Below are 70,940 nucleotides of genomic sequence, written 5' to 3'. Positions count from 1 at the left end.
AGGTATATTGCAGTCTGCTGCTCAATGAAATGTGATTGACGCGAGGCAGCTAGTGCTTGGGAGCAATGGGCCATGCACCCCTAGCCTTGGAAACACTGGGCCATGCACCCCTAGCCTTGCAAACACTGGGCTATGCACCCCTAGCCTTGCAAACACTGGGCTATACACCCCTAGCCTTGCAAACACTGGGCTATGCACCCCTAGCCTTGGAAACACTGGGCTATGCACCCCTACAGTGCATTTCAAAACTATAGACGCGTAGGGTTTTTGAAATATTTCAAATTTGGTTGGAACTTTTTGAGAATAGTTTTCGGAATATTGCTCAGGATCGCTCCACAATTACTCTCATATAGTTTCTAAAGGATTGGATAACAGACGCCCAATTTGGAAAAATTTATGCACAAAGTGATCACAGATTTTATGTGGTATAGATGCTGGCATAACGGTTTTTGCCTAGGTACGCGTCTATAGTTTTGAAATGGACTGTAGCCTTGCAAACACTGGGCCATGCACCCCTAGCCTTGCAAACACTGGGCCATGCACAGGTGCAGGGGACGCTAACTCATTCACGAGATTCGATTTCAGTGAGCAGCACTGGATAACATATAACAGATTGCATTTAGCTCTGAAACTGTGTACACAGATTTTGTACTGTTGGACAAGGGTGTACAGACTTGACACACACACACAACATCTACTTCAAAAGTACTAGTAATCAGTACTAATCACCATTGGTCAGCTGCTTGTTTTACTACAGTACTGTCGGTCACCGAAGAACTGGGGGTCAGCATCCTAGCCTAGACCGTTCTTATTTTCATGTACCGTAAAGTACCGCCAGAGCGCCCCGTCTCGCGAGAGCGCCCCACCTTGATTTTACAGCCAGAGAAAGGAAAATCGTATGGCAGAGTGCAACGAAGTGTGTACGATGTGAGAATCTTAGTGTACTAAGGTCACACTTGGCAGGTTTTTGTGTGGAGCCTGTGTCCACTCGAAGGTACGGATTGACTGCAAACCGTGCAATATGTGTACAAGGTTCATGTCGTATGACATACAGACAGCATACCACCTCCACGCTACGACCACGAAAGGATGAGATGGCGGGGCGCTCTGGCGGTACTTTACGGTACAGTAAATAGTGGATATAACGTGCCCCTTTGATTTTCGATAATTTATCACTATATCCGGTGCATCACTATAGCCGATTTGCATGTATGACTGGCACATGGCACATGACTGTGCATGAAATGATGCGTACATGCTGGAAAAAGCATGAAAAGCAGCCATGTGTACATGTGGCTGCTTACAGCATACAGGGAAGAATTTTCTCTCAATCACGTCTGCTGCCAGATGCATCCAGGCAACACTGATCAGTTTAGGAAGAAATGAACTAAATTTGAAGAACAATTGTTTTGTGATCATCACTCTTGATCAGTATAATATACTATATTTTCCTGTGCATTTGATATGGTTTGCTTCCTGAAGCCCATCACAATAAGCGATATATCGGTATAGCCGATAATAGTGTGTATAGTGATATTTTAGCTGTATTTTTTGTGATTTGATTTTGATTTTGGCGAGTTCGATCATTATAGCCGGTATATCGTTACACCCGGTCACTTTATAAACGATACTCACTGTACTAGTATTACAGTACAGTCTATGCACTGTTGAGTCACCGTGTATACATTAGTATGCAGTGCTTGGTAAAATTCTAGCCCGGTCGTTCTTCGGCGCTCCGTTCTTCGGTGCCCAACAGCACTGTATGCTTCTGCTTCAAACAACACTGCTACACTGCTTACCCATAGACTTGATGGCTTCTGAGAGCTTATCGAGCTGATCGGGACAAACGTCCGGGCAGTTTGTGAAACCAAAGTAGACCAAGATAAAGTCTCCCTCAAAGTTCTTTTCCGTTACTGTCTTGCCCTGCATGTCCAGGAGCTCGAACGGCCCACCGATCAATGCCTTGCCCACAGACATCCGCTGCTGCTTATCATCATCTGACAAATACAGCACATTGTGAAATAGGAATGAAGGAATGCATGCTACGTTTAGATTGCATAGACTAAACATGTAACCCATGCCAATACAGGCCCCACACTTGACTTCGAAAGAAATGGAAAAAAGAAATACACACACACACACACACAAACACACACACACACACACACACACACACACACACACACAGAACCAGACACTCAGGAAAATGTGCAGATAAGAGTTTGGGGGATTTGGTAAATCTGGACTACAACACACCGAGGCAGAATTGATACATGTACACCGTAACAGGGCAGGCAGATACTGACAAGCGGTGCATCAAAACAAAGGACACACTCATCATCCATGGGTATAGGAAGCTATTTTCCATTTGTCTGGCCTTGTCCAAAGGACGTAGTAGAGAGGGTACGGGGACCTCCCCCCCCCCCCCCCCCAGGAACGTTTTGGAAAATAAATCAAGCCAGATCGTGCCATTTCCCTTCCTTGCATGATAAAATTAATATGTTAGGAACCCCAGTAAATTTCAATGTGAGGGTGACTGAGGAGCAAAAACACTGGCCAGAATTGTTCAGCTCAAAAGACGGCTCCAAAGTCCATGTCATCGCTCACCTTTCCTTATTTCCTCTTTCTTTGAACGAATGAAGAATATGGCACTACCACCGAAGAGGAGAAACACCGGAATAGACCACATCGGGAACATCTAACAATGCAGCAGACACAGGAATACATCAACATGACTGGTGTACATTGTAGGACATAACAACACATGTACAGACACGATCTTTGATGTGTACAGGTAAGAGAACAGAAGCGATGCATGTACGCACCTGTGTGTGTGTGTGTGTGTGTCCGCGTGCGTTTGTGTCCGAGCACCTTCAGAACACTAAAACGGTAGAGTACTGCAAGAGCGCCCTACAACCACTCAATCAAGGTGGGGCCATCTCGCAATGGAGCGCTCTTGTGTTATTATGGTACTTGATGTACATGTAATTGCTGATACTGAGCAACTGAGTTGGATACAAAAATGTAAACTTTTATGGTATGAACAAAGAGAAACAAATGCCAGCAGCGCTTACACCGCCAGTCGATGTCCTTTTGGTACTTGCTGATCTCACGATCTGCAGTGCCTGAGAACATCCCACTTGAGTACGGGCGCTTGGTGACGCGGTGTATCGGAGGCTGCTGAAGCTGCGTGCAGCCATCCGTGAGCATGGAGCCTAGAAACACAGCACAGTGTCACTATTAATGCGCATGCAACTAGTCACTGAGCCGCAATAATCAGCACACGGACATGTGCATATACAATGATTGAGTCAAGTGATGTGCTTTATGCTTGTGCTTCCTTTACCGACCAGAACACACACACGTGCACGCACACACACACGCACACACACAACAGACAAACAAGTTATCCGTAGACTCAGGGGCGTCAGACACGATACGGTCACTACGGTATTGACCGTACCACTTTTTGCCCCAGGTCCCCGCGGATATAATTATAAAATACACTGATTTGGGCTCTTAATTTCCAAAATTTTCGGCTCACCCACCCCTCTCCCACGAGTAAATTGTACTTCAAGTGGCTGACCGTACCACACTAAAATACTTTCCGACGCCCCTGCTGACTGTTGCGACTCTCGAGCTTCACGCCAAAGGAGGTAATCAGACACCAGGTGCCCCAAGTGTGTGAACAGCTTTGCACATTGTGCATGGAGCACTTTCGTAACAACATTGCCGACCTGTGTGCGTGTGTGTGTGTGTGTGCGTGTGTGTGTGTGTGTGTGTGTGTGTGCATGTGTGCAAGTGTGTGTGTGCGCGCGCACGTGTGTGTGTAGCTACCAATATACATGCGTCATACAGCTTCTTCTCGGAACTGATATCGATTTCCATTCTTTCTGGTGATTGAACTCGGGTGTTTGTAAGGTCAAAATATATCACATGGCAGTTGGAGCTAATCATCAGTGTCAATACAAAGTTCCTGAGAAAATACAATACAAAGCAGATGCTACATACCATAGAAAAGCCAGATATCACTGGCTGCAACCCAGCGAAATCTGCATGGAACAAAGTGGTTGCAACATTGCGTCAAAATCAATCAGAAGAGAAGATCACAACCATCATCTTCCGCCATTCATACTTTTCACGACACGGTGGAGAGAGCTGGCCATGGCTGCGTGAAGACTAGCAGTGAGCTACAACGACTACTGCAATGAGCTGCGAGATCTACAGCTTCCTTTTAGCCTTTTCGTATTTCACAACCACAATTCAAAAAATGTGTGTAAGCACTTCTAATAATTATTCTGTTGAGTTGTGACACCGAAAATGACGCAACGTGTATCGAGGGACCAATCGAAAAATTAGATTGCAATTTTTGCTCATAAATTTGTCGTAGTGACTAGTGTTTTGACCACTTTTGTGAACATAGAGTCATTGGGTCGTGTGAGATCGATGAGAGCAGAATCAGCAAGCTAGTACCTGTGACGGTGGAGGCAAGTATTTGCAGTGCAGTCTCTCAGTCCAACTAAGGAAGAAAGTCCACTTGCCCCGGCTGTGGCCCCGGAGTATCCAGCAGCTTGGTCATTTAATCGATAAGTCACATACCACAACCAATAGTCAATACCCCAGCAAGCAGTGTAGTGCGGGTCTACTCTGCACCGTAGATTCTTGGAGATGAATTGTATGTAGCTGCAGTACGCTATTCATACAACTGGATACTAGTAATTCACCCCGGCACATAAACTGACAACAGATGAGATTACTCAGTATAACAATACTGAAATTGAACGGCAAAAACAGGTGCACCGTGTACGCATATGACTTCTGGAACCGTCCGCCATATTGATAATTATTATTGTCAATATTATTGATATTGATAGCACAGTAATTCAGTGTTGGAACTAATTGTGCGTGTATTGACATGGAGGCGGTTGACTCTGAGAAGGCTACGGCAGCTGAGAAGTTCTTGGCTCATGTGACGAGGAGAACCAATTTCAGTTGGCCAATGAGGAAGATGAAAGTGCTGGAGGTGCGTTCCAAGCCGTATGGGTATGTGAAGGCCGAACTAGTGATCGAGAAAGAACACTGCAACGCGCGCAACGTACTGCACGGTGGAATGGTATCACTGCTTGTTGATGTGGTTGGGGTCATGGCATGGATCGCTAAGGACGGCAGGGCTGCTATTGGTCCGTCCATCGAGTTCAGCACGTCATTCGAACGATCAGCCGAGCTGGGCGAGACGATCGTTATTGAGGCGAAGTGCACTAAGAGTGGCCGCTCTCTGGGCTTCACAGGTACAGATATCTACCGCAAGGGCGATGGACTGCTGGTCGCATCAGGGAGACATACACTAGTGAGGTCCAAGGTGTAGTTCCCAACTTCCCGGGCCACGCCGTTACATGGGCTGTGTGGCTTACACATGCATACAACTGGAAATGTGGAAACTAATTACTTTGACTGAATTGCGAGCCACGACTACCGAAGGTGGGTCAAGGCAATACTTTGGACCGGCAACACTTCATGAGATGATGTTGCTCTGGCCAGTGGAGATCATGTACATGTATGCTCGTTTTTAAATCGACTCTGCTGGGATGATGAGACACAGTCAGTATGGGGACGCATGTAGAATCAGTGTGCTGACCAGGGAGGAGCAAAATGGTATTATTTGTACTACCGGCCCTGGTGCTAACAACCGGCTGCACCAGCCGCTACTCCGTGGACTGTGGTCTACTGTGGCAGGCTACTAAGCTCAATTGGATCATGTGTTTGTACCAGTCCGCTGCTACTGGCGGGTTATTCTGACACTTTGGTCCGAGCGTGTGCATATCACCGGCACATGTGCGGCACCCATGACATGTTCCAGCTCCCATGGTGGATGCCAGCCACCTAGTACCTCGAGCCGTGAAGTCTGGTGAGCTGAGCGCAAGCAGTCCTTTATGGCTGTGTTATTTATTGCGGCTTGTCTGATAATAATTATTATTTTACTACGATGATCAACAAGATTGTAGGTGTAGCAATATTTGAATTCCGAATTTCACAGGGGCTGGCTTTCTCCCTTTCTACATATTTTTTTCAGCATAGGATGCCACTCGGTGTCATGTTTGCACTGGTAGCAGGCAGCTAACAAATGACTAGGGGTGACTGCGACACAGCAATCTTTACGACCTATTTTGTCGGATACAATTTTCTTTGAATATAGCTCTAAGGTATTGTGCTCCATTGCAATGGTGTAGGCTCTTGCCATTGTCTGGCAACCCGGTCATTCTGCCTACCGATACTTCAAGAAATAAGAAAAAAACAGTGCTGTATTGCTACGGACTGAACCAGGCATGCAGAGCCCCAAATAGCTGGAAACCAGTTCCAATGGCACTCTAGCCTACGCTCCTGGATCAGCACATAATCATTGCTTAGCACCAGCCACAGTAGATACTATACCAGAGTCTCTGGAACGACAGCTGTGGCAGTATAGCAGAAACTAGCCGTGTTCTCTCAGTACTACACGTAAATGCGCCAAACCTGGAGTGCTGGCCAAGAACTGGCTTTGTAGGCAATGTTATACATAATGGAGCCAATGGTGTAGACGATTGCTTTACCAGTTTACGAGACGGGAGATCTGTTCCACTCTGCCATGAAACCCCACAAGGAGCATGTAGCCGACAAATGAAGCAACATGCATGGACTCCTGAAATAGATGTACATGTACATCCAGTGTAGTATGTACTTTAGTACTTTGTACCCGGGAGTAGCATTACTCCCTGCTTTGTACTGGCAATGTTGGACAATCTTGTCTTTCTTCTTCAGTGAGTGTAGTTTGAACTTCGAAGTACACCTAGAAAAAAAGAACTCTATGCTGTCACTATTGGAAGCTTGACGGAAGTTAAGGAACGCTTGGCCAAACCATTGGTCTGTCGGGTTTCCCAAGTAAAGTATGAATAAATAGTACATTGTAATAATATGATGCACTCTGGGCTAGAAGAAGAAGAAGTGTATCTTACTGGCTCAGATCTGCAACCTCTAGCACTTGGGCAATGCTAGTTGGTGCTTTCAACATACTTGCAAGTACAATACTTAGTACAAACATCCGTGATACATTCTGAGTGAGTCGAAGATCACTGAGGTCCTCACAGTGCCGACCAGCGGTAGGTATAGTCATGGTAGTCAACATACACACACGCACCATGTACATGCACACAGGCTACGTAGTAAGTGCATGCACATCCACACAGCCTGCAGGCATGTGCAAACAAGATGGAGAAGAGCAACGGCGTCATATCTGCCACCAATCAAAAGAGGGAGTGCCCATAATTAAATATACATGGATTGATGACAACGCGATAGTACTGTTGCTAAATTGCTAACAACTTTGGGCACACTTTCAAGTAGCAATGCGCAAATGTTCTGCTTTGGACTGCACTCTTGTTGTAAGTGTGTATTTAAAGCAGCTAGCGCCGCCGTACATGTTGCGCCCGCAAGCACTTGCCAGGGGCAGCGGCGGCCAACTGCAAGGCACTCACACCAGCAGCATGTCGGATATACCACGGAATTGCTCGGTGGACATCAGCTTCTTGATCTCAACTTTGGGCAACCACCTGTACTCCAGGTACTCAGGGTCGTTGAGTGCTTCGATTTTCGTATCACCAGTTACCAAGCCGTTGTATACAAACACCTGGACAATGATAACGCAGAGTAAAAATGGAATAAAGAATTATGACTAGAACGAGTGGCGGTAGGTCTTAAGAATGCTCTCTGCACCTAGTTGCAGATCCTTATACAGGTACAGAGAAGGAGAACCAAAGTTTTATTGCTGTTAGTCAGAGTTGTGCTGGCTGAGGATGGCTAACGCATGAAACAGCAATACCGCATTAGTTTCCCTTCTCTGCACCTGAAAATAGAATTACAATACGTAACATGTATATGCAAGATGCGCATCTCTACAATGCAGCCGCTTGGAGCTTCAAACCGTACAGAGGCAATCCTGAAGTTTATCTTCCACTCTAGAGAGAGAGAGATGCATGCACACACATGTGTAGATGGAACATCACATTAGCAGACCTATACGGTGAGTGGTGTGTCATACCTTGGAGCCAAGTCTGCCGTTCTCTGTTGCATGCTTGACGGACATCAGGCCAGACGGTGCATTGGAATGGATTTTATAATCAAATGTTGGTGTGGTAAATGTGTCAGCCATACGTACTGCCTCCTGCAAGAGAGAGAGAGAAAGAGAGAGAGAGAGAGAGAGAGAGAGAGAGAGAGAGAGAGAGAGAGAAAAGAAGAAGAAACTTAGTCGAACGCGAAATCCTGACCGGGTGAGCTTCTACATAATGCCATCGACACAATCCTCATAACCACACACACCCGCGAGCGAGCGCGTTCACGTTGCACGATTCCAGACTGCACTGATACTGACTGCGTGTACATGTACTGTGAAGTACAGACAGTGTGCGTGGTGAAGAGCTGGGCACAGACCCTGTACAACCCTGCACTACAAATTAGGCGCTGCACTGGCTGGGGCGCCCGTTTCATAAGTCATTCTAACTCTCAAAGTCTCAAACCCCCCCCCCCCCTGGCCAACTTTCCATTGAGAAGTGTTTTATCATGGAGCAAAGTGAGCAATGTTCTGAGTGGCACTGCTTGAGAGCTTGATCGACTTATGGAGTGGCTGCGGTGCACTGGTGGTACCTGCATACCTGGAAGATAGCACCAATTCTGCCCAGGAAAATGTGTACAGATGACACCACATAACACTACGCGAGTAAGTGGTCTACAGGTTACAACGCTCTATGCACACCAGTGCCACAACACTCTATGCATACAGTCCTGCAATACTCCATTCATACCAGTGCGACAGACAAGATATCACAACCTCCCTAGCAGAAATGTTGCGAATTCGTATTACGACTATGATTTACGCATGTTGTTGTATTTGGTTCTTGTCTGGTGGAGTCCAGTGTCTGATGTCATATATGGTCTAGGTGTACGCGCGAGTATGGTGTGATGTGTGACGTTTATGGTATGTGGTGCATGCAAGAGTACGCGTTGTCAGAGTGTGAGGATGTGAGGATGTGCTTCCGTCTGTGTGAGAGTGACTGTCAAGTGAATGCTGTACATGCGCAGTGCTAGTTTGGTCTGGGAATGAGAGTCATGTGTGATTCGTCAGTTGGTCTTGGTCATGTGTTCTGTACGTATTAGTCCCTGATTGGTCGTCTGTCGTCGCAATATTACTGCTTGTTCTTGTTGTTTTCTTTGAGTCTTTTCCCGGGAGTCTTCCCGTTGTCCTTTTTGTCGTCTCCAAGTTTGTCTCTTTCCTCCTGCGCCCTCGTCATTTCTTGGTATAATATAAGTATTGAAGATACAATCAAGAGTTTGCGTTGTTGTGTGGCGGGGGCCAGGGGGAGAAGCCTACTTCAGAAAGGCAAAACCCAGCAAATTAAAGTATAAGTCAGTGATGATCATGGTGAGGGCGTGCCATATACATATACTTGAAGTAGATAACCAATGTTAGATTGTTGGCCAAAGAAGGATCGCTTACCTCGTGCAACGCCATGGTTCCACACGCGTCCATTTGTGGAAACGTCCACTGAAAGTGGTCACGTTTATGTCTCACAACTAGGTACAGGTAATTATCCAGACAGCGGTTCATGGACGTCAGCACCTTGTCAATATCATCTTGTGTTTCGCGGTCTGCAGGCTTATATTTGGCTTTCTCATCCTCCTCAATGGCTTGAATCTCCTCGTACAGCTGCATTTCATCACCAGTCAACTCTTGTTGTGTGAACTCCGTTACAGTCTCGCCACTTGCACGTTTCTCCAGGGCCTTCGTCAGCCTGGAAAAGCGCTTCATGAGCTCGTCATGAGCTGATGGGATTGCTCTCTCATCTTCCTTGTCATCTACAACATCAAGATAGTCTTGTAGCCACTTGGTCATTTTCTGAGTGATTCGCGGCGGTCGGGTAAGACAGAGCCCTACTTTGATGTCCCATTCAATGTCATCATAGGGTGGAGGCATGTTCATGTAATCCATCTTGTTCCGCCGTCGTTCCCGGAATGCCGTCGTAGATAAGAAGCAACATGGCTGGTGTCTTGCTGGTAGTGCTGAGCAACAGAACAGAAACAGTGCACACTATTGGTGGTTTCTACTCTTGCCATAAACTGATACACATCCAATGCATAAGCAGCATGCAAGCCATTTTAAAAGTATCATTCGACTCATGAATGTATGCATAAACTAGTAGTGCACACCACGGTCGATCGGTCCACTCCAGTATTGATATATTGGTGAACATAGTCACAGTTAATATACTCCACTCCACTGTCCGGTAACACAGCTGGCATGGGTTTTCTATCAAAATTGATGAGTGGAATAGTAAACTTGACAGTAGAAAAGCAGGGGGTGTCATCACTATTGCTACAAGTGACCATTTTAGTGGACGCTCGTAGTAATAGTGATGACAAAATGCATGTGAAGGTGTGGTTTTGCTGTGAATGGCCTGTCACTACAGTCGATATGCGATTATTAGGAAAAAGACAACCCGTCCCAGACAGAAGCGCACTTTGCGAGAATAAGTTTAATAACTTGTATCACTACAGGCGCTATACTCACAGGATAACTTCTTTGTGTAGGCGCTATATTCTTACAGCTCAGTTGCCTGATGATCGTAGTAATACGTGAAACTCAGAGTTGCGACACAGCTTCCAATATCTCTCTTGTGTATTCTTACAGCTATCAACCCGTAGAACAGAAAGGTTCCAGGCTGTCCAAAAAGAGTGATATCAAGTTATCAACCCTATATAGACATACACAATTGCAGTTGCAGTGTACAGCCATACAGCTAAATGGCTACAGCTGGCTACAAGTACAAGTGGGATTTTCCACACTGGCAATCAATTCTGGCTTCACAGCAGACACTGAACTGAAAACTCTAGGCAATTTGCTCCAAACGTGCACAATCTAAATGAAGGTCGAGCGATTTTTAGGGGAGGGGTGCACAAGAAATATCTGTCTTGTATAGAAGCCTGTCTCATATAGAACTAAGAAGCCTGCAAAATTTCCCCCAAAAAGTCATGTAAGCCGCGGCTTTTATACACGACTTTACGGTATATAAAAGCAGAAGTCACTTCAAATGTAGAAATCAACGGTACTTCACGGTACAAACAGTACATGTACAGGTAGTTTCTTTTCTTTTTCTTTTTGGAGGGGGGGGGGGGGGGGTAGGGTAAACTGTGCTGTGCTCATGTTGCCGGAAGGGGCAGGTTTATTCATAGTATATATAGTGCTGTTGACTCACCTCCACACGATGTCCTTCTGTTACATGCTGATGTCAGGATCTGGCCGCATGGGGAAGCGGAGTTTCGGACGCCACTGAAGCTGCGTGCAGCCATTCGTGAACACGGGGCCTAGAAACACCGCAGTGCACGACGTACACGCAAGACTTATCAGTCACACTGAGCAATGTGACATCATCATAAACATACACACATTTTAAGACATTGTTCTGCAGTCACCACACAACCTTCTTCAGTACATCTCTTCCCAATTTCCACCCATGAGAGCATCATTACGGCATTATCAGGGTGAAAATTAGGAAAGAGATCTATTCGGCCGGTGAGAATTTTTTGAAGGGGTGTACCCAAAAAATAAAAAAAGGTTGCGTGGTGACTCCAGAACAATGACAGGACTACAATACTCAATAGAGTGTACTGAACGCCCCAGGCCATACCAATGGTGTCAAGTGAAGCGTGATTTATGCTCCTGCTTCTTTAGTCACCAGTATAAACACACACACACATACACACACACACACACACACACACACACACACACACACACACACACACACATACACACACACACACACATACACACACACACACATACACACACACACACACAGACTCAGACATGCCCGTCGCTGAAGCGATGATAGCAAACAGCTATGTTAGACATAGCAACTTGTGATGGGATTACACCATTCAACAGCTTGCAAGGCTGATGAATTGACCGCCACTAATTTTAGCCTGGTGTCCACCACACAGCTGATTAAAGTGGCTTTTCCTGGCCAGTGAATCCCTATTTTTCATTTTTCAGTTTTCAGTTTTTCAATTTTTCATTTTTTTGACACACACACACAACACACCAGGGAGCCCTACACATAGGGCTCCCTGCAACACACCATAATATATTATACTCCGGCATACACTGGCTGGAGGAGAATGAAAGAATGAGAAAGAGAAGAAAGACGTGTGCGACCATAATCGTCGGGAATTGAACCCGCAACCTCTCGATCGGAAATCGACTGCACATACCACTGCACCATATGGAACACACACGTGTGCATGCACACACACACACACACACACACACACACACACACACACACACACACACACACACACACATGTGTGCACGCACACACACGCACGCACACACACACACACACACACGCTAGACAAATTGGAAATGGAACAAATTATCTCTTGAGGTTCACATCAAAAGGCAGCTATCAGACACCAGGTGCCCCAAGTGTGTGAATAGCTTTGCACATTGTGCATGGAGCACTTGTGTAGCAACATTGCCGACCTGTGTGCGTGTGTGTGGTGTGTGTGTGTGTGTGTGTGTGTGTGCGTGCATGCGTGTGCGTGTGTGTGTGTGGTGTGTGTGTGCGTGTATGTGTGTGTGTGTGTGTGTGTGTGTGTGTGTGTGTGTGTGTGTGTGTGTGTGTGTGTGTGTGTGTGTGTGTCTGTGTGTGTATGTGTAATTACCAGCATACATATATTGTACAGCTCCTTCTCAGAACTAATATTGATTTCTATTCTTTCTAGTGAGTGGACTCTGTCAAAAATGATCACAAGCGAGTTTCCAGCTAATCATCAGTGTCAAAACAAAGTTTTTGAGCACATAAAATACAACATAAATGCTACATACCGTAGACAAACTAGATGCCATTGGCTGCAATCCAGCGAAATCTGCATTGAACAAAATTGTTGCAAAATTACTTCAAAAACCATTCGGAAGAGAAGTTCGCAACCATCATCTACGGCCATTCATACTTTTCACGACGCGGCGGAGAGAATTGGCCATGGCTGCATGCAGACCAGCAGTGTGCTACACCGACTACTGCGTTCCGCTACGAGATCTACAGCTTCTGTTTAGCTTTTTCGTATTTCATCATTCACAACAATTCAAAGTTTGTGTGATCACAAAAATAGCTTTCTTCTTCTGTGTGTCCTGGAGCTGAGTGTGCATGTGATTGGCTACGAGAATGACGTGACGTTTTTGAAAATCCGGTAATACATTTTTTCAATTATTTTGTCATGTTAATAGATGTGTTTGTTGTGGAGTGCTCGTACTCTGTGTAGTGAGTCTAGTAGTAATAGCCATGGTGGTTGCAGTAGCATACCCGAGTCAGTAATCCACCTATGGCGGTGGAGACAAGTGCATTTTGTCATTAATTTTGTTAACAACTTGTCAAATGTCTCTTGCAGTGTACTTTGAAGTACTCCGGAGCTAGCTACAAAGCACAAGAACAAAATCTGTACCAGAGTGATACCAAATGTGCAGTTGAAGTCGGTCAGCTTCTGTCTTGGTTGCTATTCGTGATTATGGTGACTTGCTGTTGGAATGATCAGTCAGTGATCTGAGTGTAATTTGTAAGACAGCAGTCTCGCTTATTTTCGTAGGAATTGTATTATGATCATATAGTGCACTATACTGTAGGATTGTAGGCATACTTTTTAACCACTTCTTACTGTGGGAATAGGGTGGAAGTAAGGAAGTAATATCAGGGATAACCCTGTTACGCTGTGTAGCCTCCGTCTAGCGTCTGCGAGCGGCTGTCAGTTACCCCAGTATGCCTGGCATGGCATGCACTGTGTCTATACATGTACATAACCGGTTATGTACTCTTGGTATCGGTTATAGCGTGGGTGTTTGAAAACGACTTTCTATTCTTATTTCCGATATTTCTTACACACGATACATCAAGTGTGACATAATAATTATTATCATATCGATGATATGTTGGTCGTGATGAGAAAAGGGACCAAATGGCTGTCAGCTGACAGTTGAGTACAACGCGTTTGAAAGTGGGCACTTGAAAAATCGCTGATTTTCGACTGCATTCGCTTGGATTTGGAATAACTTTAGAAGGGTTTTGTGTGATTCAATGCGGTAAAAACGAGTGCAGAGCTGCTTTGGTGGCCTTTCTGTACGTATTTCGATCGTCACAATCGGCCCACGCATGCCAGAGAACGGTGTACGTGACATGCAGGCTACGCGTCCGCGAGCTGCCGTTGCAAAGAGAAAATCTTTGAACATCACTTCAGATTTTTCTTTCTCGTTCTGCTTAGAAATTTGTTTGCAAACATGTCGATCCCAACATTTACCGTTGATGCGAGTCTCAGGGAAGCTTTGACAGAGCTAGATAGAGAGTTTTTGGGCATCGAAGTGGAGATTGCCGAGTCAAGTGATGATTCTGACAGGGAGTTGTCGTTGGAGTTGTCAGAACTATCCTCTTCCTCTGATGAAGACGGCGATGATCGGGAAGACCACTTTTTGGACGAGTCACTCGATGTGGATGCAGTTGCAGCATCATACCTCGGCGAAGAGTCAGCGCAGGCTGCAGAACCAGCGCAGGCTGCAGAACCAGCGCTTGCTGAGGCGGCAGCTGCGGAAGAAATAACTGTGAACTGCGGGTGCAGCAAAAAGTGCTTGGACAAGTTTGATGCAGAAGATGTTCGACTGCTGCAGCTCAACATCGCAGAAATGGAGAAAGGGGAGAAGGAGCTGGTGATTTTGGGCCTTCTTGAGTCATCCAAGTACTCTACTGACACCACGACTCATGGGAAGAAGAGAAAGAAGCAATGGCATCGGTATACTTACCAAGGCGAAGAGGTTTGCGCCGGTGGATTTCGATTGCTGTACAACATCGGATCAAAGCAACTAAAAAATCTGAAAAAACACTTGGAGGAGAATGGGCTGGTGCCACGGACCCATGGCAATGTCGGCAGGAAGCCTAAACATGCTTTGTCGTACGATACTGTGTCTGCCGTTGTGCAATTTCTAAAAACTTACACTGAGCGCTTCGGCATACCACAGCCAGCACCGACTCGAGGGCGAGCTGGAGCACCGCCAACTTATCTGCCAGCGTCATCAACGGTTAAATCCATCCACAAGTGCTATGTGACCTCATTAGAGGAATCAGGCATCAGGGCTGTGGGCTACCACACATTTCGGTCCGTTTGGCTTGACTGCTTGCCAAACATTCAGATTATGACGCCGCGCACTGACGTATGCTCGCGCTGTGAGAATTTCCGCCGACGGATTCAGGAAGCACGGACGGAACCCGAGAAGAGTGCAGCATGCGATGAATTCAAACAACACCTCGACGCAACGCAAGCAGAGCGTGACTACTACCGTCAAGCGACACTACAGGCCCGGGCAGAGCTTGATGCATGTACGACTATCCAGCAGCAGCTGAGCCAGCCATGTTCACGCGATCTGCACCACCCGCACTACACGTTCGACTTTGCCCAGAACGTGGCACTGCCGCAGTCGGCACGTCAGGAGGGCCCCCTGTACTTTAAGGCACCTCGTAAGGTGCAAATATTTGGTGTGAACAATGAAGCTGTGCCTCAGCAGGTCAACTACCTGATCGACGAGTCAGACACCATCGGGCAAGACGGCAAGTCGAGTCATGGTCCGAACGCGGTGGCCTCCATGCTGCACCATTTTTTTTCATTCTATGGACTACATGAGAAAGGCTGCCTCCTGCACTGTGATAATTGCGCAGGCCAGAACAAGAATCGGACTATCGTAGCGTATTTCTGCTGGAGGGTGATTATGGGACTGCATGACCGTATTGAACTGTCCTTCATGTTGACTGGCCATACCCGGTGCCTTGTCGATGGCTGCTTTGGCCTGCTGAAGCAAAAGTTCCGGCGTAGCGACTGCTACACCATGGGGCAGCTGGTGGCAGTGGTCAATGAAAGCGCATCTTGCAACAAGGCCCAGCTGATTCCTGGATCTGGTTTGGAATGGAGAGCCTGGGATACATTTCTGGCTCAACATTTCAAGCCAGTGAAAGGAATCCGCAAGGTTCAGCACATGGTATTCGACGCAGCTAAGCCCGGTATTGTCAGTGTCAAGGCATCCCTGGAAGACACCTACAGCGATGTGGAGGTGCTCACCACGTCTAAAGACGCCCTTGTTGCCGCAGGGATGCCCCCAGTCCTTCAAGCACCAGGACTATCCGAACAACGACAGCAATACCTCTATAATCAGATCCGCCCGCATGTGCCTGACCAATTCCAGGATGAGCTCTGCCCGAAGCCAGCTGTGCATGTGTCTGCTAGTGCCGCTACTAGTGCTTCTCCGGTGGAGGAGTAATGTAACAGACTCTGCTACCTCACGGCTACTTCAAAACTTTTTTAATGCCAAATTGCTGCTGGTTGTATATTTTCTTGCTGTATTTTTAATGTCTCGGGACGTGGACTTGCTCCATCTTTGTGTGTTTGATGGTGGTGGCATGCCAGTATTACCTTGTACAGTTTTTCCTCTTGGCCCAGTCAAATGTCAGTGTCAATTGCCAGTAACTACAGGCTGTGTGCAGGCTCAAACATTCCCATACATTTCGTGTCGATAAGTCCTCAAAGTTTTGTATGATCCTGTTCTTCGTATGGCTGCAAAATATCTGAAAAGACACTTAGAAGATTGACCGTAGCTTTGTCAAAAATTGAGATAATTCAGCTCTGTTTTTTGCATCGTTTTCTGCATGAAACCAGCTTTCTTCTGATGTTTAGAGCTCGGTTTGAGTAAAAAAAGCCATTTGGTCCCTTTTCTCATCACAGGGCTCATATGCATGTACGCAGGGGTGGGAAGATCACCGTACATGCAATGTAGTGCTACTGTGCATGCGGCTGGTCATAGTCAGTAGGCTTAGGCTGTGTTTACATAAGAAATTTCAACCCGGGTCGAGTTCACCCCGGGTTGAAAGTCTGTACGATAGACAAAAGAGGTGAGCGTTTACATGAAGACAGTTGACCCGGGTCAAATACTGATATGCCGCCAAAAGTCCACTTCTACAGTCCTGTATGGTCACGTGAATCCGTTCGCGCGAAATTTGCATCTGCAGTGCTGTTCAAACCTGGCGCGAGATACGCACAGAAGTACGTTTGTACGATTTTCTTGACCCGGGTTGATTTCAACCAGGGCGAAATGCAATGCGTCATGTAAACGCGCCATTCATTTTGTGTACATGGCGGGTTGAAATCTGACCTGGGTCGAACTCAACCCGGGTTGAAACGCTTCATGTAAACACAGCCTTACTATGTGACTATGCAAAATGACCAACAACAGTTTTGAGCCTGCATCACTACGACACAACGCGAGTCAGATCAGAACTGCATTGAACAGACGTTATTACTACAGGCGATACACTCTGTACTAATCTGGCATGTTTCGCTACGCAAAGTCCATTCTTAGGACCGATATATTCTACTACTCAGTATGCGATGAAATTGCTTATAAGAATAAATGTGCACTTGAAACCCATGTTATGATTATGAAAACTTGAGAGTTCATTCGTGTAGGCAGTATATTCTTTTACACGACCACACTATAACCGATACGCACTGTACATGTACACCCGACATTGTGCATTAATGCATGTTGTATTTCTACTGAATTGCAGCACCTTGTTCATGTTGCCAGTTTGAGGTGCGATGTGCGTGGTAGGCACCCTCCCTCTGGGACTTCCTCGTCCTGGCAGACAACACCGTTACACGACATCACGGTATTTCCACCAAGTACGACACGTACCAATGTAATGAGGCATATTCATGACCAAAGCAAGGCACTGACTGCTATGGACTCTTGCATATGGCTGGCTGCAATTTTCAACGTGGATTATTTGCTTCTATAGTCCGTGACCAATCTAAACACATGGCAGCAGCTCAAGATCTCTATAGTCTGGAGTGGCACATCAAGGCAGTGTCAGTAGTTGCCAGCAGACCAGTCCAGTGTACATGTGCCAGTTACGGACTGTGCCCACTGCCTACTTGCTAGCACCCGGTCATATGGTTTAAACAAATCATGATTCTAGTGGTACGGCGTGTCCTGCATGCACGCCATTGCACGGTGGTCTCCTGGCAGACGCTGATGTGGTATGTGTTGGGCCTGGTTCAAACAGTTGCTTGCCGATACACCTTGCATGAGATGCTAACTCGGTCAGCTGTTAGTTGCGTCAGCACACATTGATGCCTGCGTGGTCCACCACCAATCAATGCAGTGGTCACTGGATGCGACAGAGTAAATGCCCAGGAGCCTACAGACCATTGTAGCAGACATCGGATTCCTGTACAAATGATTCGTCCCTCTCCAGTCTCCATCCATACACACATACAGTACTTCAAAAGTACATAATATACTCTGTAACACACATTTGACCTTTTGACGCCCATCGCCAGAGGCGATGATAGCGATGCTACAGCAGAAGCCATAGCAACTTGTGCAGGGATTGCCCAACAGCTTGCAAAGCCGAAGAATTGAATGCCAATGATTCAGCCTGGTTCACACTGCACATCTTTTTTGAAGTGTTTTTCTTTGGCCAGTGAATACCTTTCTTTTCTTCTGTTTTTTTCTTTCTTTCTTTTTCCCGCACCCACATCACACCACATACTCCGGCTTGCACTGACAGTGTTGGTAAGTTAACCAGTGTACTAACCACCCAGGAGAATGAAGGGAAGTAGTCAGGAGGAGACTGAGAAAGGGAAGAAAGGTTTGTATGGCCATCAGTAATCGTCGGGAATCAAACTTGCAGCCCAGCCTCTCGATTGGAAATCGACTCCACATACCACTGGCATTGCACCATGTGGGACACACACACCACACACACACACACACGCACATGCACACCTCAGACCTGCCCATCGCGGAAGCGATGATAGCGAACAGCTATGTTAGACATAGCAACTTGTGCTGGGATTACACCATTCAACAGCTTGCAAGGCTGATGAATTGACCACCACTATTTTTAGCCTGGTATCCACCACACAGCTGATGTAAGTCAATCACATGCACACACACACACACACACAAACACAGTCACTCACACATGATGAGTGTACTGGCTGTTCATCCCGACTGCATGGGCTCTAAACACCTTCACAGTTCAAACTTCGTGGAATAGCAGGCCAGATCCTGAGTTCCACGTCCAATGGCCAACCCATTAATTTTGTTCCAGCAGAGGATGCCAGTTGATGCGTTTGGGCAAGCAGCAACGGAGAGTTGGAACTGCGGCCTTGCCTTGTTATTGTGCGGTCATCTTCGGAGTTTCGTGTCAGTGTGTGTCCCGTGTGTGTGTGTGAGGGGGGGGGGGGGGGGGGGGGGGGGAGGAGGAGGATGAAGGAGGGACTCAAAGGGAGTACATGTATTATAAGTAGTCTTCTGAACTAAAAAGTAATGGCTTACTAACGTTACAGCATAAACTGCTTATGGTCACAGTACCCACTGACTGAGCGAATGTCCCGCCGGCGCTGTGGCTGGCTGTATCCACCTTGTCCACTGATGCAATTATGAAGGCCTAGCAGTAGGTAGTTGTAGTTCAACTAACCCCGTTTTCAATGGGTTTTTAAGTTTTGAAATTTCAGGCAGTACAGTCCACATGATCCAGGCTCACTGACACTACTAGTATCCGGTCACGGTAAGTGCCGGACAAACTCCGACAGTGACCAACTCACATGTCGATAACGAAATCACAGGTCCAGGTATGTACTTGTGAACTACTTCGGAAGTATTAGTTCCTCACATCCACCTAATTAAGTCCTTGTTCAGACAACTCGATTATTGCGCAATGGCATTGTATGATACAAGTTATGTAGTAATGTCCGCAATTGCGCAAGTAGCCTCCGGAGGGCCTCCACTTGCGTTGCAGGGCGGAAAAAGAAACATCGCCATTCATCCCCTGACTGGTTGAGAGCAGTTATCAAGGTTATGCCAGATTAGGACCTCTTGCAGTCTTGAGCCAGATACCAGGATACTACACTCACTCCATGGGCGGGGTGCTTTTTGTGGCATACTACTAGTAGATCCACTATGTTCGATACCTATCAGCAAGAGTACATAATTATTGGGGGGTTATGTACTCTTGCTATCAGGTTGCGAAATATTGCATACAATGCGCATTATAGCAATAAAAACTGCTTTATGGCAGTTTTCTAAAAAAAGTTATTGTGTTCTAGTCCATGGACCCCGTCTAAAAAGTAAGAAATTAACGAAATGTGATAGCCGAAAATTAAAATTTCACACAAAACCTCACAATAATCACGACACTTGAAGATCTAATAGTACGGCTTTCAACACTTGTTTATTCCGACACTTGTACTTGTACAAGTACATGTACTGCGCCAACATGCTTGCATGTGAAAGAGGACCACGAGGGGAAAAGGTTGTCGCGTGTGTGATTATTGTGAGGTTTTGTGTGAAATTTTAATTTTCGGCTATCACATTTCGTTAATTTCTTACTTTTTAGACGGGGTCCATGGACTAGAACACAATAACTTTTTTTAGAAAACTGCCATAAAGCAGTTTTTATTGCTATAATTTCTTTTGTTTTTTGGCTAAAGGATATTACCGGTATTATTTTTATTTTATTTATTTTACTAGGGTGTTTCCCACAGACCTATGGTCTTCTTACGGGAGCCCCTAGAAAGGTTAAGCATGAACAAACAAATGGGCGATAATCTGTACAAGAGCGAACAGTGGAAGGCAGCATATTCCACCGATCAGAACCTATAATTGTGTCATCAATGGAATGCCCTAAATGATGGCCTACATGTAGCGACTCTACATGTTATTATTATTATTTTATTTTACTAGGGTGTTTCGCACAGAGCTATGGTCTTCTTACGGGAGCCCCTATGGCTATGTACATGTACGTGTATCATATCAATTTCAATACCGTATTATACGCATTGATGTGCAAGCCTTTTCTTGCAGAAAATGGAACTAGTCTTGCATACATGTATTCATGTTCTTCTGCAGGGGAATCATATGAGTAGTGGCGGTGATACTTTTTTTTATACGCAGGTCATTCTGTGGATGTTGCAGAATTTCATGACTCATCATGACTCATAAAATTGTCTTGTCTTTCAGAAAATTCAGATGTCCACACCCTAATTCCCCTAAATCACATTTACATGAGAATTGTAACCAGGTGCGCGCCGCAGATGTTTTTGTTGATTCTGTGTTTATAATTGTAGTCATGGGTTGTCGTGATAAGGTCATCCGGCATCATATTGTAATGAAATCGTAATCCTGTTGATGTCGGTAAAACTTTTGGAAGCAGTTCAATGATTTCAAAGTGTTACAAGTCCACGATTATCTAAAACAACACAGCAAAGTAGGAACAATAAACATGTATTAAAATGTTAACAAATACATTGCTGAGTCCGACACCTCGTTCCAACAACTACACTGATCCCGAGGATATAAGGGGCAAGGATATATGGTTGGAGGTACTGAGAGATAAACAAGGCACTCCATAATAATAACATGTTACACGACTTTGGGGGAGTATGAATGATATCCAGTCAAACCTCTTTAGGACGAACATCAAGGGACCGATGGCATTTGCTCTGTGAGTTTGTCTTAACCCTATTTTTATAACGAGTGAATACAATTATTTCTCCAATACTGCAATAGAGACACGAATAGATTTCTTCTACAGCGAAAGATTCTAAGCCAGACCAAACCATTGACTCGTCTTTTATGAAACAAATGAGTCACTGAACCTTTCTTTGGCAACATGACGGCAACTGAAACAACAACAGAGAAAATACGATACATGTACAGCACATTCTTGCAGGTACAACAAACAGATTGCAGATCGTAATTCTTGCTCTACCGGCACGCAACTTTACTTGGGGCAGTGCAATCTCGGCGGTACTCACAAATCAAACAGCCCAGACTCCAGTAAACAAATCCAATCGTACGAGATTTTCACGAGACTGCACCCATTGGCTTGTTTCGTATGAAGCAAACAAGTCACTGAATGCATGAACCTCTCCATAATGGAGATTTTCCCTGATATGCGAATTTATTTTGCATACTAGTAGTCGGTCAATGCGTCCTTGAACCTTCGCCTCCAGATTGGGAACTGCCAACGATGCTATGCCACTGGAAACACCCTAGTAAAATAAATAAAATAATAATAATAATAATAATAACTGCAAAATTCAGATTCTACCCCATGATCGGAGCACGGAATGCCGGAAGCAATCATGACCAGTGCCTTACTTGTAACGTACCAATGTACAATGAACATGAGTATTTCGACAACACATCTAAGCCTTACCGTCAAGAAGGTGAACTCGCGTTCTTCGCACACTGTTGGCAAGGGCAAAGAGATACGAATGGATCTATTAAATCCGAATAAAATCAGCACACGTTTCCGTAAATGAAAGGGTGAGCATAAGCAAATGAATCGAAGGAAACTGGTCAACTCAGAGATCACCTGTCATTGAGTATTCCGTAAAAGGAAGCCTCGACAGCAGAAAAGCTAAATTTAGAAAAGAGATCCTGTCAGCTTTTCCATTATTATTTTATTGTATTCCACCTAAAATCAGCACACTTTTCGACGAAAGAAATGAAAGAGTCAACACAAGCAAATGAATCAAAGGGAACTGGTCAACTCACCTGTCATTGAGTAATATTCCGTGAAAAGAGGTCTCAGCAGAGCCGAAGCGAAATAAGCCAGGACACGAAATATCCGAAACAGCTCATGCAAGAAGCAGTTCCAAAGAAGGAAGTTCCTCGCGCATGCACATCCGAAAACGGACTGCACGGCATGCAACACAATGTCTGCCGTGCACGTGCACAGCACGCGGCTACCACCCGTTGGTAGATCTAATACCGAGCACCTTACGTAGAAACTTACGTAGCCTAAGTGAAGTACCGAGCACCTTACGTAGAAACTTACGTAGCATAGCGGTGTCGTTTTTTCTGCCATGTGAACACAATAATAGAAAAGCTGACAGGATCGCTTTTCTAAATAAAATGACATGCGACTGATATCTGAATGCACTTATGTCTTTGCAAGTAAGTTTGCATGACATCCCTTTACACGTGCTCACCCGGCCTTCTGGTACATGGTGTACTGCGCATGCAGTCCTTCTGCTTCGTGTGATATCTTGTCACGCATATGCGCGTGCGATATCTGGTGCTCACACGCACAGTTCACACACGTACACGCGCAACCCGTGTGGGTCGTGTGCGTAGATCTACGTACAGTCAAGCAAATCAAAAGACCAAAAGTGAAAAAAACTGCTGTGCTTGCATGAGCTGGTTGAGTCTGCCAACTGCACTTTTGCTGAAATCTTGTGTTTTCTTTGGTCTTCTTGCTTGAAGTATTAGTTTCTCTTTCTCATTTTCTCAAACGTAACATTGTGAGTTTCGTGGTATTGACCTGTGTGCGTGGGAGTCATCTCTTTGTGACTGAAGCTATCCTGTGAATTACCTTTTCTGGGTGCTTGTGCAGGTTCAACATGGTCAACGTCGGAATTAACGGGTTAGTGCATCACTGCATGGTGCTTTCTTTTCAGTTCTTGCGACTAACGAGTTCAGTTTTGTCCAAAGTGAAACCACACTCCGGAAAGTCCCACCTACTGTGCATATTAGTAGTTTGCGTCGGAGTAGTTTGTCGACGGTTCAGGTTGTATGTACTTTCTGCTATGGGCACGTTTGTAAACCCCATTCAAAGAATATTCTTCACCCCTGCGTGTGTTGTCCTACATTGAAAAATAGTTTAAAAACAAATGCTCTTGGCTTAGCTGCTCAAGCTAGCTGGGCCGGGTGGCTATGCCCGTATCGCTCGCGTCAGGCATCTCGTTGGAAGAAGTGTTCGAAAATGGTTTGTCCACTACATGTACAGTCATGTACTATACTGAATGCAGTAAATTACTAATACGGAGGTAACAATGCTTATCCTTGAGACCAAATTGTTAAAATGTACAAGACTCATCTTATTTCCCCCCTTGTACTTCCTTGGGCTATCAGTATCATTACATGTTTTTTTTTGTTTTTTGTTTTTTTGTTATTGGGCTCCGCGCATCCCTCGGATTCGGACGAACTTATCCCAGTTTGGGGAGCAGCTTACTGGATGTGTTGTAGTTTGCATAGGAACTAAGTTACTTTACGCTTCCTCTCGTTATTCTTTGGGTGATCTGTCTTATCTGAAGAAAGTCAATGCATATAGGATTCTGGCACTGTTTAGTGCTGCTTTGAATCATGACATGACAGGCCAGGGCATTTTGGTTTCAGAGTGACGAATAGGAGGCGCACTCAAACACAATTTTAAGCCATATAAATACGTTTCATTCGCGAAACATGATTGGTCCGTGAACTCGATGTCCAGTAGGATGGCTAGCATCAGATTAAGGTTTGTTTTGTTTGCCTGCGGAATATCGGCGCTAGGGTTCCAACAATCATGACAACTTTCTGCTTTTTTCAGTTATAGTGGCAAGCTACTTTCGACTCGGCTCCACTCACAACACTCACAGTTTGGAGAACAGCAGCAGCAGATGCAGTCGTTTTCCAGTTGTTGAAAGTTGGGTCTACCACCTGGTCGGAAACTTGCCAGTATTACTGGGTTTTATTATCAGCCGAAAGTTGTGGTTATTCATCCTAGCGCATAGTTCAAGTGTTCTGCAGCCAGACAAATTGTAATCCTTTGGTAACCATCCTTCTCGATATCGAGTGCACGTACCAATTGCATTTTGTGAATGCAGCAGACCTATATGACTTGAACAATCCATGTTTGAGTGACTTCTGTGTGTCTTTCTGTTAACGAAAATGCACCCTGATGTGTACAACTCTAAGCAGCACTGCATAGCATCTGAGTCCAGAAAGCTTGGTCTTTGTTCTGATAAAATAATGTCTCTCTGAGGACGGTGAGAGAAGTCGAGCAACTTCCTATCCAAGCAACAGCATATCCAGGATGCTGCTCTCCCAAACTGGACACTCTGTATTGGGGTACCTCAAACTGATCCCTTTCGAATTTGCCAAACTCGACGCCATGTTTGCATCTTGGCTGGTGTCGGTTGGGGTGACGTTTGGGCCCTTATTTGGCAGATACGTCGAACTCCAGTCCATTGTGAGTGTCCGCACACACCACTAATTATGCATAGGGTCCCCATTACATCACCCAAGATCCCAACAAAAGATTTTTGTACGGGATGAGTGTCATAAACTGACTACAGCCTTTCCTAATTATTTGTATAGCCACGCCTTGCTGAATTTATTGACTTGAGACAGCACACACGTGTTCTTGGTTCAGACCACCATGTAGCTGTTGTACTTGTAGGCTGTGCTTAATTTGTTGTGAATATTGTGGCATACCGTCCATGCATAGACAGGGAGGGCATGCCAGATTAGAATCTTGCCCCTCGATGGTATTGTGTGTTCCATGTTGTCCTCCCACTTGGGGTACAGTCAGACCTCGCATAACCGCACACATCCGTTTTCCACAAAAATATCCGGATATGCGAGGGAACCGGATAATCGAACACACATACTGTATATATGCATGGCATATGCTGTAAATCAGTAACCAACGATTTTTGGTGAGGGATTCGGATAAAAGAGGACCGGATAAGCGAGGTCTGACTGTACTACTACTATATCATCTTGACGGTGAGGTTTACTTGTTACTTTCTTGTTTGTCACTGTCAGGATATCATTACGTTTTGGTAGGCTAGTTGTTGACTTATGATTGCCGTCTGGTGTTTTCAGATTTGGCCGCATTGGTCGCCTGGTGCTGCGCGCTGCCCTGGCCAACCCCAAAGTGACTGTCGTAGCCGTCAATGATCCTTTCATCGACTTGGACTACATGGTTAGTAGTACATACGTGTGTTTGTGTGTGTTTGTGGGGGGGGGGGGGGGGGGGGGGAAATGGTGTTGTTACCCATCCACCGGTGTCCGGATGTGTTTTGTGATGTCGCGTGCTTGCTGATGTTGCGTGCTTGCTGATGTTGCGTGCTTGCTGATGTTGCGTGCTTGCTGATGTTGCGTGCTTGCTGATGTTGCGTGCTTGCTGATGTTGCGTGCTTGCTGATGTTGCATGCTTGCTGATGTTGCATGCTTGCTGATGTTGCATGCTTGCTGATGTTGCATGCTTGCTGATGTTGCATGCTTGCTGATGTTGCGTGCTTGCTGATGTTGCGTGCTTGCTGATGTTGCATGCTTGCTGATGTTGCATGCTTGCTGATGTTGCGTGCTTGCTGATGTTGCGTGCTTGCTGATGTTGCATGCTTGCTGATGTTGCATGCTTGCTGATGTTGCATGCTTGCTGATGTTGCATGCTTGCTGATGTTGCATGCTTGCTGATGTTGCGTGCTTGCTGATGTTGCATGCTTGCTGATGTTGCATGCTTGCTGATGTTGCATGCTTGCTGATGTTGCATGCTTGCTGATGTTGCATGCTTGCTGATGTTGCGTGCTTGCTGATGTTGCGTGCTTGCTGATGTTGCGTGCTTGCTGATGTTGCGTGCTTGCTGATGTTGCGTGCTTGCTGATGTTGCGTGCTTGCTGATGTTGCGTGCTTGCTGATGTTGCATGCTTGCTGATGTTGCATGCTTGCTGATGTTGCATGCTTGCTGATGTTGCATGCTTGCTGATGTTGCATGCTTGCTGATGTTGCATGCTTGCTGATGTTGCATGCTTGCTGATGTTGCATGCTTGCTGATGTTGCATGCTTGCTGATGTTGCATGCTTGCTGATGTTGCATGCTTGCTGATGTTGCATGCTTGCTGATGTTGCATGCTTGCTGATGTTGCATGCTTGCTGATGTTGCATGCTTGCTGATGTTGCATGCTTGCTGATGTTGCATGCTTGCTGATGTTGCTTGCTTGCTGATGTTGCATGCTTGCTGATGTTGCATGCTTGCTGATGTTGCATGCTTGCTGATGTTGCATGCTTGCTGATGTTGCATGCTTGCTGATGTTGCATGCTTGCTGATGTTGCATGCTTGCTGATGTTGCGTGCTTGCTGATGTTGCGTGCTTGCTGATGTTGCATGCTTGCTGATGTTGCATGCTTGCTGATGTTGCATGCTTGCTGATGTTGCATGCTTGCTGATGTTGCATGCTTGCTGATGTTGGACTTTTTTGCTGTTCTCGTAGGTGTACATGTTCAAGTATGACTCCACTCATGGTCGATTCGAAGGGGATGTCTCTGCCGAGGATGGAAAGCTGGTTGTTAATGGACAGGCCATCACCGTCTTTGCTCTGTAAGCTCTCTACTGTACTGCTCGGCCAGATAGGACTAATACCAAGTTACTAGTAGTCCCAGTTGTTGGCAAGCAAGACTACTGTACATTGTTCATTTGAGGCATAGACAGGTACTCGATAGCCTTTTATAAACATTCACATGAATAGGTCTTTGTGAATTTAGGATGATATTACCAGGTTACCCACTCCAGTCACTGCACCTTGGCAATGCTGTGTGTGTGTGTGTGTGTGTGTGTGTGTGTGTGTGTGTGTGTGTGTGTGTGTGTGTGTTTCAGGCGTGACCCCAAGGAGATTGGCTGGTCCGCAGCTGGTGCAGAGTACGTTGTTGAGTCCACTGGCGTGTTCACCACCATCGACAAGGCATCTGTAAGCACTGCTACCTGCACACTCAGACACGTCGCACGTGTATTGTGTGTTTGCAGCCGTGTAGTCAGTGTGGCCAGTGGGAACACAGATAATATAGTGTTGTCGTTACTGTGTCTTATCTCTTTTTCCTGTTATCTCTCCCCTCTCCTCGCTCACTATCTTGATTGCTTGATTCTGTAGGCTCACTTGAACGGTGGAGCCAAGAAGGTCATCATCTCCGCTCCCTCTGCTGACGCACCCATGTTCGTTATGGGAGTCAACCATAAGGAGTACAGCACCGACATGAACATTGTCAGGTACACTTTGCGTCTCATTGTGTGTGTGTGTGTGTGTGTGTGTGTGTGCTAGTTCGGTTGGTGGGTACACTTATGCCTGATTGTGTGAGGTCTGTTGCCAACAGGCTCGGCTGCTTGAAGGTGTGTTGTTGTATCTGCCACCTTTGTTGGTTACAGGGTTCATATACTTTCTATTTGAAGTATACATACCTGTTAAGTGTTAACCATGGACTGCTTCTGGTTAGATTAATCTTGTGTAATCAATGGTGCTAGTGACGCTTATATCAGATCCCCTCTGATTTAGCCACCCACACTAGTAGCAAGTATTACCTTCACTGGGGGCAGGGGTAACGGCAGTTGGTGTACAATTCTGCTGCTTGTCGGAACCACGGCAGAGCTGTTCTCGTTGGTGTTGACCTTGAGTCATCAAGTAGAATACAATACGCTAGGGGAATTAGACGTAGGCTTGGCAAATATACTTGCAAATATACGGCCAATTGCCCCCTCCCCAAAACTGATCACAATAACCCAAGACCAGACCAGCTTATACTGCCCTGCTGCTGCAACTTTCCTAGAAAATTCTGGTGTAAAGGTTGTACAACCTAATCCATGCTGCTGTGTCGCTCTTTGTTTCTGTGCTGCGTTGCACGCTAGTCATTGACATTCCACAATGTGTTTTGGAATGTCTTTACAGTAATGCTTCCTGCACCACCAACTGCTTGGCTCCTCTTGCCCACGTCATCAACAACTCTTTTGGCATTGAGGAGGGTCTTATGGTAAGCTGCATTGGTGGATGGATACTCATGTAATGATGTTGTCGTCTGCAAGTACATTGTATGTCTACAGTGTGGAAGCTAAATTTCGAAGTCTATTTCTATAGTCCATTCTCCCATGGCCACTTCTACTTCACCCTTGTCTATGCTATTTTTAGGTAGCTGAGGTAAGTTACCTTTCCATTGATGCCACACGTGCTTTGCTTGGAAAATAAATGGAGCTGTGCTTTGCGCAGAGTCATTGCAAAGTACCAATTTTGACCAGATGCATACTCGGCCCCGGGAGAAACCCCCGATCTTCGTGTTCAGCAGCCTCGAATTAGTCGAAAGCAAGAGGGTTTTGGAACAAGCAGGGCTCCTTTTTATGGTGGTAGAAGGGAATGATCACAGAAACCAGCCCACAGCGATTTCCCGGTGGTGGGCGAAAAGCATCGAGTGAACCGCGAACACTGAGACGTTTTGACGATGAATCTGTGAGTTGAACAAGTGCGCACGGCATTCTGTATCACGTTGTACTTCGGATCGCAAGCGCATTTGCACTGTAGATAGTGCAGTGCTGGACGGAAACCACACCAGCTCCATTCATACTTGTGTTGCTTTCTGTGACTGCAGAAGTTCATGCTTGTGTTGTGTTGCTTTCTGTGACTACAGAAGCTGTCGATCTGCCAAATTCCATGATCCATAACTGTGGACTGCTTTGGAGTGTTTGATTCAATTTCACGGCTTATTTCTGCCATATCCCTGTCTCGGAAAAACGAGCGTTTAGGCCAAACTGGCAAATTTGACTTTTGTGACGAACTCCGTATCCAGGCTATATTCACCAGTATACAATCTGGCGTATCTGCTGCGTTGTGCAGTTTCAGTGTTCCTTGTCTGTTTTCTAGCTATGTATGCACTCTGAACATATGTGTATGAATGTGCGTGTGTGCGTGTGTGTGTGATTTGTGTCCAATAGACCACTGTACATGCCACCACAGCTACACAGAAGACTGTTGATGGTCCCTCTGGCAAGGTAACTACCATCTCAAGACTCTCCGCGCATGTCATACATGTATTTGCACAGTGACTGCTGTCGGTTTTCACATGCTTCGTATTATAATTAAATCTTTTACATGTAGACCAGGTCTTGAATGGCACCCTTTTGCTTGCTGTAAGGTGATGTTGAAAGTCTGTAGTAAAAAAACTCCATTGCCTTGAGTATTGTATGCCTTTGATGTACAAGTTGGTACCAGGCATGATGCCATGTACTAATGTGTGTTTGTGTGCTTGTATGTTTGTGTGTTGTAGAAATGGCGTGATGGACGTGGTGCTGGCCAGAACATCATCCCAGCCTCCACTGGCGCTGCCAAGGCTGTAGGCAAGGTTATCCCCGCACTCAATGGGTAAGGAGGCTATTGTGTCACGAGGTGACGAGCTCTTTTCCAAACTCCATCAATGGACAATATCACCTGATACGGAATTGAGTTGCTTTCCATCGAGTTGCACTTGCAATATCAAGATGTGCAAGCCTGCTAAAGTTTAAAAGTGCGGGTGGAATCCTGATAATCCGAACCCCGAAATGGCAAGGAAAACTTCTAATTATCCAACCGTGTACCCACAACACATTATGCATGTCAGAATGCTCGCATTCAATCACATACAGTTGCGATATGCACCATAGGCACAGCTTTCATGCACTCTGAACTGGCCAGTACATGCGTCTCACACACTCTGAACCCACCAGTGCAATGTACAGTAAACTTTGAATTATCAGCAGGAATCCCACACATTTTCTATGTAAGCAGATTTCGTGGGATTTCTAATTAGGCGGACACACCCAGTTTGAGGTTCGCTGTTGATGACGTCACTAAGACAGTGCCTATACACAGGTGGAGTATTTTGACGGTCAGAGTCTCCTGAAAGAATGCATGCGTATGATAAAATAAATATGCTATGCAAAATGAAAACTTTCAATTGGCGGGTCTAAACTAGAGAAAGCACCCCTTTAGCTAAATTCTTACTTAGGCCACACCGTTTTTTATCTCTTTTTCGCGTCCCCCGCGCGCATGTATTTCACAGCCGGAGTTAAAAATAAAAAATAAAGGAACAAAATTTTTTTGAAAATGCAATACAAATTTAATGCAAACTCAGAAAACCGAAAAATGTAACTCAGCTCACACGCATGTACCTGGTACATTGTACATGTGTGTGCAATAAGCTGGACCGCAAGTCACACAATCATCATGCTGCCTCTGTTTGGACCACAAGCATGGCAGAGGGGATACACTCATGTATTCATGTACACGTACATTGTACATGTCTGTACATGAACAGTGCCGCGTCGCTTCACTGTACACAAATGCAATGCACGTACACTCTTTTTTTTGGATGGCTTTTTTTTCGCCCTCCCTCATTGATTTCATCGAATAAGGTGACGCGAAACATAGAAAAAAACGGCGTGGCCTTATGAATATTAGCTAAATTCACTAGAAATTTACCACCGCCAAAATGAGCCGCTTTACAATACGGAGGATTAGCAAGACGAAATTCGCGTTCGCGTTCGCAAGCATTTTTCAGTTCACGAACTGGATAGCGAACTTTCGCATTTTTCGTTCGGAAAAGTAGTCTGAACACGAATCGCGGATTCGTGTCAGGGCAGTCATAAATTTACCCCGCTGTACTGTCTGTACACAATGTACGTCGTGTCAACGTCATGCATGTGCGAATTCTGTTTGCTAATCCTTCTCATAACGCGAATTCCGTCACTGAGTTCGACTTTCCTTGGAAAGCGAACGCGATTTTCGTCTTGCTAATCCTCCGTAATATTGACAAAGAATCCAGTTTCTGGCGCTCTAATTGCAATGGGCGTGTTTCTTTGAGCTATTGGAATGTCAGTCGGCTGTTCGCTTGGATACATAACCGAAAACAAGTGTGTCCTCTTTAGTAACTGATCTCATGTGTTTTTCGTTCGTTGCTGCTGTTGCTGCTTCTCCTGTTGTTGTTGTTGTTGTTGTTGTTGTTGTTGTTGTTGTTGTTCTGGGTATGTGCAGCAAACTGACTGGCATGGCTTTCCGTGTGCCAACCCCCGATGTGTCAGTTGTGGACTTGACTGTGCGCCTGCAGAAGCCTGTGAGTATTGTAATGGTGCACAAGTACTGACGACTTGGCCTCGGGTGTGTGTGTGGGGTGGGGGGGGGGGGGGGGGGGTGGATACGTGAGTGTGGGGGTGCATGGTGGTACATGAGGGGGGGGGGGGGGGGGGTGCTTACTGACAGCAGTCTAGCTGTTTTTCTGCTAGTGCTGGTCAGTGAAATCCCACCACCACTCAACCACTGCACCGTGAGTTGTACTGGTGGCCATGCAAACTGGGCTGCTGGATTGGAGAGTTGCAGGGCGTTAGTGGCTACTTGACTTTGGCGAGCAAAGTGTGCCCTTTGTTGAATTTCAATAGGCATGTCTGTTTAGGAAACGTTACTAGCATGCTATTCCTTCTCTGCACTAGAGACGTGAAAGATGGGCGTATGCAGTTTTTACTTTTTAGGTCTCGAAAAGTCGACGTGTAGCCAAATACATGTGCTCGTATTGTTTTTCCCGCTCAGTGCTCATATGATGACATCAAGAAGACCATGAAGGATGCTGCTGCTGGTGACTTGAAGGGAGTCCTGGACTACACTGAAGACCAGGTAGGGTGCTCAGCACATCAACACACTCTCTCTCTCGCTCTCTCTTCTCTCTCTCTCTCCCTCTCTCCCCCCCCCCCCCCCATTTCTATTCCCAGTTTGCAAGGCTGGGCGGGGTTGTGAGCAGGCTTTCATTTAATCTTTTCTTATTATTTCTAATTATTTCTGCTTTTCATCTCATTACAAAACATTCTGCACATTTAACGTTAGGCCACCCAGAATTAATTCGTTGTTTCGGGTCACCCGACCGACCGTCTTTTTTCGCCCGACCGCAAAATGTTTTTTTATAGTGCATGCAAATGTACATGACTAGACTATGTACGTACATGTACATGTACATGACTGTACACACGCGCCTAATATTGCAATACCGGTAATATAATAGCAGTCCAGACATCGACCTCAGCTCAGAAGCAGCCAAATAAAATGACAGGATGCAGCGCTTGGTGACGATGTTGTCTTCTATTATTCCATGTATCTCCGATCCGCAATCGGTCCTGTAACAGCATCAGCTCCGCCACCGCGTTGCTCTTTGACAGACATTTTCAAGGTGAGAGCTGCTCCTCAGACTTCGTTTGCCAGCAAGGCCAAGGTCTGGTCCTGGAGCCTTGGAGGGGACCTGGATGTGATGGGACAATGACTGCGCTGGATCGACTACAGTCATGATTTGATCGACTGGCTTGATGGACAAAAGCTATTCGATATACATGTATGCACATATACCGGTACATGGCAGTAACCAAAATAAAAAATAAACCCGACCGACCGACCCTGGTACGGATGAGTGAAGTGACCCGAAACAACGAATTAATTCTAGGTGGCCGTATCTCCATCTGTACATAACATCTTGACTGACAACCAGCTTGTTAAATCATGCACCTGCTTTCAGGCGTAAAAACCCTGTTCTAGAGGTCTCAGTCCTCATTTGTTGGACTTACCTGTCTTTATAAATGTAACTTACCCATGACCTGTCTTTATGTAACTTACCCATGAATGATTCCAACTGCAACTTGTTGGAAGCTGTACTGAAATTGGCTGTGTGATGGCATTGTGCGCTGGTATGCGTTGTTTCCTGCTGCAGGTTGTGTCCACTGACTTTGTGCATGATGCCCATAGCTGCATCTTTGATGCTTCTGCTGGTATTCAGCTGAACGAGACCTTCGTCAAGCTTGTTGCCTGGTAGGTCTCAACACACACACATGCGCACGCGCTCACTGGCTAGACAGCAATATTGTGCTGCACACTTGATCATTCTGAGACTGTGTTTCCACATAGCACATGCATCATTTGCATCACTGACTTATGGTTTGACAGCAAATGCGACTTTACTTCACACGGGGCACACAGAGATGGAGTGTACGCACATGATGTGAGCAGTTCGATGGTGAAAAAAAAGAAATTAGAAACACACCATTGCTCACGGTGTGCATGTGTCAGGCCCGGCGGAACCGGTCCGGTTGGTCCGGCCATGGCCGGACCAACTTTTTGGCCACCAACATGTGTTACTGGTTAGGAGGTCGTGTGTATACCCTCCATACGTATCATACTCAAAGTTGAAACTGTATGAAAGACTAGGGTATGGCCGGACCAATCAAAAACTGCTTCCGCCGGTCCTGTGTGTGTGTGCGTGTGTGTGTGTGCACGTGCTTGCTTGTGCATGTATGTGTTGCAGGTATGACAACGAGTGGGGCTACAGCAACCGTGTTGTCGACCTGATGGCCTACATGGCAACCTGCTAAATGACGGCAGTCCTCGGATAGAGATGGCTCTTCAGCTGGCACTGAATGGCGGCTGTGTTCTACAGATGTAAGCTGCTGCTGTGTATTCTGCACCACTGTGGTGATATTCCCCGTATCAAGCTAGTAACAGCTGATCACCTCAACATTTGAATGTGATTGTAGTTGCTATCTCTTTCTTATTTTTCCAAGCCTTCAATACAACTTTCAGCCCTTATTTCAGTGCTGTTTATCCCCTTGTAGGTAGGCATTTTCACTGTGTTGGTAACCAAGTCCTTTATTGTTTTAGCAATTTTATTCCTTTCTAGCAATAGCATGTGTGTGTGAGTTATGGCAATTCGATTCGTGGGAAAGGTTTACATGAGGTGTAAAACCCTGTACCCCTCCCCCTCACACAACTCCCCTTGCATGAAAAATAACACTCTCCACACAAACGCACTCACACACTTGCACCCACACAAATAATAATACCCTTCAGGAAAAGAGAAAGAATTTTGGCAGGTGGAATGGAATTATTAAAAAAATAGAAAGATGCAGCAGCAGAAATGTAGGTTTCTAAAAACTGGTAGTACATATCTATAGTGGAGTCGTGAGTGATATTATTTATGATGAGATTGCGATCTATACTCCAAAATCAAAATATAAAGTTACTTAGGGTTACTTAGGGTTGTCCGAAGATTCACTGTGGCCCTCGGTTATTCTATCTAGCCCACCAGCGTGGTCAGCGTTGCTAGAGCCGGCGTGTAGCTGCTGTGCCATATCAGGTGGTGGCAGTCTGGCCTCGGCCTGTTCATGCTGCTCAAGCTCTTTCTCCAGTTTGATCTCACGGTCACGAACCAGGCGGCTGTCGTGTCCCTCAAGCATCTCCAGGCGCTTTTGCAGCTTGCGTTTATGGCGTTGGCTAAATTCAAGCAGGGCTTGGTGGCACTCCTGTGACGCCCAGCACTTCTCTAAGAGATCACACTCCAGGCGATTGACCTGGTGCAGTTTGTCAATGTCGTAACTACGTATGAGACTGCGTGATGATTGCAACGACTGCAGCAACACAAGAGAGCACGGGCGGAGATAAGACCATAGTACATGCAATGGAGCAGCAGCACACTGACATGTCACTTGTCTACACTAGCTAAGCACGATACTGTGCATGCAGTGATAAAGACATACATATTATAATCATTGCTGGCAGTGATTGGTGACTAAAAACTGGTAGTGCCTATCTCCCTTTGTCTACATGGGCCAGCGGTCATTTGCTTGAAAGGCACCGGGCAAGCCACTTCACCCCCTCCACCACCATACACCAGCGCCAGCACCAGCAGAGCAAATACTTCACGAAGTAAAAAAGTATGTGAGCAGTGCAACAGAGAAGATCGGTGGTGGCAATAATATTAATTTCAAATTTGGACTTCACAGAGAATTTTTCGAAGTATTACTGGAAAGACAATTGATTGTAATAGAGAGGTTCTGCTACACGGAACTACGTACCAAACTCCGTGTCAACTGCAACCTCCGTGTCAACTGCAGTGAAGTTTGACACGGATTTTTCGTACGTTGCACCGGTTCTGCTGTACGTAGCATGCATGAACATCCCATCCCCAACATGTACTCTGTACGCTCGGTTTTCACACGGAGTCCAGTCCGTGTGAAGCGCGCTTCACACGGAAAACGGTATGAAAAATCCGTGTGAAACTTGATCCCATACCGCGGCGAGATTTCCGTACATACTTTGGTACGTTTTACTGTGTGGCAGAACGTCACTATTATCACGCCAGTGCACAGCGCAAACTTGACTCGCTCAATCGGATTTCATTGAGCAGCACTGTAGTACAATGCGTACACATCTAAATGACACATGTTATCAAGAGTACATTGATTGATTTCACTACATACTCACTGAAAATTGCCGCACATCAATATTATTCACCGCATATTTACCGCATATTTACCGCAAATTATGCCATATTATGCCGCGTTTTTCCCCGCGTTTTTTTGCGATTTTTTCCGCAATTTTCCCCGGGGACAGATCATCACCTGTTCATCAGTGTGACACCAGACCCCCCCCCCTGGGCTGGACTGATTGTTTCCATGCAAACTGGTACTCATACCTTGTTTATTCGGTCGGTCTGGGACCGGGCACTGCACGTAACTGTGAAATGTCTCTAACTCCGTATTACACACATTTTGATGGGGAAAGACCATAGATACAGCATATGGCGTCACTATTTTCACTAAAAGTGGCAAAAGAGTAGTAATATTTCCACTGCAACTGTTTCCATGCAAACTGGTACTCATACCTTGTTTATTCGGTCGGTCTGGGACCGGGCACTGCACGTAACTGTGAAATGTCTCTAACTCCGTATTACACACATTTTGATAGGGAAAGACCATAGATACGGCATATGGCGTCACTATTTTCTTGTAAAAAGTGACAAAAGAGTAGTAATATTTCCACTGCAACTGTTTCCATGCAAACTGGTACTCATACCTTGTTTATTCGGTCGGTCTGGGACCGGGCACTGCACGTAACTGTGAAATGTCTCTAACTCCGTATTACACACATTTTGATGGGGAAAGACCATAGATACGGCATATGGCGTCACTATTTTCTTGTATAAAGTGACAAAAGAGTAGTAATATTTCCACTGCAACTGTTTCCATGCAAACTGGTACTCATACCTTGTTTATTCGGTCGGTCTGGGACCGGGCACTGCACGTAACTGTGAAATGTCTCTAACTCCGTATTACACACATTTTGATGGGGAAAGACCATAGATACGGCATATGGCGTCACTATTTTCTTGTATAAAGTGACAAAAGAGTAGTAATATTTCCACTGCAACTGTTTCCATGCAAACTGGTACTCATACCTTGTTTATTCGGTCGGTCTGGGACCGGGCACTGCACGTAACTGTGAAATGTCTCTAACTCCGTATTACACACATTTTGATGGGGAAAGACCATAGATACGGCATATGGCGTCACTATTTTCTTGTATAAAGTGACAAAAGAGTAGTAATATTTCCACTGCAACTCGCCTAAAGGGTGCCCGGTAGACCGAAGTGCCCGTAACCTTGGTGTCCTGATAACCGAGTTACATGTATGAGTGTATTTACACAGAGACATACGCTGCTTTGAAGTTTGCACGGTATGGTTATACAACCCGACGTCTGCACGGCACACTGCCTTCATTACAGAACTAAGTACTTGCCTGCATCACACCCTGTACTCATGCACCACAATCCACAACCTCTTGCACCAGCACGCCTGGTTTTGCCTCATTCGTTAGAATACAGACACAAACTCTAAATTTGCGTGCATGAACTTCAGTTCCGCAAGTTGGTTTAAAAATTCAAACTTTAGGGAAAGTGTGGTGTTTGGTTTTCCAGTGTGTGGAGTCTACGCACTGTGGAAAACCTAACACCGTGCAGCTGAATGATGTAATGAAGGCAGCGTGCCACACATCTGGCCCATAGAAAGGAGATCACAGTTGCATATTCTTGTTTACGAACTCTTGCCGACGTGCAAGCCAACCCGGGTATATAATTATTCATAGGGTATAAAAAATACTGTGTAGACTGCCCTCTACGTTGGTGCATGTACATGCTATTCCATACCTGTTGTGGTAAACTTGTCATCCAGTGTAGGACACTCCTGTAGTCGCGCTGGAATGCTGATGCAGGCATGACACGCGATGCTAGTCTGTACTGCAGAGCAGCTTCAGCTGTCAGCTTGTAACCAAGCAATAGGACATCGTTGGCCTAGGCAGTGGAAGATAGACAGTGGAAGATAGACAGTGGCAGATACGCAGCGGAAGATAGTCAGTGGAAGATAGACAGTGGAAGATAGACAGTGGAAGTTAGACAGTGGAAGATAGACAGTGGAAGATAGACAGTGGAAGATAGACAGTGGCAGAGAACACACACACAGAACACTGAGAACAAGTAGGACAGGTCTAAAGGACACGTGAGAAATTCAGATGCCGAGAATTTGAGGACACCTTTAGGTACATGTACCTTGGCTTGGAGGTACAAGTTCACACCCTTCAATCACCATGATGAGCACAGTTTGGACTACATGTGTCCCTGGGATGATTTGGAGTTTTTCCGGGCGTATTAAAAACGGCTTACACTTTGGAAAATACAGCAAGCATACAAGCACTAACTAATGTACTAGTATACTGTATGCTGTGTGCTGTGTGTTGTATGCTGTGTGCTGTGTGTTGTGTGCTGTGTGTTGCTTACCTTCGCCGGTCCCATGATTCTGGGAAATAGGTAGGATGAACAGCCTTCAGGACTCTGTCCTAAGCTTGTGAATGGTGTGTTGAATGTTGCCTGTACACACACACACACACACACACACACACACACACACACACACACACACACACACACACACACACACACACAACACGCGCGTGCGCGCACGCACACATACGCACACACTTCTACTTGCTCACTGCCAAACTGGTCACGTGGGTCTCCTTGGGAGAGAGGGAGAGCCTCAAAACGAATCTCGCAAAGATGACTCCATTGGCTATTGAGCCGTCCAACGGCTGACACCCCCTGAAATCCCCAAAGTCTGGGTGGACTTGGAAATGATCCCACTTATGGGCTCACCACACCTCAGCAAGTGGGTGAGGACAAAGTGCAGAAAAAGGATTGACTGCATCAGGGTATCCGTCCCAGGATCCAACTGCATACACCAGTACCCCTGCCCCCAGTGAAGGTAATACTTGCTACTAGTGTGGGTGGCTACATCAGAGTGGATCTGATATAAGCTTCACTAGCGCCATTGATTACAAAAGATTTAATCTAGCCAGAAGCAGTCCATGGTTTTAACAGGTATGGGTACACACACACACATGCACTCACGCCCGCCAAAAAATCAGCAGTGTGGGGTTTCACCTAGCACCTCCACATGTACATGTGGGGGGGGGGGGGGCACATAGGGTAGAGGCTCGGAAATCCAACCTCATTTGGTGCCGGGCTAGGTGGTCAGTCGTACTTTGCAACCGTGTCTATGGGGTAGGTGTATGTGGGACTGGAGAAAGTGGTCGCATTGCACAGGTCGTCTGTGAAAGTGAGGTACAATGTACATGTAGTTGGAAAGTGAGGTTGGAGCTAGGCTGCATACAGCGGTATGCAAACATGACACCATAGTACTTACTACCTTACATCAGACGATGCCAAGACCAGGTCACAGAGAGCCAAAGTAGTGACAGCGATACCAATAGCAGGTCCATTCACAGCCGCAACAAGAGGCTTAGGATGATCGATGAATGCAGCAACAAACCTCCTGCATACAGACAATGACAGCAAATGAAGACGAAGCACAACAGTTGGTCACTACATTACAGCTGTTAGGTGCATTACCTAGAGATGCACACCTCATTACGTTACTACCCCTCACAGAAGAAATAGTGAGAACAGGAGTCCGTGCTAACACACACACACACACATACACACACACGCACGTACGCACCCCCCCCCCCCCCCACACACACACATGCACGCACCCCCCCCCCCCCCCCGACATACACACACACTGCATTCTGCCTGGCACTTACTCGAGGGTGGATCGTGCCACCTTGACCAGTTCGGACAGGGACGTATTAGCCAAGTCGAAGTTGGAGAGATCATTTCCACTGCAATAGTATTCTCCACTGCCTGTGAATACGGTCAAGTAAATATCATCGTTCACAGCTGCCTGCGCCAATGCCTCCACTATATCATTGTACATTTGCAAAGTCAGTGCATTGCGGCGTGTCGGACGGTTGAAGCGAATCGTCTGCACATGGTCCTTAACAGTCACCACCAGGTCCTGTAGAAACGTGGCACAAGCAATCATACAGAAACACAGACAGTGCATGCAGTAACCAGGGAGTCATATTAACTACCGCGAGAGCGCCCCACTGCCTGTACCCCTTCTTAATCGGGTTTTGGAGGTGGGGCAGACGAGCGACGTCTGTCTGTAGGTCATACCACACGTACATTGTACACACACACACACACACACACACACACACACATGTACAAGCAATACAAAGTTCTTGACCCTACAAAACTATTTACTAGCTTTGCTAGACATACTAACGTTTAAGAAATCTTGCGAATACTTGGACGGTGGTCCATGGGACAGAGCTGCAGACATCATGCACACTGTGTGTCTCTACAAGCGGTGGAAGGCCAGGCCATAACATGTACAGCTGCTGCCACTTGGAAGGTAGATAGTAGATACACTTACTTCCTTGCCATAGACCTCGAATGCCATCTGTTCCTGCTCATAAAGTTCCATGTCCCTCTGCTCCTTGGCCTCTATGCTGCCGGGAAAGCTCTGAGCTTCGTTGACCAATTCAATGAAATGAGCCATGGCCACATCCTGTTGGGCACAAAACACGACAACAACAGTAGCATGGTAAGACACACATGCCCCCCCCCCCCCCCCCCCCCCCACACACACATACGGATGCCCATACGCATGCACACACAGTAGCAAATACAACTGTCATCCCATTCGACTCCTATGGAGGCTCAGTGATTTGTTGCGAACGTGTACACGAAAAGAAAGGGAATTAATTTCGTGTTTGAATTGTGTAATGCATTAGAAAAGGTTCAGTGACTCAGAACAATATGAGCCTCAATTCCGTAGCTATGCAGACAACGTTACTTCAGTAACGTCGGGCGCTAGCCAGGGTCCACACAGCTTTAATTTGGTGTTTGTTTGTTCGTGGCGGACGGACCTCCGTCTGGCGCTATCCCGTATCTGTCCCGTACCGTACCGTACCACAAACAGCTGGCCACAATATTCACATAGGGCTTTCAAATGCAAGATCATAACGTGAAGCTACTTGGAAGAATGAGTATGAATGCGAAATGTATCGGGTAATGCATGTAGGGCGATTGTGCGGGTTCGAATCCCAGGTTATGCCTTGAAAAAAAAATAGGAGAATTGAAAAATGTATAACATCCCTATGCTTTTTTGCCTAGGTCATCAAGGTGGTAGATGGGGTCGTATTACCCTCGACCGTACCTGTCCCGTATTGTACCATCAAAGACGGCTGGCCATAAACAGCTGGCCACAATATTCAAATAGGGCTTTCAAATGCAAGATCATAACGTGAAGCAACTTGGAAGAATTAGTATGTATGCGAAGTGTATCGGGGGATGCATGCAGGGCGATAGTGCGGGTTCGAATCCCAGGTTATGTCTTAAAAAAAAATAGGAGAAATGAAAAATTTATAACATCCCTATGCTTTTTTTTTGGCTAGGTCATCAAGGCAAAAAAGCATAGCGTAGGGCCCTGAGCTTCCAAGCTCTCTCGTTTCCATGGAGACACGACAGTAAATGAAACAGTGGCAAAGAGGCAACAACAGAAATACGGGTACTAGATGCGTACCTCTTTTTTTTCCATGGTGTATACATGTACTTTGTTGGTACAATGTACTCTCAGAGCTACTTACGAATCAAACAGCCCCGGACGTGTGTAAACGAATCCAATCTACAAGATATTCACCAGATTCCAACTCAGATCTGACCCATGCCATGGACTTGTTTCATATGAAACAAACGAGTCACTGAACCTCTCTATACACTTGGGGAGTCGCCCCTTCGCCAGTGAGTCAAGTCACTGCAGTGGAAGAGTGCAAAGACCTACCTACCGTCTCCATATCTTCCAGACTACCCCACATTTCCAGCATGGCCTCGCGCAGTGTATCGCTACTACCAGCACCGATCATTGCCCCATCTTCTGTGCAGGGACCACGCACTGCCTGCAATCATAGCAAACAAGAGATAGAGAGATAGAGAGAGAGAGAGAGAGAGAGAGAGAGAGAGAGAGAGAGAGAGAGAGAGAGAGAGAGAGAGAGAGAGAGAGAGAGAGAGAGAGAGAGAGGAGAGAGAGAGACTACAGAGAATGCATAAATTCCATCCGATCCTGATTATTTACCAACCCCGGCATCGTATATCAATCACTGTGTTTAAAAAGTACATTGTACATCGATCACTGTGCTTGTAGTACTGTGCTTGTAGCACTGTGCTTGTAGCACTGTGCTTGTAGCACTGTGCTTGTAGTACTGTGCTTGTAGTACTGTGCTTGTAGCACTGTGCTTGTAGTACTGTGCTTGTAGCACTGTGCTTGTAACTGTGCTTGTAGCACTGTGCTTGTAGCACTGTGCTTGTAGCACTGTGCTTGTAGTACTGTGCTTGTAGTAGATAAGCTGATCATGAGGACGATAGCATCCTGGGTAGATACTAGATCGGTGATTTGGTTCACTTCCATCATGACCATCACAGGCCAGATTCAATCCGACCCTCGGTAGGACTCCCCTGGTGAGTCCCGATATTGCAAGTGCAATACCACATTATTTGTTCAAACACGTTGGACTGGCAAAGCGTCCGGGCTTCCAGGAGACCTGTAAGTCATCTAACGACTCACTAGATCATTTCCAAAACTCAAATCTATGTGCACTGCAGTGTAATTATCTGAATGTTTAGCTCAGCAGGCGGACAAGACACACGGTCATGCAATTCACTACACCGACAGGGTCTCAGCAGCCGCATGGCCTTGGAGCGCCTGCTTGCAACCGTACCATGCACTGCCACACACTGTGTATTAAAAGGTGCGTAGCCGGGAGGGTTTGGGAGAGGGTTTCCAGATGGGGCTCCTGGGGTGTCCCCTAGCGGGGTCAAGGGGCGGAGCCCCTTCCGGGGTGGGCGGGTGCAGCGGCCCCGTCAAAAGCTTTTAGGGTGTCTTCAAATTCCAAGCTCCTGAGAAGCCCAATCTGGGACTTTGCACTACTATTTTCAATGTGTTTTGGTTCATTCACATCTAAGAATTTTGTATTAAAATACGCAACATGAAAGAGAACTTTACAAGGACCCTAGTCAGTTGTCCAGCTAGTTGGTGCGGACAAAGCACTCGTGAAGTTTCACACCTTACTTAAGTGCACGCGTGTAGCATGCACCGCACTTGTCTCTTTGTACTATCGGTGATTGCACATGCATGCACTCAGGAGAGTTTTACAGCAGTTTTCAAAGGCATCGGTGTCTGCGCTGCAAGCCCGTAGGGGGTTTCTGGGCAGCCTGGAAACACTGCCGCCTGCGTGCCTCTGTAAACATGAGCCACGAGGCGAGGCTGAGCCGCTCAGTGTATTGCAAAAAAAAGTATATGCGCATCCTCAGGAGCATCGATACACCACTTCAGCGGTATGTGCCGATGGCATGTTCATGCCCGGCATACCCAGTACCAGGTAACTGGATAGCTAGGTAACTCTACCAATAGAGAGGTTAAAAAGCTGCACGTTTCTTTTGACGTGACGCGCAATTTCACTTCAAATTTGGCGTAAAACTCCAAATTTCGACGCGAGCTGCAGGTCACTCACGTTGTTTTCCAACGAGCGAGCCAAATAACGTGAGCTGAACTTTCGCGTCACGTCAAAAATAACGTGCAGCTTAACCTCTCTACTTTCGAGAAAGAACACCGTCTGTGTTTACCACCGTAAGCTGGCCGACGGTATCCGGGCCACTCGACGCAGCTACATCAGCGGGAACCACTTAGAATACACCGCGCTCTGCACCACTGCATTCTTGCATCCTGCATGCCGTACTGGCCTTGTTATAATCAGTATGGGTGGCCTGCATGCCGTACTGACCTGGTTGTAGTATGCGTCAGTGGCCTGCATGCCGTACTAACCTGGTTATAGTATGCGTCAATGTGCCTGTTCATAGTGACTGTGAGCTGTCCACGATCCATCTCACGTAGCTCCTCCACTTTCTGCTCGAATTCCTCCTCCAGCTCAGTCTGGTGGTACCCTCTGCATGGCACCCTCACAGCACCACCACCACTAGTAACAACACTCTGAATGGGGCGCTCTTGCCAACCAGAGCCGCTCCAGTTCACCTGCTTCGCCACGGGTCCGCATAGGCCAGAGAATGCTCTCCTCCCTGACACGGCACTCGTCACTGCTGAGAGTCGCGGCCAGGAACCAGCCTTCAAAACGCCACGACCACCAACGGAAAGACGTCCAAGAAGTCTCGAAGCCATTTCAGGCACGATAATTCAGCCAACCCCTGAGAAATGCACGAAACAGGTATTGGGCCAATCTCGTCAAGTAACAGTTGCCTGAATGTATGCCCGCTGCACTAGGCATTCGATCTTAGCATTTATTGAGCCTAGATAATCTCCTCCATATTTCTAAATGGGCTGCTGGTAATAGCATCCGATTTCGCGAAGCAAATGCTGCCAATTGCCAAGTAACGATTACGTGAACAAGAAGTAAAATGTGAGTCGAAGTCTTTTGAACTTTTTGAAGTACATGACTGTATTAATATTAGCAAGAGTACATAATCATGATAATGTACTCTTGATATTAGTTGAAGAGGATTTTGGAGCATCGACAGCTTTTTTGTAGCTAGCTTGCTTGGTGATGTTAGCATGGTTCCGGTTAGGGGAAACCCCAACTTCTTCACTTGCTGGGCACACATAAAAATCTCTGTCTCGTGACATTTTTTATGAATCTTTTTTTCACATCCCCTGATTATTATGATCATGATCTTATAAATATGAATCGAATCTTCGTGCGTTTGAAGAAGAAAGCTGGTGTGCTTGTATGTGTTGAACAAGACCTTTTGAAGTGAAAAGCAAAGACGAAGGTTTGATCAAGAAAGAGAAGACAAGGTCGATATCACGTTAGTTCCTCGTGCCTTTTAGATTGATACTGTACGGTTTTCTGCAGCTATAGTTATTCGTATGTTCTGAAAGAATCGGCGTTGACTGTGGTCAGGCGCAAGCTGCTAGTGTAACAGGAGAGCAACATTTTTTGAAATATACCATAGCGGCTGAAGTACAAACATTGAAAGATGGCCTTTCGCAAGCCACGCTTCAGCAGGAATCCGCTGGCCCATTTTAAGACTCGCGAGGACAAGGCTGCGTATCGCGAGCGGTTTGGCAGTGAAGCGTTGTTCAACATGAGGACATCGCTGAAGAGTGCGAGGACGGTGGAGATAGATAACTACTTGACGAAGCATCATTGGAAAGTGATTTGGAGGTCCTTTTGGAGACCACTGAAAATATGGGCGCTGAACAAGCAAGCCTTGAAGTACTATGCTGTGGTAGCATCGCTTGGATTGGGTTGTGCGTATGCGAGAGGACTACGCCCTGACCTATTTGGCCTGGCACCGCGGCAGCACTTCGTACCGCCGGATACTGTACAAGAGGACTTCATGCAGCTGAAACGAGATCTGGGATTGGAGGACAGTCGGATACGCCTAGTCATCAGCAGAGACTTTGCGTCCAACAAGTTTGATCGCTTCACGGAACCGTTTGTGTATGGCAGCCCACTGATGCCGCGTGGTGCTACTATCTGCTTACCCGCCGTCTTCTTTGAAGGACTGGATACGGACAGTGATGCGCCGGCTACCCTTAGCTCTCTTCAAGTTGGAAAGGCGACGTTTGACTGGGATACAGTCAACGCCGAGATTGTCAAGCGTAAGCTGCAGCTCCCGCGCGATGAGCTACGCTTTGTCATGGGCACAGGCATTGTGGAAGCAAGCCAGCACATGCCACTGAAGCGCTGCTTGAAAGCGCCGTTCCTGTATATTGCTGGCATATTCACATACTACGGAGTATTTTGGTCAGGCCTCGAACACGTGAATCCAGCTGTTTATCGGGCAAAGTTTCGACGACGTGAGGCAATCTGGACCATCGTGCAGGTGGCCGTGCTGCTGAGAATGCTCATACGGCAGCGATGGTCTCATGTTGCAGCGTGCGAGGAGAGCGTTGTGGAGGCTATTCCGTGTTTGGCTGAGAGCGGTGCTAATTACCTGGACCGCATTGCCATTGTGCGTACGATTGTCAGAAATCAGCTTGGTCACTATTCTACACGGTGGATCACGGATTTGGGCGAGCGCTCGTACTACGACTGGGACATTATCCGTGGCCCTCCTACGTCGTATCACCTACTGAACCGCGCCGATGTTCTTCGTGAATACGCTGTCGGAAAAGCCGAAGAAAATGTGATTGCGTCACCAGCCGCAGCAACGTAGCCCTGCAGACTTTTAAGCATACTGTGTGTCACTGTGCCACACAGACATGAATACCACCAACACTGGCACTGCCTACTGATGTACTTCAGCTGCTCGTCAGTCGTCACTGGCGACGCCAGGGGCCCGGGTGGGAAATCACAGGTCAGCCAAGACCTGCACCTCCTCCCAATGCGGCCACCGCCACCAGCACTGATCAGTACCGGAGTTTGAAACGTTTGATATTTGCCTCTGTAATCTCGGCACTGCCCAGGGCCTGAATGCCGTGACACTACATTGCAGTCGCCTCCATTATGCGGCCAAGTTGTTGATCAGCTGTATGACTTGTAGCTAATACCTAAGTGACGACCACTGTGACCAGTCATCATCGGGTTTTGTTCATTGAGCCTTCCAGACTGGTCCGGCTGGTAGACCTCACAGGCAGGTCAGGCCTTCATGAGAATGTCTTGTGATGTAGCACAATATCTCATTCTTCAAGATAATAATTTTTGCAGCTTTGCGCAAGCTGGCTCAAAAGCATTATGTTGAAGCAGCAGCAGCAGCAGCAGCCTCATTGAGTACAACAATACCTATGATGTTCATCATGGTTTGCTCAGAATCTATGGTGTGCTTTTTGCTACTCACTGGCACTGATGCCAAGAGTACATAACCTCACTGAGAGTGTGCAACTCTGCATATGGGGTCTTGCGCTGCGCACTGCCCAGATTACGTAGCCACGAGCCATTGTGTCATTATTGATCTGCGGTTTCCTGCTTTTAAGTCCGCTTTCCTCTGAGACTTCACTATGTAATGCAGGCAGAACGCCGTGCAGAGCACCCACAGCTTGGAGATCAGAGTTCCACACTCTTGGGGTTATGGGGTTGAACTACACCAACACTCAAACTGAGTACAACTCCCTATGGCGAATGGGACCACAACACCGGCGACCACCCACATGACAGGGGCGGCATGGAAACTCACAAATCCAAGATGTAGCAATGGGATTTTCACGGTCTTTCTTACTTCTGTCAGCATTTCCAGATGCATGGGGTCGTTCTTGGTCGTGCTTTGCCAACGTGGCAATGTATGGTTCTCCAGGTATATATTGGTTCTGAGCAGGGAGTAGTACAATACCGGTACATGTATTACCTATATTGGTACGGTACTACTCCCTGGTTCTGAGCAGGGAGTCACACAACTCCCTCGCGCGTCGAAAAACAAGGCGAGTGACCTGCAGCTTGCGTCGAAATTTGGAGTTATCGCCAAATTTGACGTGAAATTGCGCGTCACGTCGGAAATAATGTGCATCTTATTATTTTTGGAAGGATTGGGAGAACGTCAAATTCAAAGTATCAGTCAGGGAATCTTATTATTATTATTAAATTTTGAATAAGGCATCTTAACCTCTCTAGTTACGAGGCATTGAGATTCGATCTGTTCTCACGCTCGATTTCCTTGCAGAATATAGAATGATTTGCAGAACTCGCGCAGAATTTACTGTTTTTAGCCGCAGAATTCTGCACGGAATTTCTGATACGGGGGGATAGGACAGCTGCAGTGTTATGTGGGCATGGGCCCTAGGGGGGGGGGGGGCACTGGGCAGTGGGCAGTAGGCCTTTCCGGATTATGTGTTTGCATATTTTTGCATTTTGGGGGTCAAAATGCATTTTGTCCATTTTGACCCACTTTGGGCCAGGGAGTCGTAAAATACCGGTATTTTACGACTCCCTGCAAGCGATAGGTACTTCACGATCACCATGAATGATCACCATGGTGCCAAATGTCACGCGAAGGACTAAAGGGACCCTCACTTAATTTTTTGCCGACTACCCGCCAAAAAACACATTTCGACACGCGTGTGTGCTGGACGTCTGTGCGTGCACGACAAGACGTGTGAGCTGGCTGACAAGTGAGAGCCAGGGAGTCGCCAAGTACCGGCGTTTGACGACTCCCGGCCTGGTGAGAGCATGCATGCATGCATGTCCAGCTGGCGGGAAAGGGAACCTATTTTGTAGATCGATGGGTTGAATGTGAAATTGTGGATCTACACGAGGTTTGTTTTGATGTTCTGATACTTGTTGTAATGGCTAGTGATCTTGCAAACTGTTTAAAACTGTTACTGTGACTTTTCCAAGTCCTACTGATATACCTTGTCAAATCAGATGCCCTGTAGTAGTCTTGGTGGAAGCAGACTGGAATGCGTTGAATTCGTAGCTTCTGAAATTGAAATTTATTTTTTCTTGAGTGACACTGACAAGCGATGGCATTGGCGACAGGAGAACTTTGCTTCCTTCCAGGAGAGCTGCATCGCAGTCGGATCCTGTCCATGCACATGCGATCATGCTGTGTTGTAGACAGTGGAGAGCTGATTTTCACCCGAGAAAATAGTTTTGAACATTCATGAAGAGGATATTGTTGCTGTAGCTAGCTGACAGACATAACCTGTGGCAGTGGTGTATGGAATCAGCGTGCAAGGTGTGTAGCAACTTGATCATGGCAGAGAACGAGCTGAAGCGAGATGTGAAGGGTGCCATGCAGCTTACACTTGTGCATGTTCTACGTTACTCTACGGCGAGGAACTACACACACACTCACTACTGCTCTCGCAAGGTGATTGGCTTCTCTCCAGTGATTCAGGCCGCCTCAAAGCATGGGTCCACTGCACTTTGTCGCGGAACACATCAACATGCCTGTTGACGTACACTGGAAAGATACGACTCCACGATGAGGACCTGTGTAGCAACTTGATCATGGCAGAGAAGGAGCTGAAGCAACTTCCATTGGCGCATGTTTTTTAGTTTTAACGGTACTCCACGATGAGGAACAGCACACGCACTCGCTACTGCTCTTGCCAGGTGATTGACTTCTCTCCCGTGATACAGGCTGCCTCAATGCATGACTTATCTGCACATCAATACGCCTGACGTAGATATAACTGGAAAAAAAGGTGTCACTCCACGATGAGGAGCACACAGCACTCGTGAAGGCTTGTACAGAGTGAGGGGCTTCTCCCCAGTGATGCAGGCTACCTTGAAGCATGATGAGCTACGTGAAAAATACCGCGCGGTGTGTTGAAGCGAGGCATGGAGCATGCCATTCAGCTTGCACTGGTGATTGTTTTACTCAACGATGATGAACTGCACGTGGCTTTTGATAGGGCTTGTGCTGGGTGAGTGTCTTCTCTCCAGTGATGCAGGCCACCTTGAAGCGTGAATCCACTGCATCTCTCTCTCTCTCTCTCCAAATTCTTTGGTAATGCAGCCTTTCACCAACATTGTCCTGTTGCACGCCTACTGTCACTCAAACAGGACCAATGGATGCAACATGCGCCTAGCAGATACACTGTTGATCATGAACAACTCCAATAACACCCCCCCCCCCCCCCTTACCATTGTCTTCAATACACATCCAACTAGAACTTGAAGTATATTAGTCGAAGCTGCTGGTATAGTCTCTACTTCTTGATGCTACCCACTCTCATTTTCTGTCTGTCTTTCTCTTTCTGTGTATGTATGTGTGTGGGTGTGTGCGTCTCTCTCTCTCTCTCTCTCTCTCTCTCTCTCTCTCTCTCGCTCTCTCTCTCTCTCACACGCACACACACACACACACTCCCTCACTCACTCACTCACAAAGCATGGATCCACTGCATTTTGTCGTTGAACATCTCAACACGCATGTTGACGTACACTCTCTCTCTCTCTTCTCTCTCTTCTCTCTCTCTCTCTCTCTCTCTCTCTCTCTCTCTCTCTCTCTCTCTCTCTCTGTCTCTCTCTCTCTCTCTCTCTGTCTGTCTGTCTGTCTCTCTCTTTCTCTCTGTCTCTCTCTCTCTCTCTCTCTCTCTCTCTCTCTCTCTCTCTCTCTCTCACACACACACACACACACACACACACACACACACACACACACACACACACACACACACACTCACAAAGCATGGATCCACTGCACTTTGTCGTTGAACATCTCGACACGAATCTTGACGTACACTCACTCACTCTCTCTCTCTCTTTCTCTCTCTCTCTCGTTCTCTCTCTCTCTCGTTCTCTCTCTCTCTCTCTCTTTCTCTCTCTCTCGTTCTCTCTCTCTCTATCTCTCTCTCTCTCTCTCTCTCTCTCTCTCTCTCTCTCTCACACACACTCACAAAGCATGGATCCACTGCACTTTGTCGTTGAACATCTCAACACGAATGTTGACGTACACTCACTCACTCTCTCTCTCTTTCTCTCTCTCTCGTTCTCTCTCTCTCTCGTTCTCTCTCTCTCTCTCTCTCTCTCTCTCTCTCTCTCTCTCACACACACACACACTCACAAAGCATGGATCCACTGCACTTTGTCGTTGAACATCTCAACACGCATGTTGACGTACACTCACTCACTCTCTCTCTCTGTCTCGGTGCGTGTGTGTCTCTCTCTCTCTGTCTGTCTGTCTCTCTCTCTCTCTCACACTCACTCACAAAGCATGAATCCACTGCACTTTGTCGTTGAACATCTCAACACGCATGTTGACATACACTGTATCTCTCTGCGTCTTTTGATTTCTGTGTCGCTCTTTCTCTTTTTCTCTCAACCTGTGTATCTACAATGTACTTTGCTGTAATAAATTCTTTTGAAGTTCTATCCTTATTTGACTGGATTATTGATCGCGTATTGGTCAACCTCGGCACGAAGTATTGGCTCGCTTTCTCACATACTTACTCTCTTTTTCTGTCTGTCTCTCCATCTCTCTTTCTGTGTGTGTGTGTGTCTCTCTCACTCTCTGTTGACGTACACTGTATCTCTCTTTGTCTATCTCTGTGTCTCTCTTTGTCTGTCAGTTTCTCTCTCTCTCTCTCTCTCTCTCTCTCTCTCTAACACACCGGCACAAGCTGTTTCTATCTTTCAGTTTCTCTTTTTTTGTTGCTTTCTCATGAACACTAGCACACACACACTCTCTCAACTTTGATCACTTATTCCCATCATGCTTTTTTGGGTTTCGTTGTGATAGAATATAGTACTACTAGTACTACTGATGTACAACACTATTCTCATGCAACTGGAGGGTATATATTCGGGTGCTATTTGTTGTTGTGGCTAAGAGTGCATGGGTGCTATTTGTTGTTGTGGCTAAGAGTGCATGTGTGCAGCCAGCTAGTTCCAGCATGCAAGGTGTTACATTTGCTACACTGTGGTCTTACAAGCACAGAGAACTATATGTTCTAACTTTCCTTGATACAACTATGAACCGAAGCACAACTGCTGCAAACATTAACTGCCCATTTAGGCAAGATAGCAACAACTAAAAGAAGTAGAAGAAGTAAGTAAGACTAGCGTCCTTCCAGCTCCAGGACATTATGAACAGGCAACAACATAAATTTTAACAGCATTGCACCGTACATGCATGTAGCCATGCAGAAATAATTGTACATTTAGTTGTGAATGCAAATCCAAGGCGGAAAGCAGCCAGGCGTAATAGATGCCAGCAATAGAAACCAGATCTGTGACACATGTCACATGCATTCATGATGATCAATGCATCGTGGTTCACCACCATTGAACACAGTAGTACATGTAAATTACACAGAAATAGGAGATTAAATCTAACATATCTCGCTCGTGAAAGAAAAGTGATAAATATCACATGAGTGAGTAAAAGACGAAGACAACAAGAAGAAAAACATGACAAAAACAATGGCAATTGAATATGAAAACTTGAATATGAAAACTCGGATGGAAGAAAAGGACCAAGGACCTACAAGACGTGCTAGAGCTGATAGCCAGTTTGTTGTAGAACGTCAGTACTGTCGGTCAGTTTGGTGCAATGTTATAATTCTTGTTATTGCATGAGCTGATTGTCAAGTAACTGGTGGTGTTAGTGGACAGTATAGCATAACTTGTAGTTCTTTGGTCTTTTTTTCTTTACTATGAATATGAAAACAATCACAGTTCGCTCAGTACTTGCACCTTTAACTTCCAGTGGCTCAAGATGATGAACTGCATGCTTGTATACCTTCCCAGCTACTTAAACTTCTACTATCCGAACAGCACCATCCTTACCTGGATAGGTCATAAGCATACGTCCAAGTGGCTAGTGTGCAGTTGCGGTGTGCTTATCCATCACAAGCACGATATCTCCTTAGGGTGATGCTGTTGAAGCAACCACATCACTTGGATGCTTAGCTTCGGAACAATCTCTTTCAGCCAACGTTTCCATACCTGATCTACAATACGTTGCACAAACTCCCAGCGCTTTCTTGGGTGAGCTTGAGTCATTGTAGATGTGTTGGCTTCAGCAGCAACAGTTGCCCTAGCATGGCCAATGAGAAAGTGTTGTGGCAATAGCAGCTGAAGGTCTTCATGCAGCACTAGTTTCATTGCCTTGGCCATTACCTAGAACACACCACCAAAGTGTGGTGCACTTGGTGGCTTGAAGTACCAGGTAATGTCGCGGTATGACCTTTCTGCTGCTAGTCTGAAGTTGTCGAGAAACTTGACAGCTGCTTTTACCTCTTGATCAGCCACACGGAAATTGGTACCGTTGTCCGATTGCATCTCTTGTGGCACACCACGTCGCACGGTGAATCGGGGTCTAAGAGCCAGGAGAAAACCGTCGTTGTCCAGAGATAACCTCGAAATGACAAGCCCTAGTCAGCAGGCATGTAAACACACATACATATCTCTTTGAGTAGTGACCGATCTCGACCCTGGCGTGCATAGAAGGGGATGACATAGCCGACACTAATTATGGCAAATGACTGATGTGGTCCAGTTGTCTTGAAGTCAGGAAGTCGTGGCATTGCTGGTGTTGCTGTTTTGATATGGCCCTTGCGGCAAAGAACGCACTTGGCCCGATGCCTCCAGGTGGCCTGTATCACTGGAGAGAAGCCACTCACCCGGCACAAGCCTCCACGAGTGCTGTGTGCTCCTCATCGTGAAGTGATACCTTTCCCAGTGAACGTCAACAGGCGTGTTGATGTGTTCGACGACAAAGCGCAGTGGATCCATGCGTTGAGGGGGCTGGATCACTGGAGAGAAGCCAATCATCTTGCGAGAGCAGTAGCGAGTGCGTGTGCAGTTCAGCTCCTTCTCTGCATGATCAAGTTGCTACAGACCTTGCAAGCTGATTTCATACACCACTGCCACAGGCTATGTCTGTCAGCTAGCTACAGCAACAATATCCTCTTCATGAATGTTCAAAACTATTTTCTTGGGTCAAAATTAGCTCTCTCCACTGTCTACAACACAGCATGATCGCATGTGCATGGACAGGATCCGACTGCGATGCAGCTCTCCTGGAAGGAAGCAAAGTTCTCCTGTCGCCAATGCCATCGCTTGTCAGTGTCACTCAAGAAAAAATAAATTTCAATTTCAGAAGCTACGAATTCAACGCATTCCAGTCTGCCTCCACCAAGACTACTACAGGGCATCTGATTTGACAAGGTATATCAGTAGGACTTGGAAAAGTCACAGTAACAGTTTTAAACAGTTTGCAAGATCACTAGCCATTACAACAAGTATCAGAACATCAAAACAAACCTCGTGTACAATCCACAATTTCACATTCAACCCATCGATCTACAAAATAGGTTCCCTTTCCCGCCAGCTGGACATGCATGCATCATTGCATGCATGCTCTCACCAGGCCGGGAGTCGTCAAACGCCGGTACTTGGCGACTCCCTGGCTCTCACTTGTCAGCCAGCTCACACGTCTTGTCGTGCACGCGCAGACTAGACGTCCAGCACACACGCGTGTCGAAATGTGTTTTTTGCCGCGAAAGTCGGTAAAAATTAAGTGAGGGTCCCTTTAGTCCTTCGCAAATGTCACGCGACTAGCTGTCGCCATTTTGTTACCATGGCAACGGCGGCATTTTTTGTGCTTTTTGGGTAATTTTTTGCATTTTCTTTAGAAAAAAAAATTGATTTATAGGGGTTTTCCAAAACACTTTCCATTTCCATTTTAGACCAAGAAAAAACGCATAATCCGGAAAAGCCTAGTGGGCAGCCGTTATTCTTGTCGTTACGTCATTACCTGCCTGCATATATAATTATGGCGTCTTCGGTACCGCGGTTGCGAGAGTGAAAGAAATACTGACTTTTTTAGTTGTGGGCATGCAGCGCAGATGGTAGATCTACATATGTCATTATTGCAATGGTGTCACCATTATTTTTGATTTGTCTTCTGACACCGATACTGAGCAAGCCACCCTTGGGCTTTGGCAGGTTTGAATGAACATTGTTGTAAACAGTCGCGCTGATCTTGGCACTTGTTCATGCGATCACAAGTAGCTGGACCTAACGCAATGGACAATCAGAAAATTGAGACTTGTGTTACTGAAAGAATGTCTGAATCGGTTCGGCCTGAAAGAGACAGCCTACAGCACAAGGATCACATTGAGCATCGGCGGAAGCTCATACAGATGGTGAAGGAGCGTCGGGTGATCTGGGCGCAGAAGGGCAGTGGCAGGATTCGGTTCAAAGTAGAGAACCAGCTGAAGCAGGCCTACGAGGAGATCGCACAGGCGATTGGTGTTTGGTCGGCGGCACGTGTCAGACGCGAGTGGAAGCGCTTGAAGACGGCCTATGTTGTCATACAGAAGCGCTTGCAAAATGGAGAGCAATTTCGTACATCTTTGCCCTTCTACTCGGACTTACACGACATACTGGGTGACTGTAATGAATCTATAGCAGCAGCTCTGAAAGAGGACACCCCGCTGACGTCACCACTGACATCACCAGTGCCAGCAGCAGCAACGCCGACAGCGGTACGATCTGCAGCAGCTACACGCGCCGCTAAATCAGCAGCGGGTGTACGGGCAGCAGCGTCCACGAATAACCAGGAGAAGGAGAGTAGTGGTGAGAATGATAGTTGTGCGAAGGCGGCATGTAGCAGTGGGCATGATCAGCGCAATGACAGTACGCTGAGATCAGTCTGCACCACTCCAGCACAACGCCCATCCAGTCAGCAGCAACAGCAGCAGCATGTTGATCCTGCACGGCTGCAGATAGCCAGGGGATCCACCAGCACTGTGGAGCACATCGTAAACCGGACGCCGGCATTGGATTCGTCATGGCAGTCATCACTGTGTGAAGTTGCCGCACGGCTCCAGCGACCCAGTAGCCTATGCAACAAGCAGCAGCAGCAGCACTATCACAGTAGAGGCGATGGTAGTGCTGTGACAATGACGACAATGGCAAGCGGCAATCCAGCGTTCAGCGTATGCCATGCCACCACTGCCCTGAGCACGGCAGCAGCCTGCAGCAGGAGTGGTGCAGAGGCGTTCGCTGCCTGGTCACAACCATCCACTCCCCACCATGCAGCACATGCAATACATGCCATCAGTACTGCGACCGGAGGTGTGCATCATGGCAGCAGTCCTGCTACTAGCAATGGCATACAGCAGCAGCAAGCAGATAGACCAGTAGCTGGTATGTCATCGGCAGCTAGTATAGCAATGTCAGCGTTCGCTCCATCCTCCAGTTTGGGTTTATCACGAACACCTACACCAGCTAGTTGTACAAGAGGTGACTCTGCTACTACATTTACACATACACATAGAACAACAGAGTTGGAGATGATGGTTGCTCGCCCTGCAGCAGTACCAGCGACGGCGGCCTCTCACTGCCAGTGTGTGCCGCCATGCCCGCATCCAGTCTTGTGTCCAAGTCAACCTGCTGCTCCTTTCCCACAGTTTGTCAATCACGAACTTGAGAGAATGTCCGAAGAGCAGAGGAGAGAAGTAAAAAAGAAGATCTTCAACTTGCTACTTTCACACCGACAATGACTGGAATGTTGAGTGATGTATGATACCGCGTGTGACATGCAGTCGTATCATGCAATTGAACCATGCAAGGATGCTGTATGTAGTACATGTACTGTGACATTCTACATGAAATGACTACACATGCACAATTGTAAAATTATTATTGTAGGCCATTGTGACATCGTACTTGACAAGTATTAGAAATTTAGAATTACATGTACTGGTAAAGATTAATAGGAGTGAAACTGGCATGCTGGTTGCAATGTACTTCGTACTTGAGTTCTTGTTTTGTTTGTTGTTGTTGTTTGTATTCTTTATTTAGAGTGGGAAGTCCAAAACAGGCCCTAGCCTAATAACAATGGTCCCACTAGTGAGGGAATGCTGTATATCTGTGCATAAGGATCAGTGAGTGTAACAGCAACTATTAGGGAAAGAAAAAGAGAGAAGAAAAACAACTCAAAACAGGAGTTGCGACTTGCATGGGGGGTTGTTCAAAGAACATTTGAGGAGCAAGCATTATACTGTACTGTCTTTGACACAAGTCTTTCCAACATACTGTCATGCTTGCACGACTGATCAGTTTGCAGCTGCCACATATGCCTGTTTATACCCTAACGTGACTCTCTCTCTCTCTCTCTCTCTCTCTCTCTCTCTCTCTCTCTCTCTCTCTCTCTCTCTCTCTCTCTCTCTCTCTCTCTCTCTCTCTCTCTCTCTACCTATCTATCTCTATCTTTTTTTCTCTTTCTCTCTCTCCCCCCCCCCCCCCCTCTCTCTCCATCCCTCCCCCCTCTCTCTCTCTCTCTCTCTCTCTCTCTCTCTCTCTCTCTCTCTCTCTCTCTCTCTCTCTCTCTCTCTCTCTCTCATAACACGAAACCATCGTGAAATCAAACTTCAACAGTGGGTGTGTATGTGTGTATTCCGTTTCTCCCCGGAACCGGGATTATCCACACACAAAGATCTCCAGGACACACTGTTTACACTGACTCATGATCTGAAAACAGTCACAACTCTCCAAGAACTAAAACCTGAACATCTCCACAACTAGGCTAAAACCAACTCTGGCCTAACAAAAGATAGCAATAGCTAATAACAGTGCACGCACATACATGGTATAGAAAGACCCTATGGCAACACTCGACCATGTAATGTGATACAACAATAGAATGCAGACGTCTAGACACCAGAGTACTGAATAGACCTGACACATGGCCTTCTTGATGGGAATGCATGAATAGAAGCACACATGGATCATAGCTCTAACACATTCGCCTATCCATATCACGCATGAATGATTGTACTCTAACAGCCAGCATGCTGCACCAGTCTAACTGCAACATTCTCCCCCTCTCACACGAGGAGTTCCGAGGGTGAAACAAAACAAGAAACCAAAAAGGCAACCCCCTCAGAGCCTAAAAGAACAAAAGATGAACGATGTGCTCTACAAACATACGTGTAGCTAAATATGCAAAGACTAAACATATGAAAGTGACCAATCACACCACAGTACTAGAGTATTCTGACCGAGTCAATAATGAATATGTCTCTTTCTCATTCGCCGTCTGCAGTCAACGGCACTAATCGCTGAATGGCACGTCGCTTCACCTGGCCCGGAAGCTGCGGTTTGTTGGTCAACTCAGTCTGCGGCCAGGACTCCTTGGTGTTGCGGAGAAATGCAGGCCCTTGCCACCAGCACTCGTTACCGGGTAGATCCTCGGCCTTCACCCCCCGAGTTGGCAAGTCTGCTGGGTTGATCTTTCCAGGCACGTGCCTCCACTGCGTCGGCTTTGTCGACTCCTGTATTGCCGCTATTCGATTAGCGACGTCTGAAGTAAAGTTCTTAGCCGGACTCCTCACCCAGTGTACGACGTTCATCGAATCAGTCCAGAAGTTGTGTTCGGACATGGGGATGTGGAGGGCCTCACTGATGGCGGCACTTACTTGCACACCCAGCACTGCACCGCGGAGCTCCAGCTTCGGAATCGTGACTTTCTTCAGTGGTGTGGCTCTGGCTCTAGCAAGCGCAATGCTGATGCGCACATGTCCATCGGGGTACTCCGCTCGGACATAACCCACTGCCGCTGTTGCATGGGCCGAAGCGTCGGTGAACACATGTACCGACAGTGATGCCTCATGGGCTGGGCGATCCGTTTCCTTGAGACATCTCTGTATCTTGATCTTGCTGAGGTGCTCCAGCTCGGCAAACCACCTGTACCACTTCTCGTTCAGCTCGGCCGGAATCTGGTCGTCCCACCCGATCCCAGCTGCACAAAGCTCCTGAAACATCAGCCGCGCCCGCATGGTAAAGGGCACAATGTGGCCTCTAGGGTCGAAGATGCTCGCCATCTTCGACAGCACTTGACGCTTGGTCCACTGTTGTTCTTCAGGAGCACGGTGCGTATAGCTGAAGGTGTCTGTCTTGGCGTCCCACACCACACCGAGAGTCTTCACCACCGCTGGTATTTGCTGACTGTCGTTGCTGATGCATAGCAGTGCCTCTTTGGCCAAGTCCTCGTCCGGTATAGACTCTAGCACGGCTTGACTGTTGCTCCTCCATTTGCGGACGTGGAAAGACGCCTTTCCGAGCAGACTCTGGACTTCCTGTCGAGTGTTGATGGCGGACTCCACAGTCGGTAGTGAGTCGAGCAGGTCATCAACGTAAAACGCTTCATCAACTGCTTCCCGAGCCAACTTGCTGAAGGATGCGCCGTGCTCTGCTGACGTTGCCTTCAGAGCCCGACATGCCAGGTATGGCGATGCCTTCAGCCCAAATACCAACCGAGAGAACTCATACATGGCGGCTGGCTCATCCGGTGTGTCGCGCCACAGGAAGCGCAAATACTTGCGATCTTCTGGAGCGATTTCCACCTGCAGAAACATCTCTGCAATATCGCCGACTAGCGCTATAGGCTCTAGGCAAAACTTCATCAGCACGTGTACCAGATCTCTCTGCAACTTCGGTCCAGAGTGCATCTCGTCGTTGAGTGACTTGCCCTGGCATCGGGCAGCGGCATCGAATACCACTCGTACTTTCGTCGTAGTTTTATCTGCTCGTACCACCGCCAGATGAGGAAGCAACCACTGTTGGTCTGTCTCCTGGCACGGATGGATGTAGCCCTTGGCTATATGGGACTTGATGACGTCGGAATACTGCTGGTAGACTTCCGGTCGTTTCCTCAGAGTCCTCTCCAGGTTTCTCAGTCGCTGTTCAGCCATTTCACGATTCGGTGGGAGATCTGGCTTCTTATCGGTGCTGACCCACGGTATGGCCGTCGACACTCTGCCATCCATCAATTTCATGCTTCCTTCAACCATACGTTGTGCTTCCTCCTCCGCGACCGTTTTCGTAGCCTTAGGAACCAAACCAACGCTCTCTACCTCCCAGAACTTTGCGACGAGGTCGTCGAGAACTGCGTTGCTCCTGTCGCTGACATTCGCATGCAGGGACGTCTCTGTGAACTCTGCCGCTTGCGACTTGACGGGACCGAAACATACCCATCCGAGGGGAAGTTTTCGAGCAACTGGCTCGCCCGGCTGTCCTGCCAGCTCTTCCAGTACTCTGTGCGCTTCTGGCACGTTGAGTCCTATCAGCAGGTCGACTTGGTCCCCAGTCACCTGCGGGAAGGTAACCTCTTGGAGGTGCTTGTGCATGTGTCTCCTCGAGTTCCACTCGATCATCTCCATCGGTGCTGTAACTATTGGCTGCGTCCATGCTTCCAGCTGGGTTTCATATGAGCCGTCTTCCGACGCCATTGTCACTTTTACGCGACGGTGCTTTCCTGAGACTGTCTTTCCCCCCAGAACCGACGCCGTAAATGCCGTTGGTGTTCCCTGCAGCCCGAGGTCGTTTGCCACACTGTCTTTCAGGTATGTTGTTGAAGAACCGCTGTCCATCATGGCTGTGGCCCGCACCGTCTTGTCCTGATGGCATAACACGACAGGGACTACCATAAAAGCGGTCTTCTGCGTGGTTGCCACCGACGTATTCGTGCTGTGTTGCGGAACCACATTCTCTCGTGGCTTTGTGCTCCTGCTCGTTGAGCCTTGGTTGGCCGGAGGTGCGCGCTCTTGGTGGAGGTCAGGGTGGTGTCTGCCTCGGCACTTGTTGCAACCACTGCCTCTGCATTCGGACTTCCAGTGGCCTGTCTTGAAGCAGCACACACATAGCGATGTTCCAAGCACGAAGTCCCACCGCTGCTTCACTGACAGTTGGCGGAAGACATCACAGCTGGTGAGGGAGTGCGCTTTACCACACTTGGCGCACTGCAACACTGGCTTAGTTGTGCTGGCTGGACCACCTGTGGTGTGCATAGCTGTTGCATTACTTGCTCGAGGGGCCGCTTTGGCAAACGGCCCGGCCACATTCAGCGCAGCCTCTGCTCGATTTTCTAGCCAGTCTGCGAAGACCTCCAGGTCGAGGGAATCCATCTGGATCCTTTTCTCCGCCAAGTATTCGCCCCACTGCATCTTCAGTGCAACTGGCAGCTTATTCACTAGCTCCTGTCGGAGGGTAGGGTTGGACATATGTCCACAGCTACCAAGCAGCTTCATACATAACACTACATTCTTAACCGAGGTGCTGTACGACACCAAGGTCTCTACATCGTCACTGCGTACCGGCTTAGCTGATTTCGCCTTCGATACGAGCTCCGTGACTACTAGTTCTGGCCGCCCGAACCTCCTTTCCAGCGTTGAGAGAACTTTCGGCAGGTTCTCTGGCACGATGAGGAGCATTCTTACTGCCTCTTTTGCAGGACCTTTTAGGCAGACCCGCAATCTCTGAATGTTTTCAGCCTCCGTGAAGCCACATTGCTTGGTCGTAGACTGAAACATGTGGTGGAATGCTGGCCACTCTTCTGCTGCACCCGAGAACGCTGGCAAGTCGGTGTTGATCTTGGCTTGTCGCGCGGTGAGCCTTGATAGCTGGCTTTGCAGACCCTCATCTGCTTGCCCACGTCCATCCTGCTGAAGGCCTTTGACCGTGGAACCAGCTGCTTGGTGCGTCTTCACTATCTCCTCCGGCTCTTGATCGCTCTGAATCCGACTGCGTAGCTCCTGTTGCTGCGCACTAGAACACTGTGCGGTGTACTGGTCGTGGTCCGCACGCCTCCGCAGGCGATCATTTTCTCCGCGAAGCTGGTCCAGCTGAACTAGCAACTCCGCTCGCTGTGTTCGCTGCTCATCCGACCCTCGGCCTCCGCCTCGATCCGCCCGCTGTTGCAGGCTGGCGTTCTCCGCGCGAAGGCGTTCGAGCTTGTCGAGCAGTTCAGCTCGCTGCGCGTGTTGCTCTGCTGAAACCTGCTCGGCTCCCGTCAGCAAGCGGTCATTCTGATCGCGGAGATCTTCCAAACACATGCGCCCCTCCTGGTGTTCTCTTTCCAGGCGCTCGAGATGCGGCTGCAGCTCGCGCAGTTCCCTTTCCGATACATCCCGCTCAGCTTCGCACACCTCTTTTTCCTGCGTGACTCGCCTATTTTCCGCCTGCAGCGATGACAGGTCTGCACGAGCGCTCGCAAGATCCTTGTTCAATTTCGCTACACGTCGCTGCTCGGCGTCCGCTATTGATTGAGCTTCGCTCAGTTCCCGCTGATAGCGCTTCTCTTTCAGCACAAACTCTTGTTGCACTCGCAACCCTGACAGATTGGCCTGCTCCGTATTCGTCGACGCACGTGCGACCTCAGACTCAGTCCTCACCGCGCCGCCACAGGCAAACTCCTGCTTGTGTGGGCACTGACAGTTCCGGCTACACTGGGACTCGGCACTGCGTGCGGCTCTGGATCGTGAGAAACGGCCACTGCATGTTCTGGCAGGTGCGCAACTTCTACTTCACCCATACTAGCCTCATCTCCTTGGCCAGCGTCAACGGCTGCATCAGCTTCATGGCCTTCTATGAGCTCCTCTGCGAAGACTTCGGAGGCCATCTTGGGAGAGGACGATCCTTTGGCCCCTTGGCCACTTGACGACGCTTCGTCTTGAGCTAACCTCACGAGCTCAAGCTCCTTCTCCAGGAGCCTCTTTTCTGCTTCCAGAACTCGACGCTGAGTCTCGTATGAAGATCGGGACTGTCCTCCTCCTGATCTCCTACTACTGCGCATCGAGCGCTCTTCTTCAAAACCCAAACGGGGAGGTGCTACACCTCTCGTTGACCGCGCACTTCTGCGCGTACTCCTATCTTCACCTTCCATGATGACTATTTCCAGATCCGGCTCGAAGGACCAGATATTCCGTTTCTCCCCGGAACCGGGATTATCCACACACAAAGATCTCCAGGACACACTGTTTACACTGACTCATGATCTGAAAACAGTCACAACTCTCCAAGAACTAAAACCTGAACATCTCCACAACTAGGCTAAAACCAACTCTGGCCTAACAAAAGATAGCAATAGCTAATAACAGTGCACGCACATACATGGTATAGAAAGACCCTATGGCAACACTCGACCATGTAATGTGATACAACAATAGAATGCAGACGTCTAGACACCAGAGTACTGAATAGACCTGACACATGGCCTTCTTGATGGGAATGCATGAATAGAAGCACACATGGATCATAGCTCTAACACATTCGCCTATCCATATCACGCATGAATGATTGTACTCTAACAGCCAGCATGCTGCACCAGTCTAACTGCAACAGTGTGGCCACAGTGCACCGCGAACATTTGCCATCGTAAACTTGCTGCTTCTGGGAGATCTCAAAAAATTAGCGACGCAAATATTGTGCGGTTGACAATACTCGATTACAAGTAAGAGCTTCACCGGTGCACCCTCCATTGTTCAGACAGTGGCAGCCACCTCATAATCCTTGACGATCACGCATCATTGTGTACTGCACTGGTCATTGGCATGGGATGAGTGTCATCACAATCACATGTGTGCTGCACTGGTCACTAGCACAGTGACCACTCTGGCACCAGTATGTTAATAATAATATCTTTATTTGGATGACCCAGAGGCTTGTCGCCTATCAAGGGGTTCACCGCTTTGAAGGATGTACATGTACGTTGATGAGTGGTGCCATGCTATGCCAGTGTAGTCAGCCATAAGATCGCCGTGCCTGCACCGAAGGCACGGAAATAGACCTGGATGGCTGGCTGGCTGGCTATACCGTAAAGTACCGCCAGAGCGCCCCACCATCTCATCCTTTCGTGGAGGTGGTCTGCTGTCTGTAGGTCATACGACATGAACCTTGTACACATATCGCACGTTTTGCAGTCTATTCGAACCTTCCAGCGGACACAAGCTCCACACAAAACCTGCCAAGCGTGACCTTAGTACACTAAGATTCTCACATCGTACAAACTTCGTTGCACTCTGCCATACGATTTTCCTTTCTCTGGCTGTAAAATCAAGGTGGGGCGCTCTCGCGAGACGGGGCGCTCTGGCGGTACTTTACGGTAATTATAAAGCATCAATAATACGAGTTAGAGTCGCTGTGTCTGCACTGGTAGCACAGTAAAACCTGTCAAGACGACCACCTGTCCAAGAGGCCACTACAACCAGAACCAAGGGATGTCATGTCCACTGTCAAATGATCCTGGATAAGGAGACCACCTGTACACGGGGATCACACGGTCCCTTGAGCGGTCGGCTTAGCCAGGTTTCACTGTAGTAAGCTGGGGTGCTCTAGCCTCTTTGTGCAGTCAGTTTACGAGTGACACATGCACACACGTGCACACACCGGGAATCACAAGCATCACACTTGAACCAATACCATAATACCAAGAGTACATAACCCAAGAGTGTGCAACTCCAGCTATGGGGTCTGCGACGGCAGAACTTCACATCACGTGATGAACCCGTACACATTATTTGCACTCTGTGCATGATAGATACAGGGTTGTACGCAGCCCAGCTTTGGGTACAACTCTCTTGTGGTCACTTTGCACTGTTTGCCAGCATAACCTTTTGAACCATGTCACGTGATGTGAAGTTCTGCCGTCGCAGCACAGCATAGAGGTTGTGCAGGCAGTTGCACACTCTTGGAGTTATGCACTCTTGATAATACATGTACATGTAGCCGTAATGAAGAATAATCATCATGACCAGCATCATTACCATGATTAAACTGTGACTCCGGCAGGGGGCCACGCATATCGAGTCAGATACCGATTGTGGAAGTAGTTTATGCCATACTTTATGGAGTCAGTTTTTCTGAGATTTGCGGGAACCTTTCAGGGGCGTAGCCAGGACAGTGATCAAGGGGGTGCCACAACGTCCCCACACAAAAGTACATGTATGTTGGGTTTTCATGCATATTATTTTGATCCGTAATATGGGGACTGTGGGGGGGGGGGGGGGGGGCAAAATTAGCCCCACATTTGATGCTGAAGATCAATCAGTGAATGGCAAACCTCCAACTAGGGAGAAGTGATGTGTATTTTACTACTCTCTGCTTGCAACGTCGTGTTTGATAGTGCATTATGGCATCCTTGATCAAACGTACACTATTTCCCACAACAAACACAAGCTGCACTTCAACGCTACTTTCACTCTTCTGCTGCTGTATCCACACTTGCAACACATGAAAGAAACTTCTTTGCCTTTCCGCAACCTCCAACGCAACCAATCAACAGCCAGAGCTGCATTATACCAAAAGTAGCGCGACCAAACTGATATGTCTGACGTGTGTTTTCCATAGAACGCATTGCTACTTCTACCCATAGCGTGTTTGTATGATTCTTTGCTTCTAACAAAACATGTGCAGAGGCGTAGCAGCCGCTCCGGCCGGACCACTTTTTCGCCCGACCACGACTACCATAGTAAAACTAATGCCCAAAGTGCCCAGAATGCAGGATTTTGCACCCTAATTTCCAAAAATTTCCGCGGGGGACATCCCCCCTGCACCCCCCTGGCCGGACCACTGCCAATAGCGGTGCTACGCGCCTGATGTGGAGTGCCATACAAATCATGTGCTGAGCCTGCTGAGGCCTGACGTGACACTGCACAGCGACAGGTACTGTACAAAGCGGAGTTGCCCTTGACTAGAAGTTTCATTGCAAAATGGCCAATCCCGAGACAAATAGTCAACTGAATTTGGATTGGTTTCCGATACATTGTAGGTCTGAACCTGGGAGTAGTACAATACCTACTACTCCCTGGTCTGAACAGGGATAGCTACAGTGTGTGATGTGCAGAGTTGCACATGTGATCCGGTCTGCATATTATGGTCTCTCTCGAACTAGCTGCGAACCAAGATCGACATTTTTGAGGGGGGTGCTTTGGCACCCAAAGCACCCCCCCCCCCCCCCCCCCCCCTCAGCGGCCTAAGCCCCTACTTTTGGTGTATCGGGCAGATTTCCTGTGTGGCTTAATCATGCATGCAGTAGTGTAACAAGCGAATTTCTTTATCATTCTGGTTTGGTGGAGTCTAAAGGCTTGCACACTCTGTGGAGTGGCTGGTGAATATATGCACGTTCCAACTGTACATACCCTTTCTTGGCTTAGGCCTGCACTGATCGTCCACTGGTTGGAACAGATCCACCAAACATGTCCATTTGCTGTTTCCGACACTTGCAGTGGCATCACGGAGTCGACCAGCGGATCATTGCCAGTGAATCAGGGAGTAGACTTGAAGTACTACTGGGAATCTTACAATACTCCGCCCTGGTCTGAATCAGGGCTAGGGAGTAGTACAATACAGCACTACTCCCTGATCTGAATCACACTATTGTGACCGATGATAAGTCCTTGTACTTGTACTTGTACTGAGCTCAACTACACTACAGTCTACACTACAGCCTCCCAACTGCATGCAGGATAGTCATGTACGTCACCATGGGCACACTCACAGTGCAGTCGGTCTCCCAAACCACGCAGGGCCGGGCATGCACAGTCCAGCAGACACACTGACTCTGTTACTGTACTGTCACAGTGTCAGCATTGCATCATATCATCAGTATCCGTTGACCATGCACCATGGTTGACAAAGTCATTACATGACATTCCGTTCTCGAAGCAAAGGCGACACTATGCTTCCCTCCAAGATAAAGCTGACACCTAAATTTGTTGATAGTCAGTGCGGGATCATGGACCAAGTCTCTCTGGGGACTCTCGCTCTGCCACACTTCGTTCCGTGGCTGAGAATAACGAACTGATTGACGCGTTCCAGCGCTCCGACATTGATCAAACAAGCGGGTTTCATTTGTCTCCAATCTAGCCTAGCATAGCTCAGCGGCTGCTGCATGTATGCTCTGTTACAGGAAGTCAAGTATTGTATTTGGAATTCTCAGGGATAACTTTGAAGCAAAACTATAATGTTGATTATCACCTCCACCACTACACTGCGCTCTCAGCCGACTAGACCCTCCTGCACACAACCATCACCACTGCGAGGACACTTCAAAACTATTATTAGTGTATTGTAGAATACTACTCCTGACTAGTACTAGTACAAAGTCATGTTAGCTAGCGCAATGTCAATGCCATGTACAGGTAGTTCTGCGGTAGTAGATCTGTACTTGGCTTCAGCTGTACTAATAGTAATACTGTACAGCTTGTAGATGAAGACTTCATGAATGTATGATGTAGTGGCAGTGCTGAGCATAAAAAGGAAAAGTTTGCACATCCGTGCTACAACGAACTAGTCTTTTCGCTCGTGCCATGGCGCCAGGCGACCCCCATGCCTACAGTACTGAGTCTGTCTGATATGCAGGTGCATGCTGCACTAAAGTGTTCAGTATGTCAGTATGACACAATTGTGACAAAATAATGATTATTAATTGCTAAACTAGAGGCCGGTACAGCTGGAGTATAGTAGTGCATGCTAGCTCCGGTACCTAGTCTCAGAATGTCTTGTGCCCCCCCCCCCCCTGGCAAGGCGTCATGCCCTGGCAAGGCGTCATGCCCTGGCAAGGCGTCATGCCCTGGCAAGGCGTCATGCCCTGGCAAGGCGTCATGCCCTGGCAAGGCGTCATGCCCTGGCATACATCATCACAAGTACAATGTCATGTACTTGTTCATCATGTACATACCGTGAATACACCGGTAGATCTACTATTATCACCTGTATCACCAGTACTAGATCTGTATGCTTACCTGTAGCCACGAGATCGCATACAAAGCTTTCATAGAAAAGCTCGGCACTGCCTGCGAGTAGATCTACTGGCATCTGATTTGTAGAAAACCTCACATCACTGACAGTGAGTGATAAGAGACAAGGAAGAAATGGCGAGAATTGGAAAGAATCCAGAAGGGAAAAGGAAGAAGAAAGGAAGCAGAGAAGGCAACGAGCTAAGTAGATCTAGTGTACCATCAGCAAGAGGCGATGATGATCACTGTGTAATCTTGCTACCAGACGTGCAGACACAACCATGTCCACTAGCCATGGCTATGTATGCCCTGGCAACCGTTCCTCTCATCCAGGAAGTGTCTCAGAGCGGAGCACTCCAGTCGTGGTATGCAGACGACTCCACTGCCGCTTCCACCATTCGAAAGCTGCATCACTGGTGGTTACTGCTTAAGCAACGAGGCCCAGCATATGGGTACTTCCCCAATGATGCCAAGTCGGTTCTTGTTGTGAAGCCGGAGCATCTTCAGGAAGCAGAATCCCTGTTTGCTGACACGGCAGTCCAGATTCGCACGGATGGCTGGCGGCATCTCGGTGCGGTACTTGGGTCTCCCGAATTCTGCAAGCAATATGTCACAGAGAAGGTAGAGACATGGGCGCTAGAGGTTGGACGACTGGCTGACTTCGCCACCACTCAGCCACAAGCGGCATACGCTGCTTTTATTCATGGCCTCCGCCACAAGTGGTCGTTTGTGGCCCGGACGGTCCCAGGCATCAGCGGACTGCTAGACCCGCTGGAGCACTCCATCCGACAGCGGTTCATCCCTGCTCTAACCAGTCGCCCCGCACCTGGTGACGAAGAGCGCGCCATACTGTCCCTCCCGTGTCGAGAAGGTGGTCTTGGTCTCATTGACCCGAGGTCTTTGACGGACCAATACAATATGTCTGTCGCTGTCACCAACATCCTCGTGAGCCGGATACTGGACCAAGATACCAACATGGACGAAGTGCCCACCACCATCCATGCTGCCAAGCTAACTGCAGCAGCAGCAACCAGGAGAGCCGCTCGAGACCAAGCCAGTCAGCTCTTGGCCACATGTGATGCGCCCACCCAGCGAACCCTGGGGATGGCGGCCGAGAAAGGAGCGTCCAACTGGCTCACTTGCCGGCCCCTGAAGCAGTTCGGGTTTGTCCTCCACAAAGGCGCCTTCAGAGACGCACTCTGTCTGCGGTTCGGCTGGGTCCCTCCCCGCCTGCCATCCACTTGTGTGTGTGGCAAGGCATTTAACACCAGCCATGCTCTTTCGTGCCCAACTGGTGGATACCCGGCTCTCCGCCATAACACGATCCGCGACCTGACAGCCGACCTACTGCGTGAAGTGGCAACGGATGTGAAGATAGAACCTCCTCTGCAGCCCCTGGAGGGTGAAAGGCTCCGGTATCGCTCTGCCATCTTGGAAGATGGTGCTCGTCTTGATGTGGCGGCATCTGGTGTCTGGGGAAGTCGTTTTGAGCGCACGTTCTGTGATGTTCGGGTTTTTAACCCTCATGCGCGCTCGAACACTTCCTCAACTCCCGCGTCCACCTATGCCAAGCACGAACAGCAGAAGAGAAGGGCCTACGAAGAACGCGTCAGGGAGGTGGAGCATGCTTCCTTTCTCCCACTGGTATTCAGTGCATCTGGTGGGTGCGGCAAGGTAGCCCACGCTTTCCTGAAGCGTCTTGGCCATATGGTTTCGGAGAAGCGGCATGAACCCTACTCCTCCGTCATGTCCTGGATCCGCTCTCTTGTCTCCTTTGCTTTGGTTCGATCCTGCAACATGAGCCTCCGTGGTCACCGTGCTTCTCCCTACCGCAGTCGTTTGGATGCTGCCACTCCTGTTGTGCTGGCAGTCAACGACTGTCAGTTGCGTGACTGAGACTCTTGCGGAGTAGCCGTGTCTAGCCACACTTTTTATTATCCGATGATTTTGTTTTGTTTGCTATGACTCCGTGATTTTCTGTTGGTTGCTTTTCTGCTGTGCGACCATGTCCATGATAAGGACTTACATGATTGTACTGTAGTTCAACGGTATCTTTGCCGGATATCGTTTGGAAGGGTTTGGAAGGGTATTGATGGGTATTCCCCTTCTGCAGTGCATGGACAACTACCACTCAGTGAGTCCCATACGACAAACTGTTCATATGTAAGTAGTTTAGCATATCTATCACATGACCATACCGGGAAGCCATGTTGGTTTAGTTCCAACTCGATCCACTCAACCATCTATGGGTCACATCAAGAGTACATGTACTCTTGGTCACATGATATCGGCCATGTTGATTCCACTGTCCACACACACATGCCTCTGATATCACTTTCCCATGACAAAGATGTGGAACCATTCAATGCCCCGGCAATGCCACTACAAAAAAAGTCAGTAAAGTGCTTTTGATTCAGGAGGCTGTTGCAGTCGTTGCCATAGAATAGCCATGCATGGAGCCATAGACTCATACTGTAAATAATACAAAATTTCGGCACTTCACGATTTTTGACATTTCGGCGGCGATTTATTTTCGGCGTGGGGTAGAGGGCATGGTATTACGACAGATGCTGTGAAAAATTTCACCGGCGTTTTAATTTAGGCGTTTTGGGTCGGTGCCGAATATAGCCGAAATTAAATACTAGTAGCTGCCGAAATTTGTATATTTACAGTACATGACATTGTACATGTATTCTCATCATAGTACATGTACATGTACACTGTACTACCGGTATACTACTCATTGTATCATACTATTCGTAGTGCATGGCCATTCGCTCAACAGTGAACAGTGAACAGTGAACAATTAAGCATGGAAAGAGGGGAACATTGACTACAATGTCATGTACATGTGCATACACAGTCAGTCAGTATGTACAGTATCAGTACACACACACAGGGGCAAATCCTAAGAAGGGCTAAGAAAGGTGGTTACCATGGCCACCGGACACGATGTGCAACAAAATCGTTATCATCGTTAGTGTTGGTCCTCTCTCTCTCTTGGTCCATGTACTTCAGTAGTCAAACTTTATTTTTTTAACCATGATTAATATCCGGAAAAAATGAAGGGAAGAATCCAAAGTTAGCACATGCCATACAAAGTACAGGTAATTATATTGCAAATCATCCCTACTTGTATAGTAGGGCGATATTAAACCAAAGGCTCATCTAAAAAACCCGTAGACGGCACTCACTAATGTCCACGTACATGTACATGTAGTAGTGGTAATAGTGGTGATAGTGGTAATACAGTCAAACCTCTTTAGAACGAACACCAAGGGACCGATGATATTTGTTTGCAATAACGGGAGTTCTTCTTATCCGTATGGTATACGCAGTGAATACATAGTGATTTATTCAATGGAGTTACGAATTCTAGTTCTTCTTAAGCAAACATTTGTCTTATCAGTGTTCTTCCTAACGAGGTTTCACTGCAGTGGTAATAGTGGTAATAGTAATTGTGTTCGGCCTACATGTAAGTAACATCTTTGTGTTGCGCATCGCCGGATCGGCAGGCTGATTACAGATTATGACATCACCGAAAAGAGAATGATAAAATGATAAATAATATTTCAGTAATTCCATTTCAGCAACAGGGTGTATTCAAATACATGATTGTACCGGTTGCATACGCAAGGCAGTTCAGCCCGTGCGTGACACTAACAATACGTTATTCGGCAGGAACGATAAACAATAACAATTGTATAATTAGATGTGAACAGGTGTGTGTGTCTGCTTGCCAGCAGACTGTTCACATCCTAGCATGCATGACTGTGAGCTGGCCAGGATCAGCGTAAGTAGTGGTAGGGACTAGGGGTAGTTGTGAATGACCAGTGATCTCAGTGTCAATCGTCTTCTTCTGAGTCTGCAAAAGCTTGGTATCCATACATTGACACACCAGCACAGGCCCAGCCAAGGGATTCACAAAATGCAAATCTGAAATAATTATTCAATAGACACCAGTCTAGTCTTACTCCTGATCAGTGTGGTCCGTCTATCCACTATCCACTGTTGCCGATTATGTGAATCTTCTTCTTACATTTAGAGACACAATCTCTTCTTACACCTGCAAGACT

The 70,940-nt window shown here is 47.3% G+C and overlaps 6 protein-coding genes across 8 annotated transcripts in view; 2 read left to right on the top strand and 4 right to left on the bottom strand.

Moving 5' to 3' along the window:
- Positions 1-4,292, bottom strand: part of LOC135822253 (protein SCO1 homolog, mitochondrial-like) — an 8,158-nt gene extending 3,866 nt beyond the window's left edge. The window contains exons 1-5 of the mRNA XM_065334981.1: positions 4,136-4,292; positions 4,012-4,052; positions 3,075-3,215; positions 2,608-2,698; positions 1,800-1,997 (exon numbers count right to left, since the gene is read on the bottom strand). Of these exons, the coding sequence (XP_065191053.1) occupies positions 1,800-1,997; positions 2,608-2,698; positions 3,075-3,215; positions 4,012-4,052; positions 4,136-4,166 (502 nt within the window). The 5' untranslated portion in view covers positions 4,167-4,292. The remainder of the gene's footprint in view (positions 1-1,799; positions 1,998-2,607; positions 2,699-3,074; positions 3,216-4,011; positions 4,053-4,135) is intronic.
- Positions 4,293-4,915: 623 nt separating this feature from the next.
- On the top strand, positions 4,916-5,365 carry LOC135827172 (acyl-coenzyme A thioesterase 13-like). The gene has a single exon (XM_065339726.1). It carries the CDS (start codon positions 4,916-4,918, stop codon positions 5,363-5,365), a length of 450 nt encoding a protein of 149 aa, XP_065195798.1.
- Positions 5,366-6,763: 1,398 nt separating this feature from the next.
- On the bottom strand, positions 6,764-13,209 carry LOC135822242 (large ribosomal subunit protein mL46-like). Its single transcript, XM_065334970.1, has 6 exons — positions 13,042-13,209; positions 12,917-12,957; positions 11,280-11,388; positions 9,524-10,086; positions 8,072-8,194; positions 6,764-7,660 (listed from the first exon to the last, which is right to left on the bottom strand). The coding sequence occupies exons 1-6, from the start codon at positions 13,070-13,072 to the stop codon at positions 7,505-7,507; spliced, it is 1,023 nt and encodes a 340-aa protein (XP_065191042.1). The 5' UTR covers positions 13,073-13,209; the 3' UTR covers positions 6,764-7,504.
- Positions 13,210-23,287: 10,078 nt separating this feature from the next.
- Positions 23,288-34,411, top strand: LOC135822233 (glyceraldehyde-3-phosphate dehydrogenase-like). Its single transcript, XM_065334958.1, has 13 exons — positions 23,288-23,433; positions 23,526-23,555; positions 25,778-25,877; positions 27,164-27,270; positions 27,547-27,637; positions 27,818-27,933; positions 28,607-28,688; positions 29,641-29,697; positions 29,973-30,067; positions 31,715-31,793; positions 32,264-32,347; positions 33,426-33,523; positions 34,017-34,411. Exons 2-13 carry the CDS (start codon positions 23,533-23,535, stop codon positions 34,081-34,083), a joined length of 999 nt encoding a protein of 332 aa, XP_065191030.1. The 5' UTR covers positions 23,288-23,433; positions 23,526-23,532; the 3' UTR covers positions 34,084-34,411.
- Positions 34,412-34,553: 142 nt separating this feature from the next.
- LOC135822216 (enoyl-CoA delta isomerase 3, peroxisomal-like) lies at positions 34,554-65,411 on the bottom strand. 2 transcript variants are annotated; one of them, XM_065334947.1, is made up of 8 exons: positions 65,266-65,411; positions 41,735-41,845; positions 40,321-40,455; positions 39,644-39,897; positions 39,252-39,372; positions 38,319-38,408; positions 37,692-37,835; positions 34,554-35,115 (listed from the first exon to the last, which is right to left on the bottom strand). In XM_065334947.1, the coding sequence occupies exons 1-8, from the start codon at positions 65,356-65,358 to the stop codon at positions 34,738-34,740; spliced, it is 1,326 nt and encodes a 441-aa protein (XP_065191019.1). In that variant the 5' UTR covers positions 65,359-65,411; the 3' UTR covers positions 34,554-34,737. The 2 variants fall into 2 exon arrangements, with proteins under 2 accessions (XP_065191019.1, XP_065191010.1); XM_065334938.1 differs by lacking the exon at positions 65,266-65,411 and adding an exon at positions 43,768-44,416.
- A 4,490-nt stretch (positions 65,412-69,901) lies between these two features.
- The window catches only part of LOC135822197 (uncharacterized), an 8,307-nt gene continuing 7,268 nt past the window's right edge, over positions 69,902-70,940 (bottom strand). For both annotated transcript variants that reach the window (XM_065334927.1, XM_065334924.1), the window contains one exon: positions 69,902-70,940. This exon is cut by the window's right edge and continues 465 nt beyond it. In XM_065334927.1, the coding sequence (XP_065190999.1) occupies positions 70,906-70,940 (35 nt within the window). In that variant the 3' untranslated portion in view covers positions 69,902-70,905.

Source organism: Sycon ciliatum, chromosome 1 (assembly GCF_964019385.1).
Source record: "Sycon ciliatum chromosome 1, ocSycCili1.1, whole genome shotgun sequence".
Lineage (NCBI taxonomy): Eukaryota > Metazoa > Porifera > Calcarea > Leucosolenida > Sycettidae > Sycon > Sycon ciliatum.
This window is presented reverse-complemented; position numbering and strand designations above follow the sequence as displayed.

Bases quoted from the DNA above. Each gene is read 5' to 3' on its own strand.
- LOC135822242 (XM_065334970.1), bottom strand. From the start codon at position 13,072: ATGGCCAATTCTCTCCGCCGCGTCGTGAAAA. The intron at 10,087-11,279 runs GTGAGTCAACAG...TCTGTTGCTCAG, and splicing joins CAGAAGGACATCGTGTGGAG to CACTACCAGCAAGACACCAG. The intron at 8,195-9,523 runs GTAAGCGATCCT...TCTCTCTTGCAG, and splicing joins GAACCATGGCGTTGCACGAG to GAGGCAGTACGTATGGCTGA.
- LOC135827172 (XM_065339726.1), top strand. From the start codon at position 4,916: ATGGAGGCGGTTGACTCTGAGAAGGCTACGGCAGCTGAGAAGTTCTTG.
- LOC135822216 (XM_065334938.1), bottom strand. From the start codon at position 44,118: ATGGCTTCGAGACTTCTTGGACGTCTTTCCGTTGGTGGTCGTGGCGTT. The intron at 37,836-38,318 runs GTAAGCAACACA...TCCACTGCCTAG, and splicing joins GAATCATGGGACCGGCGAAG to GCCAACGATGTCCTATTGCT. The intron at 35,116-37,691 runs GTATGGAATAGC...GTGTTGCTGCAG, and splicing joins TGACAAGTTTACCACAACAG to TCGTTGCAATCATCACGCAG.
- LOC135822233 (XM_065334958.1), top strand. From the start codon at position 23,533: ATGGTCAACGTCGGAATTAACGG. The intron at 27,934-28,606 runs GTACACTTTGCG...ATGTCTTTACAG, and splicing joins ACCGACATGAACATTGTCAG to TAATGCTTCCTGCACCACCA. The intron at 28,689-29,640 runs GTAAGCTGCATT...TGTGTCCAATAG, and splicing joins GCATTGAGGAGGGTCTTATG to ACCACTGTACATGCCACCAC.